The 72,089-nt window shown below is 41.7% G+C and overlaps 3 protein-coding genes across 3 annotated transcripts; 2 read left to right on the forward strand and 1 right to left on the reverse strand.

Moving 5' to 3' along the window:
- The first annotated feature begins 21,391 nt into the window (after nucleotides 1-21,391).
- On the forward strand, nucleotides 21,392-22,181 carry LOC147612443 (histone H3.2-like). The gene has a single exon (XM_086782791.1). It carries the CDS (start codon nucleotides 21,432-21,434, stop codon nucleotides 21,840-21,842), a length of 411 nt encoding a protein of 136 aa, XP_086638917.1. The 5' UTR covers nucleotides 21,392-21,431; the 3' UTR covers nucleotides 21,843-22,181.
- Nucleotides 22,182-29,083: 6,902 nt separating this feature from the next.
- LOC147612444 (Putative membrane lipoprotein) lies at nucleotides 29,084-50,862 on the forward strand. The gene is made up of 2 exons (XM_086782792.1): nucleotides 29,084-29,532; nucleotides 50,262-50,862. Exons 1-2 carry the CDS (start codon nucleotides 29,292-29,294, stop codon nucleotides 50,573-50,575), a joined length of 555 nt encoding a protein of 184 aa, XP_086638918.1. The 5' UTR covers nucleotides 29,084-29,291; the 3' UTR covers nucleotides 50,576-50,862.
- A 14,700-nt stretch (nucleotides 50,863-65,562) lies between these two features.
- LOC147612445 (chitinase 2-like) lies at nucleotides 65,563-67,001 on the reverse strand. Its single transcript, XM_086782793.1, has 2 exons — nucleotides 66,878-67,001; nucleotides 65,563-66,737 (listed from the first exon to the last, which is right to left on the reverse strand). Exons 1-2 carry the CDS (start codon nucleotides 66,984-66,986, stop codon nucleotides 65,695-65,697), a joined length of 1,152 nt encoding a protein of 383 aa, XP_086638919.1. The 5' UTR covers nucleotides 66,987-67,001; the 3' UTR covers nucleotides 65,563-65,694.
- Between the last annotated feature and the right edge of the window lie 5,088 nt (nucleotides 67,002-72,089).

Here is a 72,089-nt window from a genome sequence, read left to right on the forward strand (position 1 = left end):
CCACAGTGTCTGCACAGTCAATCTGTCTTCTTGCAGTTCTTAAAACAGAGTTCTACAGAGAATCGATGACTTACCCGCAGTGCTCGAAATCGCCTGCTTTCTGAATGGAGGTCCATACCAGCCCGAAACGCGTTTTTGACCCAGAAAATTTTGTCCAATAGGACTAGGACAGTATAGTTGCCCTATAGCTTTACTCCCGCAAAGAAAGCTCCTCAATCAGAGATCGTTTTTACCGGTGCCTCCCGTAGAGCTCCCAACAAGGGTGTAGTCACCAACATAAATAGGGAAGAGTAGTTGAAGCTCTTACCCTCGTACCACTTCATGTGGTTCTCAACTCAGCCCTGAGCACGAACCAAGCTCTGATACCATGAAAAGATGCAGGGGGGAAGAGAGCTTGAGCTCTTGTAAGCACACACACACACACTCACAAAACCCTAATAGAGAACACACAAGGTGAGAGGCTGAAAATCTTCTTCTACTTCACTCAACACTCAACACACCATATACAAAGATAAGAGTACTCATAATATGAAAGGTACTCACCAATACATACACGGGTTCTCTATAGTGTGAACCCAACTAAATGAGCTGGCGCTATAACTATGCCAGTCTCTAGAATGGCTGTCACACAACCTATCATCCCACTGGCCGCATATCGCCCAAGATCTCACCAACCATGCCAGTGGTGTAAGTGTGGGGCCTATCCCCCAGGCGGGTCATCAGTGTCCACCGCCTATCCCCCAGGCGGGCCTATCCCCCAGGTGGATCATCAGTGTCCACCGCCTCGCTGGATGAGCTCGATATCTCAACACCCCTGACAGTACAGTTGTACCCTCTTTTATACCCCTTTTCAATGCTCTTTATACTCCCTTTAATGCACTTTATTCATTTTTAATGCTCACTACTCTCATTAATGATGTAAATTTGGGAGAATCTAGCCAAGAGAACGAATGTCCGTGGGTAAGAAGCATATGGAAATACATTTGAGAAGTGAACGGCTATTCACTTCTTAGAAAAACTGGCCAAAACTGAATGCACCCATTTTCTCCTTTGGATTCTTTGTTATTTCAACCCTTCCTTGTGATGATTTTTTATGTTTTTCTTTTTGTGGATGGCTTAGGCTAACCCCAAGTTATCCAATGATGCCTAGAATGCTTAATTAAACCTAGTGATCTAAGATTAATTATGAGATTAAGCTACTTATGTAGTTTTTTAGCTAGTTTGAAGGAAAACAAAAACTTAATGGACTTAAGAGCAAGATTAGGGCACTTACTTGTAGCTCTCGCTTTTGATGTAACTTCCCAAGCTCCTCATACTCCTCATGCTCCATTGAACTCCATTGGTTGAAAAAAAACAAGATCAAACGAAACAAACATGCATATCATAACATACTCCTACCCATAGATTTGCATCCAATTGGGCAAATCAAGACTCTAGCAACAAGTGATAGGACGTGGAGGACCCTAAGTTAAATGTATCTCCTACTCAATGCCTTTGTGTGTGCAAGAGAGAGAGAGAGAGAGAGAGAGAGAGAGAGAGAGAGAGAGAGAGAGAGAAGGAGAGCAAGAAGAAGAAGAGGTAAGCAATGAGAACCTTACCTACATACACACACCACAATCAAGCAAGCAAGCATAGACATACACAAGCTCACCACCATAGCCACACAAGAGAGTGAGGTGAGAGAGAGAGAGAGAGAGAGAGAGAGAGAGAGAGACAGGGAGGGAGGGAGAAATTAATTGTGATAATGGGATTGTCCCTTTTCATATTTCATAAGTCACTTATATACATGAGCTCAGTTTTTACAATGGTTGGCCGTCCATTCTATGATTAGGGGCCCAAAATTGATTCTTCTAGCTCTATGTACACCTAGGCTCATTCTCATGGCCAGAATTACACAAAGTCGTAAGCCCGGTACTCATCCCATATATCTTTTTCATGAAGTTCTTGGCACAGTTACATCAAAATTAGTTACATGAAGCATACCCATGCTTAAAAATAATGTTAACCAATGTGGTTAACAAGTATTCCCACCTAAGTATGATAGTTTTGTTACATCTTTGAATTTTGGTGTCAAGCATGCTCCTATCACATTTAATGAGTTTAAATGCTTTTATTGTAACAACAAGAAAGGATACATTACCAAATAATGTAAGAAAAAGCAAGCAAAAGCCAAGAATGACACTTTAAAGACCATGAAAAAATCCAATCATGCTATAGAAATAGAGTTGTTTGTTGCCATTGAGAAACATCTAATATTATAGCACATGATGATTCTTGGATAATCACCAATGGGGCTTATAAGCACATAACCAGTCACACAAGGATTGTTATTCCTCCCTAAAGCATGTGTAGGAGATGACATCATTGTGGAAATGGTGGGCAATGATGCAGAGTAAAAGGTTTAGATACTATTCACTTATGTCTAAAGAAGCCTATACAAAAAGTCTTTCCAATGTTCTTTGGGTTCAAGATATGAAGAGAAACCTCCTTTCTATCTTAGCTATCATGGACCATGTCTTGCAAGTTCACTTTGATAAGAATGGTGCAATCATTCTTGATGGAGATGATAAGGTCATTGCAAAGGGCATTTGGAGGAACAACTTGTATGAGCTTTGGACATTTGTAGTCTTGAAGATTTAGGTAGCACCAAACCTTGCAATGGAAGATATGGGCATCTCAGTATGTTGCAGGAAGGTTGTGGTCCTCATGCACAAATTCAATATAATAATGGACAAAGCTCACTCTACCTCTCTCAAAACGCCATAGCTTATTGAAAAATAGAGTTGCATGAACATGAAAGAAGAGCACGACACACACATTGGGTACAATGTCTCCCCAGTTGCCTAATGGCTCACGCTTTCAAGCAAGTGTATTTAGATATATTATTTTATAAGCCAAAAATGACTTTTACACTCCACTTTGGGCCTTGCCCCTAAACTTTAGGAAAGTATTATGCATGAAGTAATGTGAACCATCCTTGGGTCTTGACTTTAGCAAAGTTTCATGCATAAATTAATATGGGCCATCTACTAAGGGTAAACAAACCATTTGAATAAATATGTCCCTATAACAAATGTACATAATAAATATGTGTGCTGCCATTTTATGCACAAGATAATGATGGCCACTAAGCCACTACAAAAAATGTCGCATGAATATAATGTCACCAAAAATATAATATCTCCATGAACATAGTGATGCCAAAATGTGTATCCAATATGCACGCCAAAAATGTGTAACAGTCATCATGCCGCCCGCACTAGCCCTACCACTGATTTGCTATCAAAAACACATGCACAAGATTATATCAAGTGACTATCTACCTAACATGGTGTGACCAATACATGGCGGCGGCGGTAAGTCACTGACCATATGGTAAATAATCAAAAATATCTATAAGAATATACCACAAAAATATTTCAATAATTTTCATATCCATAACACAATATGTAGACTAGTTGAGCATTTATCACCAATTTCTAATAGTTTGTTGGTGAAGCTTGCATGATGGGTAAGTAGTCAATTTTAGGGACAAGACTTCTCTTCAGCTTGTTCATGTTGATCTCTACGGAAAGGATTACATGATTACAGTAGGAAGATTTGGATGTATTTTCTTAAGGAAAAGTCTCGATATTTTGGAAAGTTTAAGGAATGGCTTGTTGAGATATCGAGCTCAACTAGTGGGGATATTGGTTGCACTTATGCGACTGTCATGGTTGTTGCTGAGATTATGGATGATATGTCGCCACATTGGTTTATAGGTTGTGTGACACCCAACTTGGTGTACGAGAGTTATGGCATAGTTATAGCATCAGCTCATGTAGTCGGGTTCACACTATGGACCGACCTTTTTATGTTATATGGCAATCCTCTCCCTGATAGTATGTACTCTCATCTCTTTATGTTATGGCTATAGAGAAAAGAGAATGGAAGAAATTTCAGCCATACATCTCACTTATGTGCTTATCCACTCTTGTGTGTGTGTTTACTTGCAAGGAGCTCAAGCTCATCCCTTCCTCTTCATTCTTCTCATGGTATCAAAGCATCGATTCGTGTGAAGAGCTCAAGATGCATGCAAAGGAAGTAGTACACAAGTAAGGATAACTACATCTCTTTTCGCCTTTAATTTTGAAGCAACACCTTTGGGTAGTTGTTTGTGAGAGCTACATGCAAACACGAAAGTCACCGTCTCAAATTGAGGAATCCTCCTCGGTGAAGGAAGAAGACCCTATTATGTATAGTTAACTTTGTTTTCACCTTTGGGTAGTTGTTTGTGAGAGCTACATGCAAACACGAAAGTCACCGTCTCAAATTGAGGAATCCTCCTCGGTGAAGGAAGAAGACCCTATTATGTATAGTTAACTTTGTTTTCACCTGTCAATCATTTAGAGGTTGTGTGATAACCAACTAGACGTACTAGAATTATGGCATAGTTATAGTGTTAGCTCATGTAGTCGAGTTTATACTATAGATCGACTTTTGTATGTTATAGCAGTAGGAGAGTACTTTCCCTTATAGTATATAGGAGAGTAATTTCCCTTATAGTATAGCATCAACTCATATACTCAGGTTCACACTACACCAACCTTTGTATGTTATATTAGTAGGAGAGTACTTTGCCTTATAGTATATACTATTATCTCTTTATGTTATGGTTATAGAGAAGAGAAGAGAAAAAATTCAGCCATCCATCTCTCTTGTGTGCTTGTCTACTCTTGTGTGTGTGTGTATGTTTGCTTTATATGTTATGGTAGTAGGAGAGTGCTTTCCCTTATAGTATATACTCTTATGCCTTTATGTTATGGTTGTAGAGAATTGAAAAAAATTCAGCCATGCATCTGTCTTGTGTGCTTGTCTACTCGTGTGTGTGTGTGCGCGCACGTGCACGTGTGCACGCGAGCTTGTAAGGAGCTCAATCTCATCCTCTCTATCACATTCTTCTCATGGCTTGCATTGGTTGAAGTTGAGACATAAACAAAATTAAAGGAGTTTGGAATAGATTGAGGAGGAGGATTCATGTCTGATAAATTCTTGGGTTTTTGCAAGGAAAAAGGCATAAAGCGATGCAACTTACTACCCCTCACACTCTATAATAATAAAATGGTGTTACGAAGCGTAAGAATTATACTATTCTTGAGATGGAAAGGAGTATTCTTAATGGTAGGAATCTACCCAAATCATTTTGGGCTAAGGCAGTTAACATGGATGTGTACATTCTTCACATGAGTGCAACAAGGGCTGTCAAAGGGATGACTTTATCCTCGGGGGGTGCACCTCAAAAAATGTAAGTCTACCACGTGCGATCATCAGGTAGGGTTTTTTTAATCCAAAATATTGGGTAAATTTACAGAAATATAATTACAAGAGGGGTATTTTAATTGTACTTTGGAAAAAAACCCGTAAGTCTATAAAGAAAAAGGGGTAGTTTTATTAGCTCAAAATTCACAGATAAGGGGTTTTTTAAATACCCCTTGAACGCACGTCGTAGGAGGGGCTTCCATATAGTGCACCCCCCGAGACTTTATCATAGGCCTACTTGGGTAAGAAAGTTTCATCTGTACACTTGAAAGTTTTTAGGTGTGAATATTATGTATATGTTTCAGATGCTCAAAGGACAAAATTGGATGCCAAAAGCTAGAAATTCATCTTCTTAGGCTATAGTAGGGAGACAAAGGGAATATCAACTCTATGACCCTCAAGCAAAAAAGATCATAGTGATCTGTGATGTGGTATTCTAGGAATAACCACATTGGATAGAGGAGGATATTCCTTCTTCTTCATCATGCAACAAGGAAATCACCAAAATAACATAACCTCCACATGCAGCACATGGCTCCTTACATTATGATAGAGGGCAACCCGTACCATTTCCTATATGGACATGGATTATGAAGATGAAGAATAAGAGCATGATGTGCCACAAAAAGGTAAGCCATTACCTGAGTGATATAGGTAGATTTTGGATAGAGAAGAACCTCCAGCCACATCAAGGATGCAGCTCAATATGTTTGTAGATCTAGAAGGTTAGAGTAGAAAAATAGGGTCTTAGGAGAATCTTGTAAATTTTGTTCATATGAATGGAGGTACTTAAGTTTCAAGATCCTACCACCTTTGTTAAAGCATAAGGGGATATAAAGTGGATAGCACAACCATGCAAGTAGAATATGAATCCATCCTAAAAAACCACGCTTGGCACCTTATAGATCGTCCTCCAAGATGCAAGGTAATTTGCACTAAGTGGGTTTATAAAGTAAAATACATCTCTAATGGTATTTTGAAAAAAGTACAAGGCACGGCTGGTTGTTTGCACGAGTTTAAGTTTTTAACTTTCACAAAACTTTTGCTCAAGTTAACCACAATCCACAATGTTTTCTTGCATTGGCAGTGCAAGGGGGGATGCCATGTTCCCCAAATGGATATAAAATCTTCTTTCCTCAATAGGAGGGGGTATATGTAGAACAACCATTTAAGTTCGTGGATCCTTATTCCAAAAGTAAAGTTTGTAGGATATGGAAGGCACTCTATGGACTAAAAAACAAGCCCATGAGCATGGTACCAAAGGATTGATAAGTATTGGTCTCTTGCACAACCCTTAAGATGTAAATTTGTATGTCTTTTGTGAGTAGGGAAAGTATATAGTCATTTTTCTCTATGTAGATGACCTCATCTTGAGAAGGGATCACCAAAAAAAAGTTCTCATCAAAGATGCTTAGTGCAAAGTTTAAGATGAGAGATCTTGGGCTCATGCATTATTGTTTGGGGATTGACGTATGGCAGAAGTCTAGATACCATTTTCATCTCTCAGCAAAAATATGCAAGTGAGATACTCAAGGCATTTGGCAGCATGACAAAATACAAGGCATTTGGCATGACCAAATACTAGGCATTTGGTATTCCAATGGAGGTTGACAAAGACACCTCAAACATTATGGATGATACCTTATACAAGAAACTAGTATCTTCTTATGTAATACTAAACCATATATCAATTTTACTATTGGTGTTTTGAGTAGGTTGGAAAGCATGTATGTAGGTGTTGCAATATATTCAAGGTACTCAGGAGTACGACATTACCGATGATGCCGTATTCGATATGGCAAGAATGGGGGGTTTTTTCTTCTAATGTAACAGCTTTCGAGTTGAAGAATGCCCCAATCACTTTTAGAGAATGGTCCAGGAGATATTTGAGGAGTATCTGACTTCCTTCATGAGGGCTTTCTTGATGATTTCAGTGAGTTTGTTAGGAAGAAATGTCAACATCTACATCATTTGTTTATGTGTTTGACAAAGTGTCACAATGGTCAATTGAGTCTCAATCCTCAAAAATGTGCTTTTGCTATTCAAAGTAGAATGATTTTAGGTCATATTGTATTTGAGGATGGTATAGCACAGTGGATTGAGCTAAGGTGGAGGTGATCCAGAAAGCTCCAGGTTCCCACATCCGGTTATGAAGATTCTTAAGACAAGTGAGGTGGCACATCCGGATGCTAAGGTATCTGATGCATGTGTCCTTTCCCTTGAATCAGTAATTTAAGCAGACCAACATTCAATGGTTGACAAAGCAATATGACATGGCATTCTAGCAGCTAAAATGGATGTTGGCTATGGCGCCAATTTTCCAGCCTCCGAATTGGAATCTTTCATTTCATGTCTTTGTGGATGCTTTAGATGTGGCAAATTGCTAGTGTTCTCATGTAGGAGAAGGACCCGAAGTGGTTTAGTCCAGTTTATTATGCTAGCAAACAGTTGTCCCAAGCATAGTATAATTACTCCACCACTAGAGAGACTCTATGTATGATTTATTCGGTGAGAAAGTTCCAGCATTACCTAATGGGGAATAGGTTTCACATTTCATGTTGATCATTCAACTTTACTCTACTTGGTAAATAAGCCAAATTTAGCAAGCAAATTGGCAATGTGGATGTTGATTCTATAAGAATTTGAGTTTACAATGCTTCATACTCCTACATCCATCCATGCAATAGCAGATTATTTGTTGAGGCTAGAGTATGGGGAACCTCTAGTTGGGATTCTTGATGATTTCCCTGATGATGAATATATTTAACAATAAAGCATTAGCGGTCGTTGTTCCAACAACCTTGTATGATAAGATACTATAGTTTGTAGCGCCAGGAGTAATGGGATATGAACTATCCATGGACCAGAAAAAACGACTACTAGCAATTCGCAGCCAAAATTTTAGAGTGATTACTAAATTGCTATATAAGAAGGGAGTTGATCAAATTCTTAGAAGATGCTTTCCTCCTCATGTGAACAGGAAGCAGTTATGTAGGAAGCTTGCCAAGGTATTAGCAGAGGACATTTTGCAAGACATGTTACTAGTCAAAAAATTTTGCAAACTAGTTTGTGGTGGCCTTCACTTCTAGGAAATGTTGACCAGTTTACAAAATAGTGTGATCTGTATCATCGGCTTTGTCAAAGCTGATGGGAGAAAGATCAGATGCCTCATGCCTTGGTCCTACTGCCTACTTGAACCTTTTTAAAAATGGAGACTAGACTTTGTAGGTCTGATCAAACCAACTGCTCGAAGGACAAGTAACATATATATTTTGGTAGCGATGGATTATTATACTAAGTGGGTGGAAGCTAGAGCTTTAACGGATAATTTGGCGTAGTTAGTGGTGGATAAGTTTCTTTATGAGATAATCATGACCAAGTTTGAATGCCCCATTGAATTAGTCAATGACCAAGGTAAGCATTTCCCGAATAAGGTGATTACAACTAGCCCTATGAAGAAATGACTTCAATAAGTTGGCTTAGTGTGCTATGTAGGGATACATTGGAGTCATATTCAAGTGTATCCCCAAGCAAAAGACTTAATTTATCTGGAGAAGGGTGATACTGTAACAATCAAAGTGCAGAAGATTGATCTTACATTAGAGTTAATACCCATGTTGAGTCTGAGGAGCTGTTTGATGTGACCTGCTTGTGTGACCTACTTATGTGAATTATAAAGGGAGTACACCTAGAGTAATCATTCACCCTATGTAAGGACTGTTCTAGTTATAGTAAGAGGAGCTGACAAAATAGCGAAGCATTAGAACATGGTAATATGAGCCTCGAGTAAGTTTCTCTACCCTTAGTGTAATTTTACAGTGTATACAGCAGGCAAGGTCTCACATCTCATATGTGGGTGACTCTAAGTGATACCAATAAAGAATAACCAAGAAGATTGTTAAGATATCAAGCGCTCAACTAGTGCAGATATGGATGACACACCAAGATGATAGCTCACATGTGTGCCATTAACATGGTTGGTGATGTTATGGGTGATATGTTGCCATTGGTTTACAAGCTATGTGACAGCCGTTTTGGTTCACTAGAGTTATGGCATAGTTATAGTGCTAGCTCATGTAGTCTAGTTCACACCATGGACCAACCTTGTATGCCATAGTAGAAGAGTAGTTTCCCATATAGTATTTACTCTTATCTTTATGTTATGGTTATAGATAAGAGAAGAGAATAGAAGAAAATTCAACCATCGATCTCTCTTGTGTGCTTATCTACTCTTACAAGTGTGTGTTTTCAAACAGGGAGCTCAATCTCACCCTCTCCCTTGCATCCTTCTCATGGTATCAGAGCACCAGCTTGTGTGACGAGCAAGAGGTAAACAAAGGAAGTGGTACATTGGTAAGGGTAACTTCATCTCTTTCTCTTTAATTCGGAAGTAAATCTCTGTAGGTAGTTGCTAGCCAAGAAGAGCAATAGAGGTACATATAATAATAGTAAGGTGCTTTGTCACATCTTGAGCTGCCCTTTACAGTGATGCAAAGGGGTATTATATTGTGTGGGGTAGGTCTTTAGGGCTTAAGTGTTTATAGATTTTGGTTTCATATCAAGGCTTTTTTAGGCCCCGTTTTGGCTCTGTAAGTAGGCACTCTATGGAAGTGTCTATTTTGACTATGCATGCATAATTTCAAGTTTGGTGGAATTATTTTGATAAAAATTGTTGTCAATCCCATTCAATATCCAAAGAAGTTCGATCAAGTTTGCAAAGCCATGGGAAGGATTAATGATCCCACCAAGATATGTTCATTTGGAATTTTCCTTGAAGGAAAACCAAGCCAATGGTTTAGGGCACTAAATCCACTTGAAAAGGCCACTTATGAGGTCTGAAGACACTTTTTCACGGTGGAATTTTCACCTAGTGGAGCTAGATGGTGCCCTATAACACAAATCTACAACCTCAAGCAATAGGAAAAGGAGAGACCATGTGGGATAAAGCCAAGTATGTCCATATGAGATGCAGCCCCTGTGTCAAATTCCCATGTGCATGTGTATGTGAGTGTGTTAACTATGCACGTATGCACATATGTGTGTCAAATTTCTGTGTGCACATGTATGCGAGTGCATTGACTATACACGTGAGCATTGTATGTGCATGCATGTGCATGTTTGTATATGTGTGTATGCATATAAGTATATGTGTGTGTATGCATATAAGTATATGTGTGTGCATTTTTAACTTTATGTGTGTATACATGCATATATTCATGTACATGTGTGTATATGTGTATCTATGTGTGCATGTGCACTTACGTGTGCGAGCATGTGTATACGTGTGTGTGCATGTGCATGTGTATACGTGTGTGTGCATGTGCATCTGTATGTACGCTATGATCGTGCATACACGTGTTTGTGTGTGTGCATACACTCGAGTGTGTGTGCATGTGTATACACATGTGTGTGTCTTTGTGTGCATATGTGTGTATTAAGCTAGTTATGCTGCATAACTATCCCCTAGTGTTGTACACTGCTAACACGTGGCAGGGGAGAAACCTATGCTTAATAGAATATATATATACACACACACACACACACACACACACACATACATACATACATACATACACACACACACACATACATACATACATACATACATACACACACACACACACACATATATTTATGTTTGTATATTATATATATATCATATATTATAATAGAAGTAAATTTTAAAATTTTAGTTTTATATATATATATATATATATATATATATATTGTTGGGTATTGTGTAATCTATACATGCATGTAAATGAGTCCTAATTTAGTTGTAGTGTGGGGCTCAAGTTAGGGTTTCCTAATTTTAGGAAAAGCAAGGCTTTCATGCCTATATATGTAATTATTTTTGTTAATAGAATGAGACTCTCACGTTCTTCATCTCAACATGTCTATTAGAGAGAAGGTCTCCATCTCCAAGGTCTAACATATATATATATATAATTATTATTATTATTTATATATAGATATATATATATATATTATTATTATATTTATATTTATATATAGATATATATATTATATTATATTATATTATATTTATATATAAATATATATGTATGTATGTGTATGTACACACACGCACACACACACACACACACACATATCATATATTTAATGTAAATTTTTAAATTCACTTTTATAATATATACATAAATATAAAAATATATATTAGTATTAATATTCATATTAATATTTAGTATTAATATTTAATATAATTATTATTAATATTAATTATTAAGATTAAATATTTAAATAGCATTAAATATTTAATATTAAATATATATCTATATATTAATTAAATTATTATTTAAACTATATAATATTATTATTTATTTTTATAAATTAATTTATATTAATATTTATAATATGCATGTGTGTGTGTGTGTGTGTGTAAATATATATATATATATGCGAGTTGGTGAGGGCTCTCATCCTGTCAGGTAGATCCCGTGTTTGATCCCCCCTCGACCTCCGCTAGGTAGCATGGAAGCACTCACGCACACAAACACAATAATCGAGAGAGAGAGAGAGAGAGAGAGAGAGAGAGAGAGAGAGAGAGAGAGAGAGAGAGAGAGAGAGAGAGAGAGAGAGAGAGGGAGAGAGAGAGAAGTGGAGAGAGCAAGAGGGAGGAGAGGGAGGGAAGGGGAAAGAGAGAAAGAGAGGGAGGGAAGGGGGAGAGAGCAAGAGGGAGGAGAAGGAGGAGAAGGGGAAGGAGAGAAAGAGAGAAATAGAGAAATAATTTTAAAAAAGCATAAGTCATCATCACAATAAGCCCAAGATGTATAAGGGTGTTTGCATCCTCTCTTCAATTTGCTTCTTTTTTTGCATAGTATGTCCCTTTGTACACCCCTACCACATGGCTAGAGGAGGAGAGGAGATGGTTTTAGAGGAGATCAAGAAGGGACAAGGGTCGGTAACATTATTTCATAGAATGACTATGTAAGTGTGTAAGCTCTTGCACTCCTTCCATTCTCGAAAAGATCTTCTTATGCATTCCTTACTTTGATAGGGTGCTCCCACTAGGTAAAGTATACTCATGTCATCATGTCATTGTGGTGTCTCTCCTACCATGGACTACAAGAGTCATGTCCCATAGTGCCTAAAATAAGTTCTATAGTGCCGGCATAAGTAGGACCCTATGGACAACATACGATGCTCACAGCTAAAACATGGTGCAAGGGGATAAAACTGTAGGTAGAATAGGTCCACTAAGGTGGCTCCACAACATTTCTCCCCTACATAAAAAAACATGATTGGGTTTGGAAAGGAGAAATACTTAGCTGGCCTTGATAGTACCAATCCAAACAATCCGGGTCAAGGATAGGGTTACTTGTATCAATCCAAGAAAAGTCCATGCTCACGTCTTGTAGTAACAACATAGTCGTACTTCATTCTCTTAATTTGATATGTGATCTTTCTCATCATCTTTTTTCTATTTTTTATGGTTAGTCAGATTTTGAGTATGTGTATGGGTGCTATATTGTTATACATGGTGCAATCTATATGGTCATGGGTTAGCTTTTTCCAATAGGCTCCCTCCTGATGTGGACATGAAATTTATCGGGGTGAGAAATGTTGGTGCAATCTATATGGTCATGGGTTAGCTTTTTCCAATAGGCTCCCTCCTGATGTGGACATGAAATTTATCGAGGTGAGAAATGTGGGGGGTAAAAGTAATGATAAAATAGAGAAATATTTTTTTTAAAGCATGTCATCATCACAATAAGCCCAAGATGTGTAAGGACGTTTGCTTAATTCCCCATGTTATCCTCTCTTCAATTTGCTTCTTTTTTGCATAGTATGTCCCTTTGTACACCCCTACCACATGGCTAGAGGAGAAGAGGAGATGGTTTTAGAGGAGATTCGAGGAGGTGGATGGTATATTGGTTGGTTCACTCCCCAAGATATGTAAGGACATTTTCTCAATTCCCAATAATGCCCTCTCTTCAATTTGCTTCTTTTTTTTTGCACAATCTACCCCTTTGTACACCCCTACCATGTGGCTAGAGGAGGAGAGGAGATGCTAGAGATAGTGACCGTTTGACAGGGGAGAAAGCCTGTGCGTAATAGAATAGATATGCTTACTTTGTCCACCACACAAGGGTCTCTTCGTGTTTTATGCTCTTCGTTTGACAGGGGAGAAAGCCTGTGCGTAATAGAATAGATATGCTTACTTTGTCCACCACACAAGGGTCTCTTCGTGTTTTATGCTATTATGCAAAGACTTCTACCATAAGCCTCCTCTGCCTTCTTCCTTGTTAAAAGGAGTGATGCACTTATGGATTTGCACACTGATGGATTCCAAACAATGGTGCAGTTGAAGAGGGCTAATAAGAAGTTGAATCTTAGGCTTAATTATAGCTCTAATTAAGAGACCAAGTAGCACTAATTACCTTGAGTTTGAGATATTTGAGCAACTAATCCTAAAGCTAAATACCTATGGCTAAACATACTCTCATACCAATTGTAAGAATTGGAGTTAAGATTAACTAAGGCTACTCCACACTAATTAAGATTAGGAGTTGAATCTAAGGCTTAATTATAGCTCTAATTAAGAGACCAAGTAGCACTAATTACCTTGAGTTTGAGATATTTGAGCAACTAATCCTAAAGCTAAATACCTATGGCTAAACATACTCTCATACCAATTGTAAGAATTGGAGTTAAGATTAACTAAGGCTACTCCACACTAATTAAGATTAGGAGTTACTACTAATCGTCATCCTCCTCCTAATTAAGATTAGGAGTTACTAATCGTCGTCCTCCTCCTCCTTCTTACCTTTACAATGCCTTCTCGGAGTAACTCCTACTCCTGCTCCTCCTCTCTCTCTCTCTCTCTCTCTCTCTCTCTCTCTCTCTCTCTCTCTCTCTCTCTCTCTCTCTCTCTCTCTCTCTCTCCCTCTCTCTCTCTCTCTCTTCTCCTCCTTCTTACCTCTATAATTCCTTCTCAAAGCACCACCCCAGAATCTTTAACCTTGAAGAAGATGTAGTTCTCTTCAAAACCCCTCTAGAGTTAATTAATTAACCATGTCATTAGTGAGCTCCATGTTAAACAAGTGGACCTTCAAGAAAACATGCTTAGAAACACCCATGAATATGGCAATGGCACACCAAGAAGCCTTGGAGTGTGATGCAAATGCCATCAAAGATTTGTGGGACTCTCTTGAGGACTTGGTTGTCCACCATTACAATGCTTGGCTTCTCTCCACCAAAGAGAGAACTAAGGATGCTATTTTGGAGATATTAGTCTCGCATGAATACCCTTACCCTCATCAACCACAAACCTTGGCCAAGAGAGGATCAAGATGGAACTCCTCAGGTAGGTGAGTTGTAGATCATGGTTGGCAAGATGTGAAGGCTGATCCTCTCTCCATCGAATAGAGGATGCTATTTTAGAGTGGGCATTAGAAGAATATTGCAACTCACCTATCGAGAAGTTTGATCTTTTAGATCTCATCAATCGAAAAATGCAATCTTGCATGACTACCCTTGCTCGCTCTAGCCTATGGTACTATGTTGTGCCCCCTTTTACATTAAAATAATAAAACCAATTTGGAAGTTAAGTCTAGGATAGTTTCGTGTTTTGAAAAAATGAAACTTTCTTACTTGCTTGGCTAAATTTATAGCATTTCTAGAATTTAATTGAGAGAGAGAGAGAGAGAGAGAGAGAGAGAGAGAGAGAGAGAGAGAGAGAGAGAGAGAGAGAGAGGGGGGGGGAGGGGGAATGGGGATGGGAGGGGGGAAGGGAGAATTTTACAATAATTCAAGTGACACGGTAAAGAGTGGGTATTTTACGAAAATTCAAGAGAGACATAAAGTGAGAGGGTAAAGAGTGGGCATTTTACAAAAATTCAAGAGAGATGTAAAGAGAGGGTAAAGAGAGGGAATTTTACAGCAATTTAAGAGAGGGAATTTTACAGCAATTTAAGAGAGAGGGCATTTTATGACATTCAAGAGAGAGGGTAAAGAGAGGGCATTTTATGACAAAAAAATGTAGAATAAATCAAGTACGAGCATTAACTTACTATGCGTCAGGGATAGGCTGATATAAACGTTTCCTCTCAATGCCAAAAAGAGAATTTATGGGACCTATTGAGGTTTCCACATGTTATTGGCAAAAAAAAGTTTGATCATTCACGTGTTTCCCACGATTTGAAGTTTAGATGTATGCAAGTCTTGTGTGGATTATGCACTTAAATTAGACATTTTTCTCATAGACATAGAAAGATAGAGGGAGGTTATGTGTGTGTGAGGGGGAGGCTAGGGTTCTAGACATATAGAGACAAAGGGGGGAGTTATGGGATATGCACACACACACACACACATGGAGAGAGAGAGAGAGAGAGAGAGAGAGAGAGAGAGAGAGAGAGAGAGAGAGTTAACCACATTGGCTACTAACATTACTCCGAACACGCATCAACATTTTAAGCCATTGGCTACTAACATTACTCTTTATGCATGGTAACATTTTGAGCCATACTTTTTGCATTGTGCAAGGCACTTCATGTAAATGATTATGGGAAATCTCCAAGTTCACGACTTGTTTAATGCAAGAAGATAGTAAAAAATGAGCTTATTATGACTTGTGTAATGCAAGTAATATCTACTTAGACTAGGAAATTAGCCTAAACACTTTTGGGCCCTGGGCAACCGGGCATTGTAAATATGAGTCTTGTATATAAGACATTTTTACTAATGAGAAAAGACATAATCCCATTCTCACAATTGAGTTTGGGTATGTCTTGCTCTTGTGATTGATGCTTGCTTGTATGCTTTCTTCTTTTTATTGCATGCTTGGTTGAGGATTGTGCAGGTGAGTGGTAGTGTGATGATGCTAGTTCTCTTAGCTCTCTCTCCTTCTCTCCCTTTCTCCCCCATTCTCTCACTAACCAAGGCATTAAGGTAGAGGTTGAGATTTCCATAGCTCTCTCTCTCTTTGCTCCCCGCCCATTTGCAAAGCTTCCTTATAATAACAATTGAGAAGGCAAGATTGTAGACCCTAGCTCTCCAAAGTGAGGGTTGCCCTACTAAGAGTGGCTAGAGGCTCAAGTATTCCCAAATTAGCAAACATCTTTCGCACCATTGTTACCCAGAAAAAACCCTAGCTTAGGATTCCCTTACTATTATACTTTGCATTTAGAGTATTAACATAGCCCGGTTAGAATGTAAATCCATTGGCAATTTAATATTGTTTAATAGACTACCTTAGTGCAATGGAGCATGGAGCAATCCTTCAAGCTCAAGTTGCATGTGTTCAAGTAAGTGTTCTCTTCCATTGCCTTCGATTCAAGCTTTTTTTTTTCTTGCATTTGCTAAATTTTTGAGTTTTGGTTTATTTTAGGCATTAATCTCACCATTAGTCCCTATAGAACACCATTAGCTTGTATTGAGCACCATTAATCCTTACAAAAACACCATTGGTTGTCTTGAGCATGTTATTTGGTAGACTAGCAGTGCATTTATCATCCTATCAAATCAAAAACCAAAAAAAAATGTATCATCAACGTAAGAATTAGAGGGACAAAACGTAGATTTTTTAGCCAAAACTGTGAAAACAACTCTTTGGATTTTTGATGTATGTGCTCCACATAAAGTTCAATGGGAGGGGAGATCCCATTGCAGCGTTCGATCAAATGTGTGATACATGTGGCCGACTTGATAACTTGGTAAGGGTGAGTGCCTTTGGCCTCACCATGGAAGGGAAGGCAGGATAATGGTTTTGATCACTAAAACGAGAACACAAGGCTAATTTTGACACCTTGAAGCCTACATTCACAATTGGGTATTCCCGTCAATAGGGAACCCAATGGAATCAAGTAATGTGATGCTAGGGAAAGAATCAATCAAAGATTGTATTAACAGAGTGGGATACCTCCACTATTGACATGTTAACACTGATAAATTCTTTGATGAATAGTTGACTGGAAGGTTCCTTGAGGGAATCGTTGACTCAACCCTCCACAATGCCTTGTACTTTGAAATACATAAAAACTTTGACCCGTGTTGTAGGAGTGCGCGATGATAAATTCATGGAAACTACTTCAAGGAATCTCCTTGAAGGGACCCTATCTGAAGTATCATTTGGCACAATGTCTTTAAAGGTCTGAGACAAAGGGAAATAACCACATACCACATTGACAATAGAAGGCCTAGCAGCCGCACTCATGCATTATGGAGCAATGGAAAGTCAAGCTAAGAAAAGACAACATAGGACAACCACATCTATACCCTAGACGTGAGTTCGTCGTCTAGTGTTCAATATGTCATTGCTAACTACTCAAGCACGGAATGTCCCCACCTAAGACAAGGAGGAATCTGGTGTGCATATTATTGCATGAGGGTAGGAAACCATGATACTCCAGAGGCACACCACCTCCACATGTCCACTTGGTTTTTCTTGCACCACCGAAAAGGCCCACTTGAAATAGGGATTAAGCAAAGATGACAAAAGCTACGAAGCCACTGCCCATAATATCCTAAGAGATGATAGAAGGGTGCCACACTCAAAATGGCTTCTACACATTCCATATACCATTACCAATCTTGATGGTTATGTAAGTGAGAATGGAAATACCCCAAGCGACATAGCAAGACTCACCACCTTCCTCTCCTCCCAAATCTAAATTTATGTTGGCTCCTTGCTCTATAAGGAAGCTTCAGCCTATAGAAGAACCAAAAGGATTAGATGGATGGAAGACTAAGAACGGGCATGGAAGAACCACCAACTCTCAAGACTCCTCAAATAAGTCTGATGATGACAAACGTGCTAGGGAAGAGGAAGTTTACCAAAAGTATCAATGAATAAATTAGGCCACTACTTTGTCGAGAGTGAGACATGAATGCCATCCTTTCAGTAAAATATAAGGACAATCAAGTCACAACCATGCTAGATGGAGGGGTTGGCATTAGCATTATTACCAAGCAGCATGCTAGATGGAAGGGTTGACATCAACGTTATTACCATGCAGTGCTGGGAGAAGTGGGAGCAACCTTTACCTAACACTACTAGCCTAATAGTTAAGCTTGTTAATAGGGCCACAAAAAACCCCATGGGGCTTTTGTGCAATCTAAGAATCAAGACCTTTGGCCTAAGTTTTTTCCACTCTTTTGTGGTAATGAACTTTTCTTAGTAACCCAACTCTTATGGCATGCATCCTAGGCACACCCTTCTTAAGAGATACCAAAATGGTTCATTTCATGACTAGGACATAGATCATATCTACATATAAAAAAGGAATGAAAAACCCTCAAAGTAAACCCGAGAACATGGAAAACTCATCCCATAAGTGGTGGACCTTTTATCGCGAAGACTCATTAACCACAAATAACATCGCAAAACTAAACATGTGCCTCACATGTCATAAAATGTTATAGACGAGGAGTGTGAGAGCTCAAATTTTGCCTTGATTCTAGAGCAAGAAGACTCATATAATTGGAAGCGCATCCTTATATACCATGGACATCTTCCAAACTAGAACAAGCATGAGATATGCCATAGCAGATGGCAAGAAAATTGCTTCAATCTATATGTTGATGAGAGCATTGCAGTAATGTAATGTACGCCCGATTTGAAGGTGATATCCACAACCAGGATGTGGTAGCTTGGGGCCCAAATTGCTTAAAAAGAGAGGATTTATATCGGTCAAACAGTAGTTTATTGATGTCTTCTTTTGTGTACAGTTGGTCGGTCAATCCTTTGTGTACGGTTGGTCGGTTAGTCCTTTCATCATGTCAAGATTAGGCTCTATAATGTTAGGTTACATAGCTGTCTCCCAGCTTTCCTTTGAGTCTTCTAAAATTAGATTTAAAGATGGCATGCCCCTCCTCTAAGGGGCTTGGACTGGATCATGGGATTTTAAAGCCATGTCTTTTTGAAGCTTAAGCCGAAACCCAATTGATTCTAGAGCTTGTAGATCATTTGACTATAAGATTTACCTCTTATAGTGCTACAAACCCTTATGGACCTCAATACACATGGACATCTCAGGTCATGCCTATTGTCCATGACTTCTCGACATGGTAGGTTACATGCTTTGCTATCTGAAAATGGAAACACATATATTTCTAGCAATAGGTTTCAATGTAAGGACAAAGGCCTTTATGCCACAGAAACCATAAAGCACTTTATCAAATCATAATACTTGGAAGAGCTTTGCTTGATGGAAAGGTATACTTGTGAATGCATTATGAGGGATGCATTGATGATTGCCTAACCAACTCTTGGGTGCCCAATCAATTCATAGTTAATAATTATTGATCTTTTGCACTAACTTTGCGATGCACATGCACCTCTCATGATATGAAGACTCTTAGGAAGGCAACAAAGAAGCAATCATTTTATGGATATGATTAATCAACACAACACATTTAATGTAGTTATATGTACAAGAAGCCACTGGTTGGTTAAACAAACATTGCTCATACAATTAATTGTTACTCTAAAGACCACTTCTCTTACAATCATTGGTTTAAAAACAAAGGAAAAGACCTATCCAAAAATATGTAAATATATAAACACACACATGAGCATGCACTCATGTATACACACATGAGCATGCACTCATGTATACGCACACACACACCATTTAGAAATTGTGTGTGTGTGTGTGTGTGTGTGCGTACTTGATATTAATTATATTTTTTAACTTCATTACTTTGATTGTAATAATTTAAGTTCATTTTTTGCATAGCCTACTCATGACTACCATTACTACATGATAGAGAATGTTGATACAGGTTGATATCTAACATACATGTAGTGCTCCAACAAAAAGATTCAATAACATTTCTTTTCACACAAAACGATATCTTATGCAAATTATGACCTTGGCTAGACATTTTTTTCCTGTTTCACAACACAAACACTTCCTACATTGTAGTGTATGATTTTTTTATCGCTATACACCCAAGAGACCTTTAACTAGAAGCGCATTGGTGGGTGATATTAGAAACTTAAATCCTACATTAATCAAGGTGTGGCAAAGCACTTATGATTGTTTTGGGAACTCAATGTCTCTTTGAAGACCTCACTTAAGGTGCCTCTTTGGAAATAAGGTTTTATGTGAAGCAACCAAGGGTCTCCTAGGTAGAGTTGCCAATAAGTAAAGAATTGGGGGTGGGGGATGATAGCCTAGTGGTGAAGGTGGCATCCTCCCTCCCACAGGACACAGGTTTGAGTCTCTCTCTCTCTCTCCCCCCCCGCCCTCCCCCCGCCCTCCCCCCCCAAACACACACACACACACACACACAGGTTTGAGGTGGTAAATTAACTGTGTCCTTGCATTAACAAGCAAAAAGAATAAAGCATTTGAACAATTGACATGGGCCTTATGTGATGTAAATATCCGCTTTACTTAATAAAGTTTTCCTCTCTTTGCACCTTTTTTTTTAAAATTATATATGTTATGTTGTCAAGAAGGCTCAAAAATATTTTATGCCTGAGAGAACTCAAAAATCAATGGGGCTACACCTAAAACCAATACTGGTGTGTCTTTAAAGTTAACACAAGCTCTTCAAATCTTTATTAAAAAAAAAGAAATGCATGTCCTTGTTGACAGAGTGTGTATCATCATTGCACGATAAGGAATAGTGGGGACGTCGCCGGTGGGCACTCGGGTTAGTGGGGTGTGTGGGCAACGTACATCGCGCATGCAGGGTGTTTGAAGGCAAACATGGCAGAGTGGATATTGGGGATCTAGACGTCCAAAGTTGGGGCGAGTGGGGCGCTGGAGACTTACGAAATGAAGAGGGCTCGTGAGAGGATGTAGAGGAGACTCAAGACTCAAGAGCTCTTCAAATCTTATAATAGGTGAGGGAAATTGAGAGTAATTGTTTGTTAATAATATAATAGTGAGAATCTAAGATATTAATAATTGGGAGTAATTGTTTGTTAATAATATATAGTAGTGAGAATCTACGATCCGAAAGATGGCATCGCGGACCAATGAAAAACAAGGTGGTGGATTGGCCGTCGAAGAGATTTTGGATAGAAGCCGTTGGATACCGATTGGGCGGCAAAGATGCAAGTTCAAAATTTCTACATAAGGCTACAACAACTGCGTCAGAGTGCACTGCCTTCATCTCCTGCTCCTTTGGATTTCTGCCCTAGCTCGCATTCAGCTCCCATGGCCCGCACCAAGCAGACCGCTCGCAAGTCGACAGGCGGGAAGGCGCCCCGCAAGCAGCTCGCCACCAAGGCCGCTCGGAAGTCGGCCCCTGCCACCGGCGGTGTGAAGAAGCCCCACCGCTTCAGGCCCGGCACCGTTGCCCTGCGTGAGATCAGGAAGTACCAGAAGAGCACTGAGCTGCTCATCCGCAAGCTTCCCTTCCAGAGGCTGGTGCGCGAAATCGCTCAAGACTTCAAGACGGACCTCCGCTTCCAAAGCTCTGCGGTGCTGGCGTTGCAAGAGGCGAGCGAGGCGTACTTGGTTGGCCTGTTTGAGGACACCAATCTCTGCGCCATCCACGCCAAGCGCGTGACTATCATGCCTAAGGACATCCAGCTCGCTCGCCGCATCAGGGGAGAGCGTGCTTGAATGAAGATCATCTGTCTGTTTCTCTCTCTCAAACGGTGTATTTTTACACCACCTTACTCTGGTTTATCCGCTTTGGGCTGGGGTCTCGTCTGTGAGACTTAGCACTTTGGGTTCTTCTATTTCTACTCACTCACAGGTGTGAAAACCTTGTGTGAGGTGTTGGGTTCCTCTATTTCTACCCACTCATAGGTGTGAAAACCTTGTGATTGCATCTTGTTAACCCACTTATATGTGGCATAATTTGAACCTATGCTTAACGTGGTTATGGTGGGAGGTTTGCTGTCCCAAGAAGGTTGCTCCTTTGCCAAGCCCTCTATTCTTTGTTGTGGTTGAAAGATTTAGAACTTCTTGTAGAATGTCAAATCACTAGGCACAAATATCTTGTTGATTGTTGATGATGCTTAATGATTCTTTTCTTATAGGCCATTTTCTACATGTTAGTGATGAAAATTTGAGGAGGTTATTATTTGTAAGATAATTCTTTGTAGATGCTTTAAGATCATGATCTAATTTAGCCTCATAGAGGTAAAATCTTTTTGATAATCTAGGTGGATTTTGAGTGGTGAACAAAGTTGTCTAATAGGCACCTATCATATTCCCTAGAGGATTGGCAAATAATTTGCTAGTCCTTTTTGATAATCTAGGTGGATTTTGAGCGGTGAACAAAGTTGTCTATAGGCACCTATTATATTCCCTAGAGGACTAGCAAATAATTTGCTAAGATTGTGAGTAAGATTTCAATAGCATTAGTGGCCTTTGGTTTTCATTGCCACTTTGTTAGGGTACTTTCCTTGGTGTGGAAGTTGGGGCTAGTGGTAACACTCCTTTGTTGGGGTTGTCTTTTCTGATGGGATGGTTATGATTGTGTTGCTTTAGGTAGCAAGAGTTTTGTTTGACTTATGTAGTATCCGTGGACTTCTAATAACTCCTTTTTGACAAACTATGTTTTTGGTTTAAGGTTGGTTTTTGTTGCCTTGCAATGTGGTCCATGAGCATAATCATTGGCTTAAGCTACTCCTTTATTTTGGGTATCCATTTTTTTTGCCCTTTATAGTATCCTTGTGCTTAGAGGATTTCCCCATATGTCACCTTCATTATGAGAACTTTGGTATTTACGGTTCTAATTTTGCCAGGTTAGAAATGTTAGTAAGGGTGTTAATTGGGGTAGTCCTTGGAGAGTGAGTTGGGGAGGGTACGTGATGGCTAAGGTTGATTAGCTTGGGTGAGGCTTTTGAAGAAACTTGGATATTAACTTTTCTATGATGAAGTAAAGAATTGGTCTCTTTTTGAGCACTGTGGCATGGTCGTGGTATGGGTTGTCTTTTTAAGACCAACCGTTGATGGCTAAAGCTACTCCAATGAAACTATTAAGAATGGTTGTGATAAAATAGAAAGGGGGTGTCTAAGTATTTGGGAACATCTCATGCACCAAGGCCAACAGAGGAAGGCACATCATATTTCAAAGTTAATACAAAAATTGGAGACCTAATTTAACATATAAAAATATTTTAGCAATAGATGATTTTGATGAAGGTTCATTATTTTTCCCCACCATTAAGATGAGAAGGCCAAGCAATGGTATAGAGAACCTTGAAGCTCTAGGATAAGTTCACTCAACTAAAAAACTTGTTTGTGCCAAGTTTTACATAAAGTGGTGATAAATGGAGCCTAATGGCAACTCCATAACATTAAGTAATAGGATGAGTCAATAAGTGATTATGTCTCCAAATTAAAACGTCTAAACTCTCAATGTAAACCTTGGGAGAGGTTGATCAATATCACTTATTCATGTGTTTCCATAAGGGAGTTTGAGACCCAAAGATGGATGATTTGTTCTTATTGAGACAAACTTCTATGGATATGTGTGTGCATATTGACTACAGAAGATAACATGTGAGAGTTATCTGAGCCAAATATACAAAGTCTCCATCAATGATTACACCTTTTGAGATCGCAAGTCATGAATCTAGAATATGGGAAAAACAAGTAAGCATGACCTTCAATGAACTTAGTACATCCATACTAGAAAAGCTAAATCTCTAAAAGAGGTAAGGGAGCCATCAACAAGTAACGTGCATCTCTACCCATGAAGAGAGATAATCTAGTGTTCAATATGTAGTCATAATCACATAAGCATTGAGTGCCCACATTTATAACCCAAAAAAATGCTCTATTGTGCTCATTGTATATGTTTAAGAAATCATGTTACCACTATGTGTAGGTTTCCTCGATCACAGCCAATACCTCATAATTGCCTACACCAAGTGAACCTTTAGATTTACCAGGACCATCTATTTATACTAACATAGCTATTGGCCCAACACAACAAAATGTGCAAATTTATCCTAGGGGTATGTATCCACCAACATTCCTATACCATTGCAACCACCACCATCTAAGCTAACACCAGTTAATTAGGTTTTAATCAAAGAATTGCTTTAGAAGAGAGTAAATATCCTCGTGATTTAGAGTTAAACAATGACTATTATAAGGAGTCGCATGATATTGTGCCTAAATACTATGTTATACAAGGAGCCATGCCAGTGCTACTGCTATTTTAAACCATTACCTAGTGAAAGGACAATATATTAACTTAACCATGAGGAGGGTCCCAATGCAATGCTTCTATGGCGAGATGAGTGGCAATGGAGAGACTTCAACTTCTACCTATCTTACCACATTTCTTTGCATGATTAGTGTATAACCTAGACGTATAGTGACCCCATTAAACATTCTAGATGTATAGTGACCCCATTAAACATTCTAGATGTATAACCTAGACATATACTTACCCCATTAAACATTCTAACTTGTGCCCAAACCCAACAAGAGAGAAAAGATGAGGTAGATGTTTAGTTACCAATATTAGCCTCTAAAAACTAAGCCGAAGAAGGTGGGTTGAGGGTTGGCAAGGGTGAAAGTATGGTCCAAATCTAGGATAGTTTAAAGGAGCCATAGATTTAAGATCAACACAGTTCACAGCAGTGAAGAGTATATGTTACTCTGTAAGAAATGATAGTGGGTCCTAAAAAGAAGGATTAATATGCTAATGATAAACCTGAAAGTATGGTCCAAATCTTGATAGTTTAAAGGAACCATAGATTTAAGATCAACACAGTTCATAGTGAAGAGCATATGTTACTCTGTAAGAAATGATAGTGGGTCCTAAAAAGAAGGATTAATAGGCTAATGATAAACTTGAAACTCGTTGAGGAGTCGACTAGTACACGAATAGGAAATTTAAAAGCCAGAAATTGTTAAAGTAGTGAAATTTGAGGGAAAAAAAGGGCTAACAAGGCACTAGATATGTTGTATCCACATTATGAAATTGGGAAAAGGGAAGAGGATTAGTGAACCCAAACTAATCCTTGAACGGAAGAGGATTGGGACTCTAGCTAATCCTTGAGGAAGAGTGTAGCTCTAACCAATGACTTAGGGGATGATCTCATGGCATGCATGTTTGCAAATGAAGATGAAATTCCTTCCACCCAACATCCTTTCTAGAAGATTACATACAAAATCCTTTCTAGAAGATTACATACAAAATCCCACCATGGAACAACACTAAGACCATGAGATATGGCATTCCTATCATCAGAGATTAACATGCCAATAGGGTTGTTGTTTGCTACAAAGCATGCCTACACTCTAGGAAGATGTTTAGGAATGGGTAGAAGGTACATAACTAAGAATTAACCACGAAAGAGAGAGGCGTACCTCAGTATCATATTGTGAAGATCTACTCTAACCAAGAAAGAGGCATGCCTCAGCATGAGAGTGAATAGGTAGAAGGTATTAAACCAATAATTAACAAAGAAAGAGATGTACTTACGCTATTAAGATAGAATGGTAATTCCCATATATGAATCAACCAAGGGAGAATCTACCAAGGGAGACTACTAAGGGGATAATCTACCAAAGGGAGACTATTAAGGTGAGAATGGTAGTGTTCCCATATATACTGATCCACATCCTAGTGAATCAACTAGGTTGTTATTAGAAAAGCGATGAGAATAATGCCACCATTCCAATCCACCACAATGGATATCAAACAACTATGATTAGGGATGGAGGAGCATGAGTGAGCATTATCACTAAAAAATGCTGAGAAAATGAAGAAAACGATAGAAGAGGGTGAGGACTCTTCTTCACAAAGCAAGAACACATTAGAACATGCCTTCTACTCTAATTCAAGTCGAGGTAGAGGTAGAGGTCATGGTTGAGGCCGAGGTGGTTCAATGATTCGCAACAGTAGCAATCATACATAGGTGGAAGAAGCAAGTCTAGAGGCAAGGGGAGCCAAAGAGGCGGAGGTGGTTGGCAAAGAAATCAGAGTGCAAATAGCATAGAGTGCTATTATTATGTGGCAAACCAAGAGTCAAATACATGGAGGGACATTGTTTTTGTTATAGCTACACACCAAATCCTAGAGAGGGGATTGTAATATCGCGAGTAGTATTGAAGCCCACTTGTTTTGAGTAGGCACTTGGAAATAAGAAATGGGAAGATGCCATGAATGAGGAGATGGCAGCATTGGATGCAAATGCAACATGGGAGTTAGTGCCTTTGCCTAAGGAAAAGAAGGCAATTAGATGTAAGCGAGGTCAAGCATAACGCTGATGGTTCAGTGAGTAAGTATAAGGTCAAGCATAACGCTGATGGTTCAGTGAGCAAGTATAAGGCAAGATTGTTTGCCAAGGGCTATGCATAGACTTATGGCATTGACTATGAGGAGAAATTCAGCAAGGTTGCAAAAATGGCAACTATGAGAAATATCATTGCTATGGCTACAGAGCAAAGGATTGGTCTTTACATTAGATGGATGTAAAGAATGCCTTCTTGCATGGTAAATTGTATACATGATGCAACCACTAGGTTATGAGAGTGATGCACACCCAGATTTTGTGTACAGGTTACACAAAGCCTTGTATGGCCTAAAACAGGCACCTAGAGCATGGTCAAACAAGATCGGGGAGTATCTTGTTACCATTGAATTTTAAGTATTCAATGTAGATTTTTCACTTTATGTGAAAAAGATAGATAGAGGGATCATGATCTTGGATATATATTGAGCTAAACACTATCTTGGGCATTCATTAATGCCCACTTAACGTGGGCATTCATTAATGCCCACTTAACGTGGGCAATAATAATGCCTAAGGGTGAGGCTTGAGAGGCTTAAGTGTGAATATGCACCCAATGTTAGATAACATGCATGTGTCACCCTCTCCTCGTTGGCCCGCTCTTCTCATGCCATGCAACCCCCACATACATTCAATGCTTTGCACCCACCTCCTTTTGTGCCATGCTACCCCCACATACATTCAATGCTTTGCACCCACCTCCTTTTGTGCCATGCTACCCTCTCCTTTTGTGCTTTGCACCCACCTCCTTTTGTGCCATGCTACCCCCTCCTCTCTTGCCATGTTGCCCCCTCCTGTCTTGCCATGCTGTGGTGGGGCCGGGCCTTGTTTGTACACACACACACACACACAAACAGATCTCATGCTCCTATTCTTGTTCGTGTAAAGTTCCTCCCATCCCACAATTATAGAGAGACCAAACTCCAAACAATTTGATCATGTTCCTCTTTGTGTAAGTCCTATATGTGTAGTTAGAGAGAGACCAAAATCCAAATAATCTATCATGCCTTCTCTGAGAGAGAGAGAGAGAGAGAGAGAGAGAGAGAGAGAGAGAGAGAGAGAGAGAGAGTCTACATTAGGGGGGCGAGAGAGAGAGAGAGAGAGAGAGAGAGAGAGAGAGAGAGAGAGAGAGAGAGAGAGAGAGAGAGAGAGTCTACATTAGGGGGGCGAGAGGTAGGGATGAAGGAACGGAGGGCGGGATAGAGCAGAGAAAAAAAGTATATGGGCATGCTAAAGAACACATAGAAGGGAATATCACATAACATCCATGAATTTCCATGTAAGGAAGATTCATTGGAATGTTCAGAAGGTAAAGGATGAGGCTAAGATAATCATGCAAATGTAAGGCTTTCAAACATTTATTTTTGTTGGCCATTAATTAATGAATGCCCAATATATATTGGCAGCATTATTTAATTAATGCCCTTACCTTAGCTTGCCAAGGTGTAACCTTAGGTAAGGTAACATTGCCTACCCTAGGGCCCCAACCATACAAAATCCTAGATGCCATATGTGAGTAGCCGCTGTGCAAGCAGCCCTACGCATAGCGTCTTTTCCGCCTGCTCCTCATGCTCTACCCTTAGAAAGAGATCCATTTGCTGCCTAAGTTACTACCTTTAGTTTTTTCCCAACAAGCCTCCTGCATCCATGCTCTCCTCATGCTCAAAGACAACACATTCTGCATTAGAGAAGCAAGAGGGAGATCTACCTAGAAAGTGAGGATATTGATGGTGTAGGGAAAGGATACGTGGTGTCCTTTCCCAGGAGGAGGGAGCTGGAAAGTGGCGACCGGGTAGGTCGGGAGGCACGTTTCATCTCCCCTCTGACCGAAAAGGACACCATGTGTCCTTTCCTGACTGGTGCAATAGTTTTCAAAAGGAGAGATGAAGGAGGGTGAAGCTTAAAAGTTGATGCATTGGTTTTTTGACATCGGAGCTAAGTTTTTCTTTCTATGTACTTATGTGTCTCCTTCCCATTGTGCTGATGCGTCACTTTTTAATAGGCGTTCTAAGTTTAATGCTGAGCTATATGGTTTTAACTGGCTCACTTTATTGATTCTAGTTGATTGACATGTAGAGATCGTAATAGCTCATGGGAAAATTCCTGGAAAATAATTGTGGTTGAATTGATGGTTCAGATCCTCGCTCCCAAGACCCTAGCCCATGACGGAGAGAAAAAAGGAGCAAGCCCGTGGTGAGAGGGAGAGGGGGAGAGAAAGAAAGCATGCAACACTGAAACTTCCCTTGCATCCTTACCTAGGTGCAATAGAGCTGTGCTGTGTGCTACGCACACAACAAGACAAAAGAAGTAGTGATGTTCAACGCATCGCATAGAGAGAGATGAAGAACACGATGTGTGTGCATGAAGAAAGGAAAGAAAGGAGGAGGAAGACTCAAGGCATGAAAAAATCTGCATAATCGAGAGACTTATTTTGGTATTAAAAAATAGAGGGTGTAAAAAACATTAGATTTCGGAAGGTTCAAATTAAAAGAAAGAAGCATCAAATGCATTAATTTATTAATTAAATCTCGAAAAACGTTTTATTATAGCAAGAGAACTAATTAATTAAAAATAGTTTCCCGAACACTCACGAAGTTTCTTTTTGGCAAGGACAGTGTAAGGTTGTATTGAGTCCGGATAGTATAACCTAGTTTGGCAGCGTATATCGAGTAAAATGGACTATCTTTACTGAAACACGTGAGCGTCACTGGGCGTGTACTCGGGAGGAGCATGCAACGCTGTTGGTAGCATCTTGCGAGCTACTGTATGTGTGTGTGTGTGTGTGTGTGTAGTGGTAGCAGCATAGATGACCATCATCGGCCTGTTCCGGAGGTACCAGCGGTGGAACCCGGTGCACCCCACGTACGGGGCGTTCTGGGGAATGGGAGTCGGCGCTGGATGTGGCGTAGGTTGGGGCCCGGGCTTTGGGCCCGAGGCAGTGGGCTTTGTGGGAGGTGGCTGCGGCGTCGGCTTCAGCGTCGGCCTCACCTTCATCGGCTTTGGCATCGGCCTCCCTGCCAGCGGTCTCACCTGTCTCCCTTACAACGGTACACTCTTTGTGTTCTATTAGTCTGATGTATGGATAAGCTTTTGTTCTGGCTGGTGTCTGGATGCGCCTAGTTTTTGTCTGATAGATTTTAAGGCTTTGTTGGGTCTTGTTTTGTACTAAGTGTAGATGGGTATATATTTTATAGGTTTTTTTTCATCCTATGTTTTTTCTTGGGGCATTTCTCCTCCCCTTTTGCATTGATTGCTTGATTGGAAGTCCTCAGAATTTTAGTTTTAGTTTTTTTTTTCTTGGGGCATTTCTCCTCCCCTTTTGCATTGATTACTTGATTGGAAGTCCTCAGAATTTTAGTTTTAGGTTCTGTGATGAATGGGTGTTAAAAGAGATCTCCAGCTGCACAGTAATGGTCCAGTGGCGTGGAGGGGTGGGTTTTGTGTGGCTTGTTTTCATCCAATGTAGACCCACAAAAAGCTGATCAGGCACAAAAGCGAGAGAAGTATTGAAGCAGAACTGGCCCTTTGGCGGGCCACTGAAGCATCGGTGGATAGACTGGCTTTTTTGGGTGCCCGGGTTAGTACATCCAATGATGCACCAAGCAAGGTCTCTTATCGCACATGAGGCTAAAGATCATCAAACTACTTTTTTAAAGTCTGTGAATAATCAAGGAATCATAGGATTGAACCAAGAAGTTTGACTTTATGATAACAAAGTATAACTCATATTTCGGACCGTGAAGTAAATCGCAAGGCATTGCATAATGAAGTTGATAATTCCAAATTATTAGGAATTAATGTCAAATTTGGAGGTGGCATCATCCTAACAGGCAAGACCAAAAACATTGGATTGCAAGTTCACAAACTTGCCTCAAAACGCAGAGGAGATCCAGTGATTCACATGATCGAATTTTGGGTTTCTTTGAAGTAGAATCTCCACACCAATACTTAAAGCTCATACCCTTATAGAGGTAATTGGCTAGCTCAATCAGTTTGACTCCTACTACAAAGTGATGAGAACAACGGAGAAGGCAAAGGTGCTGAATGCCTCAATCTATATGGTCATTGAGGTTGTGACTCGGTGGAAAAAAAATATGAGGCAGAACACACCAATGCAACATTGAATCAAACAAATCAGCCACTTTTCAAACAAAGGGGTTTTACATGTCTAATAAATGCCACATTTGGCACTTACTGCTACATGCGTGGAAGCGCTCTGTGGCATCTTTCAGCCCTGAACACTGCATAGGAACACTTGATGCAAGAACAATTGACATAGAGAGAGAGAGAGAGAGAGAGAGAGAGAGAGAGAGAGAGAGAGATTAAGCGTCTACTAAAGACCCAATGGGCCTATGAGACCAAAGTGGTACAATAATGTCCATGGCATATCTCATCATGGAATGGAAAATAAAACATAATGAAAACATAAACATAGCTATCTCACTGGGGTGATACAAAACTGTCCATGGAAACTAATCATGGAAAACTAAGAACATAAAAACATGGGAGCAACATCATCTCCGAGTAGATGGTATACCACTCTCCAAAATGTCAAGCATGGGGTTGACGAGTATGGCCGAGAGGTCTCCCTCAGCTATGTCACGTGGAAAGGTAGCTCGATGGTGGTGGAGCATGTCCTGGATCTGGAGCTGATGAGGTGATTGTGGCCGATCGGGGGGGGGAGAGAGAGAGAGAGAGAGAGAGAGAGAGAGAGAGAGAGAGAGAGAGATATGGCTGTTCATATAGTACAAAAAGGTACAGGTTTCTGGCAGCCATAGGCGTACCCCAAAAAGGTGGAAAACCCTATCGTACCTATCTATTGTGACCCAACACTTGTAAAGTGTTAGATGCTGAATCAAAGGCTGGATGTGTCGTTATATAGGTCCCAAATCAGTTGACTGGTTTGTCGGCCAGTGCAAGGCATAAATGCTGCCGACCTTGTCGGTGGAATGCTGTCCACCTGGCCGATTGACATGCTGTCCAACCGGGCTTCTTTTGGACCTTTTGCCTAAGCCTAATAATGCCCTAAATCTATTGTTTATCTGTAGTCCTTCAGGGATTAGCCTTGGGTTAGTCGTGCCCATGTGCATGCACATGACATCCCCTCTTGCTAAACTTGATGATGGGATTCGAACTTCTACTGAAAGCCTTGCCTTAGGTCTCTGATTTCAATCCAAAGTCTGGTGTATATCTGCGCATTTGTTCCACTTGTCCCCTGGCCTTTCATACCCTGTCCGTGAACACTTTCTTTGGTCTTCTTTTCCTGAGTATTGAGTTTGGCAATCTCACTCCACCCCTTGGATGATTATCATCCCTTGGAACCGTTTTCCTGAAAGCCTTTCCTGGTATGCCCCAAGTGGCATCCGACTCACATGGTTGCCATTCCCCTTGGGTCTCGTGGAACACCACCAATCCAACCTGCTGGGAATTTCTTCCATGTCTTGTGTTACTCTCCTTGGACTGTGCACCTTCATCTGGGACACCATCAATGCTTAGCCTTGCTGAGCTTGATGCTCTGATACCAATGTTACATGCGCAAAAGCTCTCTGTCATCTTTTAGCCCTAAACACTGCATAGGAACACTTGACGCAAGAACAATCGACATAGATAGAGAATAGAGAGAGAGAGAGAGAGAGGGAGAGATGGCTATGTATTTCGATATATTCATATAGTACAAAAAAGGTACATGTTTCTAGCAGCCATAGGCATACCTCAAAAAGGTGGAAAACCCTATCCTACCTATCTACTGTGACCCAACACTCGTAAAATGTCAGATGCTGAATCAAAGATTGGATGCACCGTTATATAGGTCCCAATTGTGCCCATTAATGAGCTGATTGGTTATTGTCAGCAAGTTCAAGGACACCAAAAACCCATGGCATCGGTGGGACTGTCCACTTGGCCAACTGACATGCTATCCAATCGGGCTTCTTTTGAACCTTTTGCCTGAGCCTAAAGATGCACTAAATCTATTGTTTATCTGCTGCCCTTTAGGGACTAGCCTTGGGTTAGTCATGCCCATGTGCATGCACATGACACTTACATGCTTCGATAAACTTGCCGCCTATTCAGTGTAAAAAACAAGCACTGTAGCAGAGAGCACAACATCTAAGCACAAAGTTTCAACTTTGATAATTGAACCATTATATTTTAAACCAAGGTCGCAATCCAAGTGTTGTCCTAGTTCTTGACTCATGAATTATTTCACAAACTATATTTTGTGAGTGTGGGCCCCTCTTGGAAAAACCTATTGAGAAAACGTGAGGTGGAGCACCATATCTCTAGCCTATTTTGATTGAGTATTTTGAAGGTGATGATATAAATGCCAACATTCCAATCAAATTGAATGGCAGGACGTGTACAAAACTGTGATCCTAGACACCCGGGCGGGGGGGGTGCGGGAGTGAGCATAGCTACAAAAGACATGTGGGGAAGATGGGGGAGCAAAAACCTTCAAAGATTCTCCTCAAATTAGATGATGGAAACTAGGGAACACCCATAGGAATTTTGAAAGAGGTAGAAGCAATGCCATCTGGCCTGGCCTATGAACATACACTTGCTAATGTTGACTTTGGAAGACCCACGACTTATGATGTGATTCTCAGACGGCCATTCATGCGTTAAAATGATGTTAATCCATGATTGGGGAAGATATGACATCTACCTCCAAGTCATGTGCAAGACATGCACTGGCTGAGCTCAGAGCTAATGCTGAGGAGAGCAACCAGATAAAGATAGATCAGAACTAGAGATTAGGAGCATGAATTGCTAGTTTTGGCAGGGATTTGACTAATGATGGACATAGAGGGGCTGTCAGCCAGCAGATACAGCTTGATGTCCAGACGGCTGCCGCAAAAGTTAGATGTTTGTCCAGGTAGCTGGACGACCAGCAGTCAGCCAGTTTATGGTGTCATGTCCAGCCTATAAAAGGCAGTTTTGCCCAACGATTTGATTCATTCAGTCCAGCAATGGGCTGGGTCATAGAACTAGGCTTAGTTTGGGTTTAATACCTTTTCATTGAAGGCAGCCAAGGGCTGCAAGAACACTTGTACCTTTTTGTACATTTGATATACTGAATACTCAGCTATCTCTCTCTCTCTCTCTTCTCTCTTCTGCATGTGTTTTGCATCAGCATGTTCCCAGATGGTGTTTAGGGCTGAAAGAAGACTCCTAGAGCTTCCACATGTAACACTCCAATAGGATGATAGTACCATTGTCCAATTATTTTTAAAGATTGAAGTGAAGTCAGGGTACTATTAGATTAGGATTAAATTCCTAAGATTGCCTTTAATATGGACATTATAAATTTAAAGTAATACCATTTGGATTAATAAATGTGATTGCTACCTTCAGTTGGTTAATGCAAGAAATCTTCAAAGAGCATCTAGTTCAAACACATGTAAAATATATAGACAAATTAACAATATGATATCTAAAAAGGCGTGTTTTTAAACCTCATTAGTAAAAACACTGAAAAAAACTCGTGAAATGTTTTAAATGGGTATACTTGGGTATAAAGCCTTGGGACACCAATCTATGCTGGCCAATTGCTATCGGCCAATGGAAAAATACATAAAATATTATCCTTGCTGTAGACTCGTGTTAGGCACCGGCCATTGGTCAGTGCCCAGGACCCAAGGTATGGCCGCCCAACTTATCGGCACTCTTTTGATCAAGTAATCACACATAAGTGTGTGGACACCACCTTAAACTACCACATGGCACTAGGAGGTTGGACGACTCCGCCTCTTGCCCAACACACAAGTATACTACTGTTTCTGTAACTATTTGGCTCTCCTAGCTCTATTTCACATGATGGAAAACATGGCCAGACGCATGGACATGTTGATGAAAGAATGGGAACATGGATCATGAAGTTGGCTCAAGAAAAAGCACTAATTTTGGACAAAAAGCAAGAAAAAGCAAAAAGTCAAATTGAGTTGACCGTGAGCCAAGGGCACCATTGGAAAGAGGACACTGAGCCAGATCAAAAAGTAAAAGTTGCTTTTTCAAAAAGTAGCTCCAAGGCCAAAAAGCAAGGCCCTGAAGCTAGGATAGCAATAATTCAAGAACTTTGGCAAAAGATTAGTAATATATTATCATTATTAAAAAATTTAAAGCAAAAAGAGAAAAGCAAAGCACAAAGTATTGCTTTTTGCAAAAAAAAAGTAAGCCCCCCAAGTATAAAAAGAGCCTTGAGGCCCTCTTCTTTGGCAACAAGCTTGTGGAGAGCAAGGAGATCCTCATCTTTATCATCTTCATCTACTTGTCGCTGCCGCTACCGACAGACAGTTGCCCTGTGCCACCTCTGTGCCGCCTTGTGCTACCCAGCTCCGCCCTGCACCGCCGTCGCCGCCCCTGTGTTGTGCTGTGCTGTGCTGCTTTGCTCTGCCTAGTGCTGCTCTCAGCCGCCGCCGGCACTGCTCAAGTTTTTGGTAAGAGATTTGACTCCAGATTCATAAATCCGCCATCAAGGTTAAGGGTTCCATCGCCAACTTGGTGTTTGCTTTCTTGAGGATATACTACAAATTGGGTATTGAGTTTTCTTGGATGTGGACTTGGTTTTGGACTTGAACTTGGACTTGGATTTGGATTTGGACTTCGATATTGGATCTGGTATTAGTCCGGTGAGAGATTCTTGTGGGTCATCCTCGTGGTGTGCTTGGCATCAGAGATCTCGTGCTTGGACACCGACTTCGACTAGGGATTCTACATCGCCATATTTGTTCGCTTTTGTATTTATTGTTGTATTGATCTTGGCGTGGATTGTTTCTGAATAAATTCCTGAAAGGGGATAGGGCTTGTTTTCCGCTCAGTGTGGTGTATCGTGCAAGATCCCTATTCCCCCCCCTCTCTCTCTCTCCTCTCTCTCTAGTCCGGTGAGAGATTCTTGTGGGTCATTCCCGTGGTGTGCTCGGCATCAGAGATCTCGTGCCTCGACACCGACTTCGACTTGGGATTCTACATTGGCATATTTGTTTGCTTTTGTATTTATTGTTGTATTGATCTTGGCTAGTGCCCGTGGATTGTTTCTAAATAAATAGGGGGTAGGGCTTGTTTCCCGCTCAGTGTGGTGTATTGTGCAAGATCCCTATTCCCCCCTCTCTCTATATCTCTATCTCTTGGACATCTGGTAGAATTTATCACGGCACGCCCCGCTGGGTTCATAGTAGTATCAGAGTAGGATTTCTCTTGAAGAAACTTTCTTGGGGTAACAGAGCCATGTCAAGAGAAGAGGGAAACCAAGAGCCTAATGAAGGGAGCAACTATGAGGCCGATCCAGGACTTCAGGATGGGAACCAAGGTCGTGGATCTATTTCTCGTGAGACCGCGGCCATGACATCAGTAGAGTATCGAGATTTTCAGCAGTTTAGACAGTTTCTCCAAGACGAAGAATTCCTTGCTTGGAGAGCCAAGAAGGAACAAGACCATAGAAGGGCTTGGATGTTTGAAGATTTCATCAAGGACCGAGTCATCGAAGCCGAAGGAATTGAAGCTGCCAAAGCCTATCTTCAAGCCAAAGGAGTCACCATTTCGGAAGGATCAAGAGTCACCAGGCCTGTTTTCCATGGGGGAGGCTATTCCCTCGCCTGCTATCTCAGATGCCTCTTCAGGACAAGCCAGAGAAAGGAAGGCAAAGGAGCCTTCATCAACCGACAAGATGGACTTCAATCTGGGAGATAAGAGCGTCAAGTTTGATGTTTTTCATGGAAAGCGGGATACCCAAAAAGCTCTATCTTTTGTTAACCAGTTTGATGCTGCTTTTGGAGGAGATGACTACTCCGAAAAGTCAAAGCTTTGAATGGTTCGAAGGATTCCACCTTGAATTGGTGGCTAAACGTGGTACAAGAATGGACCAAGCCAAAGACATGGACCAACTTCAAGGTTATGTTCAACAAAAAGTTTCTACCCACAAACTTTGAAGTAGATGTGCAAAAGGAATGGGATGAGGTAAAGCAGAAAGTTGGTGAGAATGTGGCATCTTACCTTAACAACGTTTCAGCAGTTTCTGTGAAGTTTACTTCAAATACTCATATTCCACCACTAATGGAAATGCGTAAGTTCGTGTGAATGGATTACAAACCTAAGCTTATGCAAGCAGTCTATATGGTTGGACCAAAATTTTTGGAAGAAGCTCAAGACAGCTTTGCAAGTGGAGGCCTTGTACATGCCTTGGATGGACGGCAAGCCAAAGAACGACAGTTGGGATCCACCTCAAAGAAAGAAGTTTAAAGACCGATCCCCATCAAGAGGCGGGTCTCAAGAGAAGAAGGATGGGAGTGGGGACAAACCTCCACTCTTTCGAAGAAGATTGTCCCTCAAGCAACGTGAGGAATACGCCCAAGAAGGGAAGTGTTTCCAATGTGGAAATAAGGGACAAATGGCTGAAAATTGTCTTGACAAGTCAAAGCAAGAAGCCAAACAGATCGGAAGATCATCAGATTGACATCCAGCTAGCAAGTCGGGGAGAAGGAGAACTCTAGGGCGGCCTGTTTTGGGCCAGTCCAAGGGAAGAGGAGCAACCCACAGATTAGTTTGGCTCAAAGAGAGAAAAGTGTGTGTGGTGGGTGCCAGATTTTTTTGAAGGAAAAAGCAGAGGGGGCAGCTTGGCCAGCCTTGAGGCATCTGTATGTGCAGCTATGCGGTGCCTCGAGAGGCAGTATGGCCAGTCCAAGGGCACATGGGCAGCCGGCATGTGAAGGGCACATGGGCAGCCGGCATACTTGTCTTGGCTAGTGATTGGCTGGCTTTGCTTTTTTTTTTTCTCCTAGAAAAAGATCCTTCTATTAGTTAATGAAAAACAGCCACGATGGGCCAAATACAACAACGAAGGGCTAGATATAACCTCGCCTCATGTATAGGGCGGGGATCAAATAATCAAGGGGTGGAGAAAGATGCACTTCCCTTCCGGTTGGCCGCTCTGTGAGGAGAAGGCTAGCTCGTACAGGGGGAGGGCGGAATAACCACAGAAGTGGTATGTAATGCCAGGTGAGATCACCTCCTCTATTGGTAAGAAAAGGGCCAGGCCTCCAAAGCCTCAAGAAAGCTTCTCGGCGCTCGTCGCTCGCCGCGTCCGCATGCGGTCAGAGTCTCCCTGCAACTTCCCCCACTGACCGTGGAGGGTATGGATGATGTCGAGCCAAATGCTCCTGATGGACTCCGCAAGCGGAGTGTGGGTACCCTCTATGGCTTCATGCATCTAGCTCGCCATATGTGCTAGGCGGCAATGCTACCGCAAATCTCCCATCTCTGACATGAGCCCGGTCTCCAGTGGTCCGTAGATGGGGCTGTGACTGGTACTGCCAAAATGCGGAGGTGAGAGACCTGAAGGGCAAGCCCCCCACCATCCTCCTCATAAACCCTAACCATCTCAGCCTTTGTGGCCCAAGCGAAGTGCCCCAAGAAATGATCTGGGTTGAGTCCTATCCATTGTGAAGATGTAGAGATTTCGCTGCCAAACTTGCTGAGCCTTCGGGCAATTGCAAAGGCAACGACGCTGAGACTCCTAAGGGTGGTCGCAAAAGGTCGAAAAATTGTCCCAGAGCCTCTTCCAAAAACCTGAGAGGAGACGCTGAGAGGGGTCCTGTGATGACTGCCAATGTACTGTTGCTGCTGGGGTGCCATCAAAATCTTTGGCATCTGAATCCTGCGGCCTAGTTGCGTTGTATATGCAAAAAAGGGGGCATCCAATGTCTCCTCCTGATCAGCAGGGTTATGCCAAGTCCACTCTCCGAGGTCCCATTGGAGGCGCGTGAGAGGTCGGCTCTCCCATATCTAGAGCCATGAGAATCTCTCCCTGGTCATTTTGGCAAGTGGGGGGTCTATGTGCCACTTCAACGCCTGAAATCCAATCACCCTCACCCATTGTAAGGTGCAACCACTAAAATCCTCCAAGGGGGGCTTGGATCTCTCTAATGTGCCATGTGAACCAATAGAAAAAGTGAGCAAATCAGTGCCCTCGTTCTCTTCGTGGACTGCCAAAAGAATATCATGCCTGGTAAACACGCCTAGCCACAGTGGGGGAGTCAAGTCTAGGGTAGGGGTCAACCATTTTGGAGGGATAGCAGAGTCGATGTCTATAGCATGCAAGAGGGTGATTGTTGTAACACGCAACAAAGCCTTCTTTATTCTCGTGAGTTTGTGCAATTCCACTTAGAGAGAGAGAGAGAGAGAGAGAGAGAGAGAGAGAGAGAGAGAGAGAGAGAGAGAGAGTAGAAGATAAAAGCAGATAAGAGTCGATACAATAGTGGGTCCCAATTTACCCACTGAAGCCTCCCCTCCTCCCCCCCCCCCCCCCCCCCCCCCTTGCAAGCAAGAGTATTTTCTTACATTAATCTTTGGAGAACTTACAATGAGAATGAAGGATGACTGATGACTGCCAACGCAAGGACGATGTAGACCCAACGCAGGTTGATCCAGATTCTATCCAAGCTCCTTTGAATGGCACTTCAATGACCACTATGCAACCCCAAAACTGAGGGATGCACATATGCTGAAGTTAACCCTTCATGGAGCTTTGGCAATGCTTGGAACTGGTCTTAGCTGCTTATTTTATGCTGAATACGTGAATGAATGAATGGGAATTGAAGCGCTTGCATTTATATGGCTCCAAGCTGTTGGTTGGCCAGCATAAGGCTGTCGGCTAGTTGCTTCTAACATTTATTAGCATTAAATGCTATAAAAAATGCTTCGCTTATTAGAAATGCTACGTTTGATGCCAACCGACTGAAGGGCTGACCGACCACCTGTTGAGCCACGACCACCTGTTGAGCCACACCTTGTGCTGGCCGACTGAGAACTCCTGTTGGCTGATTGTAGTAATGAAGCTTCAGAAGTTATCGACTGAGTCCTAGTGATGGCCAGGTGTGCTACTATTGTCGGCTGAGTCCTTGTGGCCATGGGTTGGCCTTTGGTTGTCCCATAGGCCTCTATACTGTGCAACTAAATGTTCTAATGCAACTCTACAGCTATGGCTGGACTTCTACATGCACTATGTGATAGAATCTCCAAGTGGGTTAAGAGGATTGACACTTGACTGGCCTCTAATGCTCAATGCTGACCTATGTAGCTCGTGCCTGACTGTCCCTGGACTGAGGGCTCACAATGGGGTCATGGCATACGACAAAATATTCCTAAAAGGATGATTCCTACTGATGAATAGTGCATCGATGTAGAGTAGAGACTGGACCACTCAAGTGGTCGCTCTACTTCGAATATCTACTTCGAGCCTCTTGTTTGGTACTGTATTCATTTGTACATGGACATCATTTGGTTCTTGGAACCCATGGAGCATTGTATTTGTCAAATACTCCCAATAAATATATCATATATTGAGGGGGGGGGGGTTGGCCCATGTTTCGACCCCAGTGCTGGTGTCCATCTATCTCATTCCATTTCATTTCAATTTCAAGTTGTTATTAAGTTGTCCATTTTCAAATTGTGGTATTAAGTTGTGCTATTACGCGAGTGGGTGTCCAACGGAGTCTATTCCCACTTGACGGGATCGGTTTCAATAGTACTAAGGATACGAGTACCAGTTTTAGTCCTTTTATGCTTATGTATGGTTTTCAACCTAGATCACCTATTACAGTGGGATTTTCAGGACTTCAGCATGACGGAGCACGTAATTTTCTGCAAGATATGCAAGAAATGTTACAAGTTGCGAAGGAATCTATTAGAAGTGCTCAAGACAGAGATAGATTTTATTCTAATAGACATTGTTCACCCAGAGAGTTCTCTAAAGGAACGATGGTATATTTGCGAGTTCCAAAAGATTCCCAGACTTTACGGATAGGTTGATCTCCGAAATTATCCCCTAGATACTGCGGACCATTTCGTATTACACGACGGATTGGTTCAGTCGCATATGAATTGGATTTGCCTTCTCATGTGAAAGTTCATCTTGTATTTCATGTTAGTAGACTTAATGCAACTAAATGCCATAATGCGACTCTACAGCTATGCTGGACTTCTACATGCGCTGTTTGATAGAATCTCCAAGTGGGTTAAGAGGGTTGATACTTGACTAATTGCTAAGGCTCAGAGACTGACCTACGTAGCTCGTGCCTAATTGTCCTTGGACTGAGGGCTTACAATGGGCCAAATGAGAAAATAAATTTGTTTAAAGAGCAAACAACCCTTACGATGCTTGCAATTTGAAGCAAACATTGTTGATAAGGGGGATTCCTACTGATGAATGTGCACTGATGTAGAGCTAGTTTGTCACATAGAACCTAGTGGAGGATGCATGTGACAATGTCGATGCTGAGCCTGTCTCTACCCTGGATCCTTGTCATGTCTCTCTCCTGAAGCTCTGGGGGAAGTGCTTGTGTGCAAGCCAATCTCCAAGGGACCTGGCATATCCCTGTCAGAATGCACGGCGGAAATGAAGACAACTGCTGTAGAGAGCAATACACAGATGAAAGAGACACAAAAGCTAGTGTAACTCTGCTATATACACCAATAAATCTCGGAATGTACAATGGAGAGTGGGGGGGGGCAAGGGGCCATTTTATATGGCTGCAGGCTGCTGGTCGGCCAACCCAAAACAGGCCGACAGCAGCATAGATGCTCACGACCAGCAATAAGCACAATTGGCCACTACTGCAGGTCAGGTTAGGTCAGTTAGCAGAGTCCAGTCGGCCAGCATCTGATACAGAGCTGACAGGCAGAAAACAACCTCTCCCACACCTAGCAAAAAATGGGGAAAATACATGGAAGTGAGGAAGAATAGGGAAACACCAAAATTGGGCGGGCACACCCACAACAGAGGCCCTGACATAGTGTACAGACAGGAGATGATTGCTAACACCCCCTCTCAGCTCCTGGATGTGGAACCAATCCCAGTGTGTTGGAGTGGTGCCGGAGCATCGCTTGAGGTAGAGACTTCGTGAAGAGGTCCGCCGCATTGTCCTCCGTCGAACAATAAAGAAGCAAGATGTCACCAGCCAAGATCTTCTCATGAACAAAGTGATATTGTATCTCTATGTGCTTGGTTCGGGCATTGAAGACCGGGTTCGGAGCAATAGCGATACAACTCTGTTTATCGCACTGGATGACTGTGGGCTCCTTTTGTGGAAACCCAATCTTGCCAAGCAACCTCAGCAGCTACACAACCTTGCAAGGAGCACCACAAGCAGCTTGGTACTCTGCCTCTGTCGACAACAAGGCAATAGTTGGTTGCCTCTTGCTGCTCCATGAAACAGCTCTTGAGCCGAGGGAAAAATTGTAGCTTGATGTAGATCTCCTCGTGTCTGGATCTCCTTCCCAATCCGAGTCACTCCAACCTTGGAGTCAAACTCATTCCTTCGTTTCACCTCCAGTGGTGTAGAAGAGTCCAAGATCCTTTGTACCATGTTGATCCCGCGAGATCCGGAATCTGTCAGAATATGCAGCGGAAATGATATCCAAACTTGGGTAGACGAGCAAGTAGACTGCAGAAAATAATCAGCACAAGAAACACTGAGAGATGTGTGTAAACTCTTCTCTATACACAAGATCCCGGAGATAACTGAATGAGAAAGTGGAGGAGGATGGGGGGCAATATATACAAGCCCATGAGGGCAGTCGGCCAGCACTAAAAAGTGCCCACGACTAGGTAAATGTCCACGACTGCTGAAAAACAGCAGTCGGCCAGCATCTGGTGTCCCACGTCTGCACAGAACAAGTCGGCCAGCACTCAGACAGCCCACGACTGCTACAGATGCAGTCGGCCAGCTTCAGAGTGCTCCTGGCATCAACTGGCAGCCCTCCAGCCACTAGAAAAAAATGGGAAAAATAGGGAAAAAATACGGGGAGTGTGGAAAAATGATATACGGGCGGGCACACCCACAACAGAGGCCCTGGTGTATACAAATAGACAGGAGATGACTTCTAACACCCCCTCTCAGCTCCTGGCTGTGTAACCAACCACTGGGAGCTGGGGTGCCGCCTGAGCAAATCCTGAGAGCGACTTCGTGAAGAGGTCCACCGTACTGTCCTCCGTCGAACATAACTCCAGCAAGATGTCATCAGCAACGATCTGTTCACGAACAAAGTGCCTCTGGATGACCATGGGTTCCTCCAATGGAAGCCCAAACCTGCCATGCAACCTCCTCCTGCTGCTCCGTAGAACTGCTACTGGGCCTGAAGTAGATCCCCTCGTGTCCGGATCTCCTCCCCAAACCGAGTCACTCCAACCGCGGAGTCGGACTCCATCCAACAATCCCCCTCCTGTGTAAAAGAGTCTCTGATCCTTCGCATGCCGCAGAAACCACAGGAAACGCGATCCTGCCTCCCAAAGAGACATCTGCAACCAAGAGCTCAACTGCCTCATCAGGAAGCTCCTGTCCAATCCGGTGTCCATCAACCAGATCAATGAACCATACAGCTTCTGAGTCACAGAGACATCACACTGCTCACTAGGATCAACACCTGTTACGGTGCACAAGCAAGTCCTGGAAACCTGATGAAACCTGTCAACCACCCCCTCTGAATCCGGAACCACAAAGCCTGGAGAAACCACCTCCTTCTGCAAGCAAACACCTGTCACCTGCCTGGCTTTCCGAAAGGTCCCCGTGGAAAGAACATCCGCAACTACTGGAAGTTCTATGTCCCGAACACGACGAGACATCAGAGCATAAGTGACCTGTTCAGCTTCCTCTGACTCACGAACACACAAGAACTACCAACATCAGTATTGGAAAGTTCCTGCCAACTGCTGCCATCTACTGGTAAGCTATCCACCATCTGGTCCCGGAAAGCCCGCACCTGCAGCGTATCCACACGTGAGTAGCTATTACCACACTGCCAACTCATCACAATCTTGAGGACCTGGGAGAGAGAGTGCTGAAAGCCTGTAGACTCCATTCTCCACTCCGCCTTTCCAAACCACTTGGCCTGTTGCTTTGTCCCGGAGAGCAACAAAATGCTCATCAAACTCCACCCGTACGCCAGTCTTGCAAACCTGATGCACTGACAACAGATGAAAACCAAGTGCCGGAACATACAACACCTGGGAGGAATGCTTCCCCCCTTTGCCATCGGGAACTATCTCCATCCTGCCCTCACTGTGAACTGGGATAGTGAACGTATCCCCAGTAAGAATATGACCAGAACACCTGCAGAGATCCTGTAAACTGGAACGGGAAGGAGTCATGTGCCTGGAAGCACCACTATCGAGAATCCACTCCCGAGTATCCGTTGCGGAGAGTCCTCCAATCTCCTCCCTGCCTGAAGAAAATGAAGCATCGGTGTCCATCACCTCCAGGTGCACAAAAGCCGGAGTCTTCATGATTGCTGAGGAGTCTTCACCCTTCTCGGTCTTCCGCTTGGGACACTACCTCCAGTAGTGGCCTTTCTCGCCACAATCATTACAGGTCCTCTCTGCCTTTAGTTTCTCGCGGTCAGCGTCGGACATCTTCTCAGAAGACTTCTCCGATGAAGCCTTCCCCTTGCCCGAGTTACGGCCTTTCGACCGTTGGCCAGTAAAGGCCTCCGAACCTCCACCCTTAGGAGGGTTCGTAAATCGTTCCTCCTGGTCCAGGACCATGGGCACAAGCTCCTCCCACGTGATGGTGCTGAGCCTGCCACTCGTGATCAACGAGGAATAGAAAGCGGAATACTGACCAGGCAAGTGGGAAAGTAACGTGATGGCCATATCTTCGGACGATATCTCTTTCCCAGCTTGAAGGACTTCCTGCTGAAGGGCCTGCAGCTTGTTAATGTGTTCCCGCATCGTCGAAGACTTTGCAGGGTTCATAACCCGCATCTGCACTTCCAAGGATATCCGCTTCATGGGTGACACCCTGTTGTACAAAGAAGCCAAGTGCTCCCATATGCCTCTCGCTAGCGTCATGTGCTTCACATGGTTGATCACCTGTGGTGTGCAATTGAGGAATATAAATGACCGGACCCTGGCGTTGACACGGTCCCACATTTGTGCCTGTGCCTCTCGGTCCTTCCTCGCGGATAATACCTCCCCTTCCTCAGCTTCCGGCCTTGGCACCCCTTTGATAATAAAATCAGCAAGATCATATGACTCCAGAACTGACTCCATCATGACCTTCCAGATGCCATAATTGGACCCGTCCAACTGCCGATCCACTGGGAACGTGGGAAGAGTCGGAATCTTCACGTGCTTCTCTGCCATCTCGAGTAAATCCGCCATCTCGGAGAGTAACCTGAAAGGGTGGGTGGGTGGGAAAAAATCTGAAAATCAGAATATATGCAAGTGGCTGTCCAGCCCCTCTGCCCGCCTTCCTCTTGCACCTTCACTTCCCGTTCAGCCCGAAACAGTCCACCGATCAGCAACCTGTTGCTCCCCCTCTTGCTCAGAAAAACGCCCAAGATCTCCTAGAGCCCTAGGCTCTGATACCATGTCAGAATATGCAGCGGAAATGATATCCAAACTTGGGTAGACGAGCAAGTAGACTGCAGAAAATAATCAGCACAAGAAACACTGAGAGATGTGTGTAAACTCTTCTCTATACACAAGATCCCGGAGATAACTGAATGAGAAAGTGGAGGAGGATGGGGGGCAATATATACAAGCCCATGAGGGCAGTCGGCCAGCACTAAAAAGTGCCCATGACTAGGTAAATGTCCACGACTGCTGAAAAACAGCAGTTGGCCAGCATCTGGTGTCCCACGTCTGCACAGAACAAGTCGGCCAGCACTCAGACAGCCCACGACTGCTACAGATGCAGTCGGCCAGCTTCAGAGTGCTCCTGGCATCAACTGGCAGCCCTCCAGCCACTAGAAAAAAGTGGGAAAAATAGGGAAAAAATACGGGGAGTGTGGAAAAATGATATACGGGCGGGCACACCCACAACAGAGGCCCTGGTGTATACAAATAGACAGGAGATGACTTCTAACAGAATCTTGCGTCCCAATGAGACTTCAACAGCGTCTACATAAATGAGCTCAACAACCCCACAGGAAAGCTCAAGTCCAATATGGTGTTCAATAAACAGATCAATGAACCAACCAGCTTCTGATACAGAGAGGCATCAATTGGTTCACAAGGATCATTCACTATAAGCTTCGTGTTTGGGTCCATCGATGACGTGATAGGCTTGCAGTTCTCCATCCCGAAGGCCTCAAGCAACTCATGGACATACGGCTGCTAAGAGACAAAGAACCCCCTCTAGGTCTGCCAGATCTCCAATCCCAAGAAGAAGTGGAGTATGTGCTCCATATGACCGCCGGTGAGAATGAGGTCATCCACATAAAGGATGATCAACGTGACCATGCCGCGAGATATAGGTTGGGATCTGCACCGATCTCTGGAATCTATTCTGTAGAAAGAAGGAATCAATCTTATGATTCCAAGCCCTGGGAGCCTGCTTAAGACCATACAAGGCCTTCCGCAACTTAGAAACCATTCCCTTTGATCCCGGAACCTCAAAGCCTGGAGGTTGCTCAACATACACCTCCTCTTGCATATCACTATTAAGGAATGGAGATCTAACATCCATTTGAAATACGGGCTACCGTTGAGAAGAAGCAAGGGCGAGAACGGTCCGAATCGTGGTCATCCTCGCTGTTGGTGCAAAGGTATCCTCATAGTTGATACCAGGCCGCTGAGCATAACCTTTAGCCACAAGTCTGGCTTTGTGTTTGTCCACCGACCCATCTAACGTATACTTGGTCTTAAAGACCCAATTGACACCAATGACAAACCGTTTCGACGGCCTCGAAACCAACTCCCAAGTGTTATTCTTCTCAATGGCATCCAGTTCCACCTGCATGGCTTTCCTCCAAGTATCCTGAGCAAGGGCTTCCTTGACGGAAGTGAGCTCTTTGTCCCGCATGATACGAGACATCAAAGCATAGTTTACCTGTAAAAGCTCCGTTGAATGACTTTTATCACGAACTATCGATCTTCGAGGTCTGTCCTCTGTGGTCCATTCAGAGGGAAGCTCCGTGACACCTAACTCCGAAAGGGTGTCTACCAACCACTTGGGTGCTTGAACAGAACGCGGAGCCTCTTGCTATTGCGGGGGCTCATCTCCAAGTGCGGGCTCAACAACCTCAACTGATTGAGGCTGTCCAGCTGGAACAATCGACTGGGAATCATCATCAGAATCATGTGGGTCACCAAGAAGTGACGGCTCATCAACAGTGGAAACCGGAACATGTTCATCAAAAACCACATCCGTGTTGACGACAACCTCGTTCCTCTTTGGATCATACAACCTATATCCCTTGGAAAGAGAGTTATATCCCACAAAGACAAGCTTTTGGGATTTTGAGTCGAGCTTCCCCCTCTGCTTCTTTGGAATGTGAACATATGCATCGCTCCCAAACACACGGAAATGGGAGACATCAGGTTTCCTGCCAAAATACGCCTCAAAGGGAGTCATGTTCGGTACTGAGGTCGTCGGAGAACGGTTGAGGATATGGACAACCGTGGCCATAGCCTCTCCCCAAAGTGGACGAGGAAGATCACGATGCTCCAGCATCGTCCTCGCCATCTCCACCATAGTCTTGTTCTTACGCTCAACTACTCCATTCTCTGAAGGCGAACCTGTGTTGGCTAGCTCCCGCTTGATGCCATGTTCCGCACAAAACCGCACGAAAGCATTGAAAGAAAATTCTCCTCCTTTGTCAGCCCTAAGAGTCTTTATCTGTAAGCCAGACTCTTTCTCCACCATCACATGTGACTCCTTGAACTGAGCAAAAGCTTGGTCCTTCTGTGAAAGGAAATAAACCCATGTGAATCTGGCTACAATCATCAAGCAGCAGCATAAAATACAAAGAACCTCCCAAGGATGCTATTTGCATAGGTCCACACAAGTTAGTGTGTACCAACTCCAAAGGTTTTGAAGCCCGCCTCAAAGCTTGCTTTAGAAAAGATTCCCTGTGCTACTTACCACGAATGCAAGAACCATAGCATCCTTGCCTGTTGCCAACATCTAGCAAGCCAACCACCATTTGGTCGTGGAAAGCTCGCCCGCAGCGCATCCACATTCAAGTGGCCAAACCGAAAATGCCACAAATCACCAATCTGAGAACCTTTCAAAGAGGAGAGTGCGGAGCGTTTGTATATACCATTCTCCACGCCGCCTTTCCAAACAACCTAGCCAGTATCGTGGTCTCGTAGAGCAACAGAATGCTCCTCAAACTCCACTCGGAAGCTAGTCTTGCACACCTCATGCACTGACAACAGATGAAAACCAAGTGCGGGGATGTAAAGAACACGAGAGGAATGCTTCCCCCCTCTGCCATCGGGAATGATCTCCATTCGGCCCTCACTATGTATCGGTATGGTGGAATTGTCACCGATGAAAATGCGACCTAATTGCCGTTTCATATCCTGAAAGAAGTCACGGGAAGGAGTCATGTGCTTGGAAGCACCACTGTCAAGAATCCATTCCCGAGTATCCTTTGCGGTGAAGACAACTTACTGCTCGCTCGAAGAAGATGAAGCATCGGTGTCCAACATCTCCAAGTGCACAAAGGCTGGAGTCTTTGCAGTTGAAGCTAAAGAATCAACACTCTTCCCGGTCTGCTTGGGACACTTTCTCCAATAGTGGCCTTTCTTGCCACAATCATTACAGGTCCTCTCAGCCTTCAGTTTCTCTCGATCTGAATCAGTCTTCTTCTCAGAAGACTTCTCCGATGAAGACTTGTTGTTGTTACGGCCTTTCCACCATTGGCTAGTCAAGGCCTCAGAACCTCCGCCCTGTGGAGGGTTCGTGAATCGCTCTTCCTGGTCTAAGACCATGGGCACAAGCTCCTCCCATGTGATGGTGCTGAGCCTGCCACCACTGGTGATCAAAGAAGAGTAAAAGGCTGAGTACTAAGAGGGCAAATGTGAACAATGTTATGGCCATATCCTCTGACGATATCTCTTTCCTTGCCTGGAGAACTTCTTGCTGAAGAGCCTGCAGCTTGTTGATATGCTCCCGCTTCGTCGACGACTTTGCAGGATTCATCACCCGCATCTGAACTTCCAAGGAGATTCTCTTCATGGGTGATACCGTGTTGTAGAGAGAAGCCAAATGCTGCCAAATCCCTCTGGCAAGCATCATATGCTTTATGTGATTGATCGCTTGTGGTGTGCAATTGAGGAAGATGAAGGAATGGACTTGGGCATTAACACGATTCCATAACTGTGCATGTGCCTCACGTTCTTTCCGAATAGAGGGTAACTCCCCTTCCTCCAACACCAACCGTGGAACCCCAACAACAATGAAATTAGCCAAGTCTAGGACTCCAAAACAGATTCCATCATTATCTTCCATATGCCATAGACAGAGGACATTATGGGAACCACTTACTAGAGTTGGGAGCCAGGCATCGTCTCGTTATTTATAACGGGATGCTACAGTGGCCGGGATCAGGAGGGCTGACATGCTTCCCACATGGGGGTCATACACGGACCGGAGGTACGGTGGTAGACTACATTATGGGGTCTTTGGAGGCATCACAACTTGTCACCTCATTCTCCATCCCACCTCGTCCTATTGGGGTAGATCATACATACATGGCATTTTCACTAGCCGGATCACCAGTATCACCACCCACATACCCACACCACACACTACCATCTACTTCACACATGACATGGCAGACATATACACTGGCAGAGTAGAGGATACTCATGGATCCCCTAGCACCTATGGATACCATTACAGCCCAGCTGGCATCACTCCTACACACGGCTGCATTACAGAGCTTCCCACATCGTGTCCACTCAGGAGAGCCTGCGAGATTTGGGACTATGCCCCAAAACAGATGGTATGATGAGGAGTGCAGAGCCCTATACTCATGGCTCCGCATACAGAGAGCCTTGGGAGCCATCACAGAGCAGGAGTCGAGGAGAGAGATGAGGAGACTTACTCGCCGCAAGAGGCGGGCCTTCGCAGAGATACAGGAGCTAAAGATCTTCCATTTCTTCATGAGTAGAGATAGCTCTATCTCATGGCGGCACTTTAGAGAGCCCCGGACACCGACACCCATTGCAGACCCACAGACATGGCACACATATGCAGAGGGCCTATACCATGCCCCACAGCAGCCACCTATACCTCAGCCCCACAGGAGCCTCGACCTACCACAACAAGCTGCTCTATCCTGCTGCTGATCTCGGGTCCTGAATAAGGCTGTCTGGAATCCTAGACCTCGCGTGCCTGTCTTGCCTCCAAGGGTCCTCTAGTGTTAGAATAACTAGAGCATGATCCGAGAAAGTTGTGCCCGCCAAGATGCCGATCATGCCCCCACGGCCACAAGCCCACTCATCCACATAAAATCTGTCAAGGCGAGAGGTTGGGGCCGGTGCTCCTCTTATCAGACCGCGAGAAAATCAGGCTCTCGAGGCTACGCCCAAACTCTAGAAGATGCCAAGGATCCTTACCTCAGTGCCAGGATCAACTCCTTCCATGCAGAGTACTCTGTGCCTGAAACTGTGGCCATGCCCCCTCCGAGTCTGTCCTTTGCTGCCTCTATCATATTAAAGTCTCCGCCCATGCACCAAAACCGATGGACCCATGTAGTGGTTCCATGGCCTTGATGTCTTAGCTGCAGCAGTAGCTCATTTTTTTTGCTGTACAGGAATGATGGGTGGAATGTGGGTTGTGTTAGTCGATTTCAGTGTTTATTGAGCCACAAACATGTAGGAAAGAGATGCCAGTATGAGTTTTAAGTTTATGTTAAGATCCCTTTGCAGCGTTTAGACATCATAAATAGTATCATTGGTGTTGTAAGCTGTTTTAGTGTAATTTATGCTATCAGACATGGCTTTGGGTTTGGAAAAATGCTGACTTTGTTGTTTCTGATGGTGTCGATACAGCTCTTACATGCGTCACTTGTGAAGCATTCAACTTTGCGAGGGTGGCAGCCCCTGTGGTTGCCGATGCCGGGAATCAAGGGTTCAGATCTATCTCCCACCAGGCAACTGAGATACAGAGGAATATGCTGAAGGGTGTAAGAAGCATTCAGTCTTTACATTCTTCGACATTTTCTACCTCAATCGAACCTGGCGCCAAGAAGAGCTGGCACTCTATTGAGATGACCATTCTAAAATGGAAGCAAAAGCTGAGGTCTCAAGCTTCACGATCATGGACGCTTGTTGGTTCGAAGGGACCGTCCGAAGATTCTAGATGATCGCATGAGGCGAAGTGTTCCTTAGTCTATGACGCTAGTCTCTTTCATAAGAAGATTGTTTGAAACAGATGACACAGAATATGGTTTTAGAAGGGATCACACTGATAAAGAAAGGCCTCACACCAGAAAACAGCCTTGTGCTTGAGCTCATGCTCAAGCTATGTGAAGACTCGTGTTATTTCATTATTGTTCTTTCATTATCGCTCGTGTAAAGTGCTTCAAATGCTTTGTATACATTGCATCACTGATCTTTCATTACTTAAGAAACATGTGCCACGATTTCTATCGGATCTTTCTCTTGCCACCTGTAATCTAAAAAGAGCTCCTCAACTCAGTTCTCACGTGTGCATGTGACTATCCTATCTTTCTCTTGCCACTCTTTAATCTAAAAAAAGCTCCTCAACTCAGTTCTCACATGTGCATGCGGCATGCATCTTTCATCCATTCACTCTTTTCTGTCTCACAACATGAGCACAAGTGTGCTAGATGCACACACCTTGGCCGACCAACACTCTTAAGACAATCACTCGGTAGAAAGACTAGCATTCAGAAATGCAGATGATTATGACGATTTTGCTACCCATTATATATATGCATTGTTATTTTTGGTCGACCTACGTATGCATGTATGTATGTATATATATATATATATATATATTACATTGTCACTGTTGGTTGGCTGCCTGTTGATGTGATGCCGGCCATATCAAAGGACTGGATTGGTCACTAGCTGATTGCCACGTCTATCCAAGACCTGTCTGCCTACCCGTCTGTTGACCACTATTGTGCACTCCTGCTGATGTTGTCCATGTGAACCATAGGGAAAGTGGCACATTCTCTCCCACTTACATTGCAATTGTCCTCAGCTGCACGATGTCCACATAAAGTGCCCTTTCATAAAAGGAAAAGATCCAAGTGAAGCTCATTCATGGAATCTTGGGCAATTGACCTCAGTCTCGCAGGATGTTCACATAAAGTGCTCTTTCATAAAAGGAAGTGAAGCTCACCCATGGCACCCAAGATCCCGAACACATTGAGACTACTCTGCATGTAATGCGAAGGCTCAGATTTTGTTCACGTTGCATCAATACAAAGGCTTGCAAAGTAGCCAGTGGTTTGCTAACTCTTTCTTGATCTAGCATTTTCCCTTCGTCCAACCGTCAAATGCACCTTGAAGGAAACGAGTCCTTCTATACTAGCCTTGAAACTAAAGCAACAGGCATTGAGGCCATGGTCCTTGCCAGGATTGTCCACTAGTGTAATCGGTTAGAAGCTTCCTCTAGCATGATCCAGTGAAGCACCTTGGGTGTGTGCCTAAACTAAGAAACGAACAAAGTTGAGACATGCGTACACACATCTCCTTTGCACTCATTCTCTTGTTTTGAAGAAGTCTCCTCCCTGGATTGCTCCTCCAATTGTAGAATATCCTTCTGTCCAAGATCTCGCAAAATTGTCTCTTGTAGATAACACTCCCGATCTAAACTCCAGCCAACGAAACTCTTAGCTTCCCAAGAACTGCTGCATCATCATTGTAACTGCCAGTACCTCTAGGCACTAGTATGGTGAGACTAACATATCCTTGTGCCTGCTGGGCGCCAATGCTTGGTCTTCCCTATGGACACCTCCTTGTGGAACATACTCCAGATAACACACCCTGCAATACAACGAAGAAAATACTGTCCTCTAAAGCTGTCTCCAATGAAACCTCATCCTTTGGCATGACCTCTGCTGACATGTTCTCATGTGGTGCCATTTGTGTAGAAATCGTATGACTAAGCCTTTGAAGAATCCTCTTGGGGAGCTTGTTGCTTCTTAGCCTCTACTATGTGATATAAATCCTGCAATAGAGCCTTCAACTCGTTGAATATCTCGGTAAGTGGAAAGGTCGATATCAATCCCCCCCACTAGAAAGGGTCTTACTTGTAGTAGTCAAAGCCATCTCTCGTCTGTTGACTCTCCAGACCTCTGTCCTCTGTATTGCTGATGACTGTTATCTCGAGAACTACGGTGCTGGCTCTCTTGACACTTTGTCTTATCGTAGATATAACAATATCGAGAAGAATCCTCACGACGATGGGCATGGCAACCTTTGGAATGTCCCTCATGCCAATGATAGTGGCGACTGTGGCGTTTGACTTTTTGTATCTATGCAAACCAGTGGTATAACCAGTGATCAAATAGATGGTGAGGATTGCAACCCTTCACACTGAGGAAGGGTGGATTAGTCCTACACCAAAAACACCATAAAAAACCCAAATAGTGACTTTTTCCAAATGCAACCTTGTGAACTCCTGGAATCGAGGGGCTCTGCCCTATTATCCAAGCAGTCAACACACATGGGTGCTAGAAAAGGAAAAATTTTGCAGGTTTATTGGGCTCTGATACCAACTATAGAACACTGGTGCTTGTGTTAGGTTTTCAGAGATAGAAAAGAGTGCAACGGAATCCATATAAGAGTCCTAAATGATATTCATTATGCTGCACAAGAAAGTTTTACAAACTGAGAGAGTGGGTGAGAGTGAAGATGTGAACTAGTAGCCCAACATTGCTAAAGAACTCCTTGGCCAGCCCACACTCTAAGGGAAAGAAACGCTTTGTAGAAAGGCTAGCATTGAGAAATGTAGATGAATATGACGATTTTGCTACCCATGTAAGCCCTGTCTGCTTGCTGCTGTTGTCCACGCATACCATAGGGGAGGTGTCACAGTTCAATTCTCCCTTGACAAAAATTTGGGTGCTTATTTTGCTCATTTTAATTCTCTGTGGTCCACTAATGGTCTTGTCTTGTACCTCTATATCTAGCACATCCTAGTGTTTGCACCTGGGTACCTAGTGGATGTTTCACATAGATTTAATTCTCGCACATAACAATCAGGGGCTAGGTATGTGAGATCTGCTGTAACACGCCAGTGCCCTTTGCAATGAACAGCTTTCTCCATGTATGTGGCAGATGTTTATCCTTTGTGCCTTACACTCTCTTATGGCTGTATCCTTTATAGTTTTGTTGTCCCTCATCGTAACCTTTCGATGTTGGAACGATCCGTAGTAGCCGAGATGGACTTGCTGCCTTTGGCAACAAGTTTACGGGTTCAAAGCCTAAATGATCAGCATAGCATGGTACATCATGTGCACAACTTGGGTCCATTTCATCCAGCATGTCCTATCCCAATGAAGTTTTCTTCTTCATACTAGTTGCAAATGTTGAAGTTTACTGTAGAAGCTTGTTCATTTATTCATTGAACAACATGTTGAGCATTTTTTTGTTTTGGCTTTTTCAGTAAACTTTGCACATTCAGGCACCACTCTTCATCAAGACTTGCTCTTGTTTCTAGCAAACTCATAAATTCAGAGAGTTGAATTCCCTCACAAGTTTGCAAGAAGGATGGATGGTGAGAAGGTGATTGATAGGCCATGGTGATGAATGCAGCTTTGAAAGTATTTGAGAGCACATATGGGTGCTAGTTTTATCCAATTTAAGCATCTTTGATAGGTTGCATGCCTGTTTGATGTCAGGATTACACGAAGTGGCGCAAAAGTTCGCGAGACTGCCTTGAAATCCTGAGCCGAAAGAGCCCACCTCATATTAAGTGTGGCTATTCTTGTTAACCAGGAGGTTGAGTTTCTGCAGCAAATCAATAAAGTTGCAAGTACTTCCATTGTCAAACTCATGAACCCAAGTATATTAATATTTTAAGAGTTATAGAGGGAGGTTTTATTATAACTACTCTATCAACTCCACTAAGGCTTCAAACAAGAAGAGGTAGTGGGGGGTGGAAATATATGACCTTAACCATGAATTTATGGCTAGCCTATTCTTTTGGAACCCTACCACACTCTTGAAAAATGAAGGTTTTAGTGGGGGTAACAAGATTCTGCTGTGAAACAGCAGATCTAAGTCCTTCAAACAGAAAACTACTTCTACACATATTCCTCCAATGCTATGGTCCAACTGATTTGCAGTTTTGAAAACCATAACTATGTAATTTGGCCCCCCTTTCTGGCTCAGGCTTCAGCAATGGTTGGGGCCAATGCTAGAAAAAAACCGTCCTTCAGTGTATTTTGCACCAGCTTGCTGCTATGAAGAGGGACTTAGAACCTTGCTATTCCCTTGTGAATGAGATGATTTATGACCTAGAGGACAGCTACCTCATCACCTCATCAACAGCCTTTGCCCATTTTGATGATGCAAGGAACTCCTCAATGATCAATCCCTTCAGTGTTCACATTGGAAATGATGGCCTTTTTTGTATGCTTATAAAACCTATTTGTTAAAGGTGGATAATAGCATCTCCACATACATCCCATCAAAGCTAGGTGTCTTCCCCTTTCCCCTAGAGAATAAAGCTTCTTTCAATTCCCCAGGGTTAGATGGGTTTCAAGAGAGGAAGCAAGAGGTAAGCTAGATGGGAAAGTGGGCCTGGTCCGTGCTTGATAAAAATCAGCCCTTAGTGTATTTTGCATCGGTTGAAGTCGGTGTTTGGGAAATACATTTTATTGAGCTGGATTGAAAACCTTCTCATTTTAATTTGAAGAGGAAATTGGCCATTTTGAGAAGGCATTTCTCTATAAATTTTGCAAAATATAACCAAAACTTGAAAATTTTGAAGAGGATTCTTCTCCTGCTCCCAGAAATTTGAGCAAGCTCTGCTGAACGAGTTCTAGGCTAAGTTGAACCTATCTTTTCCCGAACCTTGGTTGAAGTTCCAAACAACCGGCGGAACTTTGACCTTGTCTTGAAGAAAACCACTAAATTGTATGATTTTTAGTTGTAAACCCGGCCAAACAAAAATATTTGATTAATGAAGCCTGGCCACACTCCAACCTTGTCTTTGCACTCTTCATTGGGCAAGTAGGGAAAGGCCTTTTGGCAACCATTCTATGTTATATATATATATATATATATTACACACACACACACACACATCTCGGTTGCAAATCCTAATTGTGTTGTGAATGTTAATCATGTTTCAAACCCTATTACACACATAAGATGGCAATTGAAAAAGCGTAAGGCAATGACCCAACTTGTGATATCATCAATTACCCATGAATTTTCGACCTTGCAAAAGTTTTTTTTACAGGAGGAGGAGGTCAATTGGATATCCAGAATTGAGAAAACGGTATATAGTCACATCAGGACTGTAGCAAAGCTATCCTACAAGTTCAAGTCTTGGGAAAGAAGACACAAAGGAGGAGCAGAGGTCTCAGAAGTTGCAACAAAGAGTTTGTTGCAGAAGATTCCCAAGCTCAAGTAGTTACATTCAATCAGGCCTTGTAGTATAATTTTCATAGGGGACGTGGCCCAATTAATTGAGGAGCATTAGCCTATGCACCACAAGAGCCTTCTGTTTATCATTTCAAAAAAAAAACCAAGAGGGAATTGTGGAAATCAATATGAAGCAAGCCCAAGTAGACAACAAATTCTGTAAGAAAAAAGGACAAATCCACCACACAAAAGAAGTAAAATCAAAGCATGCAATTGCCTAAGCATGGAAGGAGGCTCCAAAGACCTGGGTCATGCACAAGGAAAAGAAGAATATGGCATGCACCAAATAAACTATTAGCAGCAGTAGTTGTCTCTCTAAAAATAGGAGACAAGAACCTTGCAAAAGAAGATGGAGAATTCAAAGTCAACCACCACCATGAAGTCTAGGTTGATGAACTTAAAGTCAACTTTTAAAGTCAAAAGAAGATGGAGAATTCAAAGTCAACAACCACCGTCAAGTCTAGGTTTATGAACTTTAAAGTCAACTTTTAAAGTCCTATCATTAGAAGATCAAGAGGTTCAAAATTTCTCTAAAAGTGACATGTTGATTTACTATTGCTTTGGTGGTTCCACAAACAGAAGGCCCAACACATTTCACATTGTTGTCAAAACATATGTGGTCATCATGTAATGTCTTTGTAGGTTTATCATCAACATGGACCTTGTTTGAGAATGATCTGTGTGGTAGCAATATGGCTTGTCTACTGTTCTCAAGCTTCACATTTGACAATGAACTACAAGATTTAGATCATCAAGTCGGACTAGGAGAACAAATCCAATGAACATTAGGGGATTTGGGAGGTCAAATTTGGTCCCTGTAAGAATGTCCAACTTAGCATGTGCTTGTGGGTCCTTTTGGCCTCATAAGAACACAAAAAGAGTAGTGTGGGATAAAACATGCTATCATTTTTTGAGCAAATTAAAAAAGAATCCAAAATCTTAACAAATCTAATCACAAATTAGAAATGTTACAAACTTTGAGAGGATTTGATAAATTTTACATTAATGAGTATCAAAACAAGCTTGTGGAGGGACATCAAATTAAACTCATTTTGAACTACATCATTTTGGTTCATATGGAAGAAAACACACCCACCAGCAGCTCTAAATGAGATCATTTTGAACTACATCATATGGGAGAAAACACACCCAATAGCTCTAAATGAAATCTCTACATTCTTCATATTGATCTTGATCTATAGTATAAACCATTAAGAAAGGGAAACCATGTCTACAAACAAATGCTTAGAGAAAATAAAAATTAAGAATGAAAGAATAATGTTTATTGAAAAGAAGCTTCAGGAAGCTATGGGTATGAGGCAGAGAAAAAAAAAATCATGATATTGAAACGCTCAAAATATGTGGTAAAGGGATAAAGAGACAAATTTGAGCTACATAGTAGTTCAGAAGTGGCAAAAAAAAAATCTACCAAACTAGAGCGTTAATTGGTCTTTGTTGTGGTTTGAGACCTCCAAATGGAGATACTCAAGGCGTGGATAAGAGCCAACTGGGCCTCCGAAGGCCTCATAGTTAATCACACCCAATACCTATTCAAAGATGAAGGGATGGCTCTCAATGCCTTAGGAGTTGGACAATGGGTCTTGAGAAACTCCTATTTCTGTGGACCCTTGAGTTTTCCCCCCCGTTCACGCACTCTTTAGAGCTTCCTAATCTTCCTATGCATTTACATCCCCTAATCAAACTCCTGCTTGAACCAATATGTAGATTATTGGGAATCAGAGCAAATATGGATTTAAACCCATGATGGCACCCACAAGCTCTATTGGAAATAGACTTAAGCAAGGAACTCCCTAATTCTCTTTTCATCAATGTGGGCATGGGTATCGAGTTAGATCAACCCCTAGTTTTCAAGAACATCCCAAATACATGCTTTCGTTGTGGGTCTAAGGACCACTTCATTAGAAACTGCCCCATTAAATTCCCTCCTTGTTGGCCGTAGCCCATAGTCCCATAGGCGGAACTCAAAGAAGATAATCAAGGGTTTCAAACTGTTGGAAGGAGAGGAAGAGGCTAGGGGTGCCCGCCGCCGCAGTTCCCTAGAAATCAATCGAGAAGGAGAAACTATAATAGATTCTCCCCTCTATTGGTTGATATCATGGATCCTACATAGACTATCAAGGACTCCTCAAGTGAGGAGGAAGATGAAGAAGTTCCAAGCACACAGTTCTTGGAAAGTGATTTGGAAAAAGTGGTAGAGGCAATGGATTTCCAAGAAGCCTCCCAAGTAAACCTGGACCCTGGTCTTTCTCAAGCTAAAGAAGAGTCGCTCTCTAGCAATTGTTAAACAAAACATCAGAAACACTGGATAAAATAAATCTAAGACGATTGCCCTAAAGAGAAGGCAGTCCTAGGTAAGAGGCATGGCTTCCTTGCTTCCCACAGAAAAAAGATCGCAAGAACCCCACTCCCCCTCCCAAAAAAAATAATAATCAAAAGACATGAAAGACTTCAACATCATTTCTTGTAACACTAAGGGGTTAACAAATGGGAACTGAGATAGAATTATCAAAGATTGGATGTTTTAATCAAACATCCAAGCTGACCTAATTTGTCTACAAGAAGTAAAAGCTTTGGGACAAATCTTTTTAAAAAAACCTAGAATTGATATCTAAGAAGCATGTTTGGATTAGCTCTAATCATTTACATTGAGACATGGTAATCAGTAAAGGAAAGAGCAGCTAGATAGGTGCTACTCTTCATCTGGCATCAGCCACCTCTAACTATACACAAAATTAAAGTTCCACACGGATCCCAAACTCTTCTAGCTCCTACACTTTGCAGAAATCTTGTCCTAATTTTGAAAAACCACTTCAAGATATTTAAATCTCCAACCAAGGCATGGTTACATGTCGAGATTCACAAAAATTGCTTTCAGATATCAAAAAGGTAGTCACCAAGATATGATTTGAGAGGAGAAAAAAGAAACACAAAGATCTACAATCCCTTGAGCAGAAAGAAAATCAAGGAAAGGTGCACCTTCAAGAGGACCTGATCAAGGTAAGAAAAGACTTAAAGAAGGAAGAAGAAATACAATGTTAGCACATCAAACTCTTTTTCAAAGAGTGGTGGGCTAGGAAGGTGGATATACCCTCAAAAGAGATTTTCTCCATCCTTAAACAAAAGGTCTCCATTGACCACATCCATGTGTTAAAATATAGAAATGGAAATCTTGCAGAAACAACGTCCGAGAACATGGACATTGTAAAGGATCACTTCTCCATTTTCAGTGCTCCAAATGTATCTACAAAGGAAAGGGAAGCTGCTAGGCAAGTCATATCAGATTGTAGAAAAAGCACCATATCTCATAGCCTTGCAGGTATTCTAGAAGCAAGTTTATCTCTAGGATAATTAGAGGATGCTATTATGGTTATGCAGAACGGTAAGAGCCCGAGGCTTGATGGTCTTCCAGTAGCAGAGTTCTTTAAAACTTATAAAGACTTCCTTCTAAACCCCTTACTTAGGTTCTATAATGGATCAGTGAAACATGGTGCCCTTCCCTTCTTTATAAATGAAGGGGTCATCAAACTTATTCTCACAAGAGAGGACCCAAAGAAGAAATCTCTAACTAGATACCGATAACCACAGCTTATAAAATTTGTGTAAATGCTCTGGCTTGAAGGTTTTCCTGCTATTTGAAGGAATGGATAAGACCTAAACAAAAAGGGTTCATTAAAGGGTGATTCATTCTTGATGCTATCATAGTTCTCTGGGAAGGAGTGGACCACGCCCAACAAACTCAACAGGATTTTATTTTTTTCAAGATTACCGTCGATAAAGCTTATGACAGATTACCTTTGATAAAGCTTATGACAGATTGGAGTGGGATTTTGTGGTACAATCTCTAAAGGATATGGGACTGGGTCCTAACTTCATAAAATGGTCAAAGAGATGTTTGGTAATGCTCTAGCTAGAGTAACAATGAATGGACCTTATAGAATCATTTGTCTTGAACAGATCTATTAGACAGGGATGCCCCCTAGCTCCCTTGTTATTTGCTATAGCTGTTGATGCACTTGGTTGGTTGGTTTAGAATGCTATGAATAAGGTTCATATGCAGGGCATTTCCCTTCGAGATAATAAAGGGTAAACTTGTCTACAACAATTTGCAGATGATACCAATGGACTCATCCGCAATGATCGATCATCTATTCAAACATTTTGGGAATGTCTCAAACTATTCTGCTTGGCATCGGGGTCCGTCATTAATCACTCTCAAACAGGGATCATAACAATGTTGAAAGATCCACCACAGTGGCTCTTAAATCAAGGATGTAAGGTCATGAAAGAAGGGAAAATTTTTAGACTTCTCGGTATCCCAATGGGATGCGGGTTTCCATGCATCAAAGGTGGTTGTGGGTACTAGATAGAGTACAAGAAAAGTTCAAATGATGGTATGGTATGCAGCATAACTTTGCAGGGAGAATGGTGGTCCTCAAACTCATCCTTTTTCCTACTGTTATCTACTTCCTTTCTTGCTGGCGCCCTTCAAAACATAGATCTTAAACAGTTAGAAAGAATATGCAGGAATTTCCTTTGGTCTGGAATGCAGAAGAATCCAAAATTCCTAAAGTTGCATGGAACGTGTATGCAATGCCCAAAAGCAATGGTGGGTTGGGCATACCAAACATCTTTGATGTAGCAGATCAAATGGCTACTAAATGGGGTGTGAGAAAATTTCTAGCTCCTCAAGAAGAGTGGGCAATCCTTCTTAACAGGAATGTGGATAGTTTTAGGCTTGTAGATTTCCAGCAATGGAAAAAGCTCCCTAAAATGATGCTTTTCTTCAGTCCGATGAAAATAAAAGCTCCAGGCTGCCCTCTAGTCAAATCTATATGGCAGGCTTGGAACATGTGTAAGCCTAAACTCAAACTGCATCACAAAGTTAGGAAACATGTGCATATACTATAGTTGGACTCCATCTGGTTTTCCATGGCAATGGGAAATATTATCTTGGAAAACCTATACAAAAACATGCCCATAAATTGCAAAAAAAGGGTATCCGAACATGGGATGATGTATGGTACCAGACAAATCAAAATTGGAGGTTTGATCAGGACCTCAGAGTTAGCTATAGATTGTCTGAGGTAGACCTCCAACTAATCCTTGATAGGGTTAAGCGTGGTCTAACAATAAATTGGCTTTGCTTCAAATGCAATAAACTTTGACATACAAAGCTTTCTCTTAGAAGACCAAACACAATCTTCAACCAATCCCAGCTCTTCCCCCTGAAGGCCCTCCCCTTCATTGGAAACTCAATAATAGATGGAATCTTTTGTGGGATAGAAAACAATGGGGGTTCAAGTTTTCAAAAATTTGGTCATCATAGTGATCTAGCCAAAGAAATCTTGCCTGCTCTGGCTGATTATGCACAAAGCACTGTAAACTAATGAGAGAGCACAACAAATAGGGTATGGAGATGGTCTTTCCCCTGGATGTAAAAGGAAACTAAAAACTATAGCTCATCTATACATTGGGTGCTCCCATAATCGAGAGGCATTCCAATTCTTGAACCAATGTGTCTCTCGTGTCCAAAACTGGGTTCTCACGTGGCAGAATATTTTCTTAGGGCAAGAGATTAAATCTTTTTCAAAGCTATGGAATGTTATCCGTGCTGAGTACTTGTGGACTATTTGGATTCATAGAAATAATTTCCTATTTAAGCATGCAAATACCAATTTGCTACATGGTCTGAGATGTGAGCTACATTTATAGATGAAAGTACTGCACAAACCAAGCTTCAACGCATGTGAAGCTCAATATACAAAAAATGAATTAGAAGAAATGCTGCAAATGGGAAAGGCCAAAGAGGAGTTCCAAGAAAGGCTTAGCCAAATTCAGAAGGAGCGTCTAAAACAAGATGGTCAGGTTGCTAGTGAAGAAGTGGATATAATGCATAAGGATTCTGAGTTGACAAAATACATATAGAACCTCACTACTTGAAGTATGAGCTTGCCTAAGGAGAAAGTTATGCTTCTTCGATAAAAAGCATATTTTGTAAATGCACTCGTTTTACTTTTCGATATAATTCTGCGCTTTTTAAAAAAAAAGTTCTTATTTTACTATACGAAAATGAGATCTTCACTCTTAAAACATAAAATAAAATTGTAGGTCGATGTTTCATTATGCTAAAGAGAATGCAGACCCTCTTTTATCAAGTAAACATTACTCTTCTTTTGTAACTCCTACAATGGCAAAGAGTATGTTTAAACATTTAGTACAAAGATGTCAAAAAGGAAGTTGTAGAGGATGTAGCTAGGTCAATACAATAGTTATGCAAAATACTTTGGATAATGTCAGAATGAGTTAAAATGGATATTAAAAGGTATTTAAAATGTTACAAAAGAAGTTGAAGAAAAGAAGGTAAAAACAAATCTATTCTGGAAACCAACATTTGTGAAGAAAGCACCAAATGTGTTGAAATGTAATGGCTTTTTAAGGAAAACCATTTCATGTACAGGGAAGATATTTGGGAAAAACATTATCTTATCTTTAATGAAGCAATGGGAAAAGCATGATTTTATTTTCAATGAAGCAAATAATATATTTTTTGACTTCAAGATTTTCCAAAAGTTCATGGTTCATTTCTTTGGAGTGATAGTTGAATCATTGAAAAGAAATAGTGACCATCACATTGATGAAAAGAGCACTTGATCACACTCTTATTGATAAGAAAGACCCTTGGTATGCCAACATCTATCCAAACGTGTAATAAAAAAATTGAAAAAAATGTGGCTTGAATCTTTTGAGGTACATTCTTTTTTAAAATTTTGTATAAACATTTTTTTAAAAGTTTCTTCTACTTATTACTTAAATTTCTTTTTAGAATACATGTTCTATGTTTGGATATTCTTTAATGTGTATTTCATTAAACAAAAATTCCAACATTTTCAAAGAGCAATCAAATATTCTGGAGGTATAGTTTGATGTGTGTGTGTGTGTGTGTGTGTGTGATGCCAAAAATTGCAGGTAAGTGTAATGCCAGCATCAATTTCTCAAGTATTCTAGATAGTCTATCTAGGTCACATAGATGTTATAGGAAATGATGAGATTGACTACCCAAACTAGGTGCAACTTTTATATAAAAGGATAACTCAACTTAATAATAATGGGCATTCCCTCGAGAGAATATTGAGAGACCTTGCTTCCTTGCGTACCTATGTCCTTACTTGCTTGTATAGAAAGGGGTAAGTAAGAGTCACTGAGATAGGGTTTACTTTATAGGTTATCTTTCTTCTCTCCACAATTGTTACTTCTTGCAGCTTTGAGGGGTTTTCTCTTGAGCATATACGAGGGATTGTGGGTATAGGGCTAACACATTTCTAAGCCAAGACCAAACAACACTTGATTATGTAAAGGGTAAGGTAACTCTCTCTCTCTCTCTCTCTCTCTCTCTCTCTCTCTCTCTCTCTCTCTCTCTCTCTCTCTCTCTACATATAGATGTGTGTGAATTTATTTATCTGTGTGTGTGTGTGCACGCGTGCATATGTGTGTGTGTCTTTACACGTATGTAAATGTGTGTATCTCTCTCTCTCTCTACACACACACACACACACACACACGTACATGTGTGTGTGTGTGTTTATATATATCTCTCTCCACATGTTTTTGTGTGTGTATATAACAAATATCCACAAAAGACATGCACACATGTACAATAGTATATTATCTATCTCTATCTATGTATTTACCTTTCTTTAATCTATATAACAAATATCCACAAAAGACATGCATACATGTACATCTGTGTATGTTCTCTCTCTCTCTCTCTCTCTCTCTCTCTCTCTCTCTCTCTCTCTCTCTCTCTCTCTCTCTCTCTCTCTCTCTATCTATATATATATATATATATATATATATATATATATATATATATATATATATATATATATATATATTCCCCCATCTAAATGACTGATAAAAGGTGATATAGAAATTGGTTTGTAGTTGAAATTTGCATACCATAAAACTTCTCGTCCACTCTGTGTGTGTGTGTGTATTTATACCACTTGGAAGAAAAATCAAAGCAATTTTCAAATGTCTCTACACAGAGACATTTGAGATTGGCTTTCCTAATTCCTTTTTACTTGGTTTTCCCCTACATAGGAAAGCCATTCTCTCTACACAGAGAGAATGGCTTTCCTAATTCCTTTTCACTTAGCTTTCCTAATCACATTGTAGATTTAATTCAAGATTGAGTTTAGACACCTACCTTCAAAGGTCAAGGTGCCTCATGCTGAAAGGAGATATTTGCTCATTTCTGATAAATAGTCTCGTCATCTAGCTTATATTAGCCAACTGCATGCCACTCCTCTTGGTGGGTAGGATGTCTAATAATTTTTAAGAAATTCACAAAATGCACTTTTTAGACTTATGAATAACAAGGACAAAGAGAGAGAGAGAGAGAGAGAGAGAGAGAGAGAGAGAGAGAGAGAGAGAGAGAGAGAGAGAGAGAGGCTATTGTAAGTCTCAAACAATTACTTTAGTTTTCTTTACAAGGTACCCTTTCTATGCTTTGATACTCTTTTGAACTAGTTAAATCTCAGACATGGTTTCCACTTTGCCATCATGCATCCTCAATGGTACACTACCAACATGAGTAATAGGATGTTGCGTATCATCACCAATAGCAATGTATCCCTGGTTTTGTGTAGGCACTATGTTATCAAACCACTCTCCATAACATGTCATGTGGTTTGATGTACCTAAATCCATATACCCTGGTTTCATCACTCTGTTTGTGTGACATCATAGTTCCCATCACATGCTTCATAGCAAACAAATGATCTGTGTATCCCTCGCTATTGGATGATGCATAGTTACCATGTTACACTCTACCATCATGAATATCATTTGCTTGTCGTAACAATCTCTAGACATTTGTCCAAATTTACCACAATAGTGACACTCAATGCCATGCATATTCTACTATTGTGATTGCCAACAATGACCTTGAGATCTAGATCTCCCTCTAGCATAATGGTAAAAACCTCTACCACCATATGCACCAAATGATGGTTGTAAATCTTATTGTTGTTACAGTGGCCTATCATGCCAACCATGTCCACCTATACGCCCCCTCAAACTAGATCTCCCCCTGCCTCTAGTACCTCTTTGAGTGTAAAATACTTGGTCCCTTACACGTCCACTAGTACTAGATGATGTACCTAGTTCAAGCTTTATTTCCTCCACAATGAGCAAAGAATCGTGATTCTAAGTTTTGGAGCCATTTTTGGACGAGTGCACTCTTTGACAACTTAAGTACTAAGTTGGATTTCATGGCCGTATTTTATCTAGACTCTAATAGATAAATTGAAGTTACTAATAGTACAATTTTGGACTTACTTAGAGCCTATGTTTCATCCCAACCTAGACTTTGGGATAAGTACATTCACCTTCTTCAGTTTGTTGCTTATAATAATATAACTCACTTACTTAGAGCATATGTTTCGTCCCAACCTAGACTTTGGGATAAGTGCATTCACATTCTTTAGTTTGTTACTTATAATAATATACCTCATTTAGCTACGGGGGCTATACAAGAATATATGTAGCTAGGTTAGCATAGGCAAGAGAGAGTGGCCCAGGTGCTCACGAAGGTAGATGATATATCATTGAGAAGTCCCCATCATGCATGGAGAACGAAGACATACGAAACACCCCATACAAGGAAATAGAGGGATGGATTATTGAAAACTCATATATAGGTTAGCAAAAGATTCTTTGAGCTTGCATTTGGGGACAAAAACACCATACAAGGAAATGTAGGGATGCATTATTGAAAACACCTATATAGCCCAATGGGGTGAGCTTCCATTTGAGGTGGCTTATAGGATCTCTATAAGCTGGCGCATTGGGCAACCTTCTCAACCAAGAACCCCTCCCCTTTTGAGTGATCAGCAGCCCATAGAAACATGCCAGGCAAGGACTCAGGCTCCTTCTGCAGCTTTGAAAAGGCCTTAAAATAGACCTCAGCAATAGGGCCATTCGCCCCTTTGCCTACTTGAATGCTTGCCAGGAGCTTGCTCCTTGGGAAGATCTTAGCCACTTTCTTGTAATTATGCACATACTCTGCTGCAGTGGAGAAATTATTGGCATAGAACTGGTAGTTGACATAGTCGATGAGACTGTGATAGCCCTTGTAGAGGCGGCTGTAGTAGGGCAAGACGTTCTGGTAGGGGGCGATGGTGGCAATGCTGATCTTGTGCTGCTGCTTCAGCTTCTTGATGAGGGTTCCTGTGAGCTTGGCGAAGGTTTTATTGGACTGAGGGAAGTTCTCATAATCGATGTCAATACCATCTGCATGGTAGGTTTCCACCAACGAGCCGATGCTTTCTAGGGCGTTTCTGAGCCACGCTTTACGATCCTCCGGATCTGTCCAGTTCACCAGCAATGACTCCTGCGTCGCGCTTCCATATACGCTATTCCCTGCAAGGCTTATCAGCACTTTGAGATTCGGATGCGCAGCTTTCATGGCCTCCACAGACTCTGGTGTTATCTCAGAGACCCAAAACGGGTTGAACTTGCCGTTCTGTGCCATCCCCGTCTCTGCGTCTGCATCTATCGCAAACGCTAAAATGAGGAATTGCTGCATATTGTCATTAACAGGAACCTCTGATAGCTCAATCTCTAGCCCAATTGCCCCTATGTAATCTACTAGGAGTCCCTTCTTCTTCATCTGCGTGGCCGTTGCGCGGCAGGGTGCTAGGCAGATCACATCGCCCACTTGCAGTGAGCTGCAGTTTAGCGCAGGGTCTATCACGGGATTGATGGCGAGGAAGCCGTCCATGGAGAGGTTTGCGGCTGCAGACAGGGATGAGCAGGTATCGCCGTCATTCAATACAGTGTGCAATTTACTGCAGGTGCTCTGGTTCTGAGGTTCTGCAAACACCCAAAAGGTTAGAAAATAATGAAGATATCTCTGTGTGGGGAACCAAACGAGAGAGAGAGGGAGAGAGAGAGAGAGACACACACACACACGAAGAGAGAGAGAGAGAGAGAGAGAGAGAGAGAGAGAGAACCTGCAGTAGCATTGCACTTAATCGCCATTAGAATATGAAGAAGCAGCATCAACAAGCCCACCGAATCTGCCATTCTGTGCACAAGCCCCCCTGCTGGCATTCCCTGCATTGCTATTGAGCTAAGGTAGGCTTGCAAAGCTTTGAAGCAGGTAATATATTGGGAGGTCGTGTATGTGTGTGTGTGTATATATATATATATATATATGTGTGTGTGTAGGCCATCTTTACATTTAAAATATTGCTTGATTTGTTGCCTTTTTTTAAAATGATTTGTTGAAAAATTCTCATCAACTTAAACCTCCCACCACTAACGGATCTAGATACCCCTAAGCCATTGTTTAGCATCTCACCAAGCACACACCACAAGATTCCACGTGGAGAGCAAGAAGAGCCTCACAAGCACCACATTGCTTATATAGCGGTGGCCCTACTTGGATCTCCTTAGAAATGGTCTTGGTATCTCCTTTCCCAACATTGTTTTGCTTCACTAGAATCAAGGTCAGTCTTCTCAAGACTTTTAAAGCTTTCCGTGATCCAAAGAAGAGTCTTGCCAAGTTCGAGGGTTTTGGTGATGTCATCCAAAGAAGAGCCTTGCCAAGTTCGAGGGTTTAGATGACATCATCCAAAGAAGAGTCTTGCCAAGTTCGAGAATTTTAGTGATGTGATCCAAGCTACAAATCAAAATGTCCTTACCTAACGTGGTTGGACACCTTTTGAGTCTAGACTCTCCTTTCCATGCTTCATCTTTCAATGGCTTTTCAATATTACCTTCTATCTTATTTGCACAAGTTTAGGCAGAAAGCTAGTACTGTAGAGTTGACCTTTTTAAGGGAGAAGAATCCATTGCTTTGTGAATAAGCTCTTTGTTTTTTTTTTAAATATAAGAAATAACATGAGACTCACATATTTTTGTAATGGGCTAGTCAAGGGCCTACATTTTTTGAGGTGGACTCCGAGAGAGAGAGAGAGAGAGAGAGAGAGATCTTTTCACGTCATAAACAAGCTAATTCCCTTTTCGCTTGTTGCCGTTGTAGGGAGAAAGTCTTTGCAATGCATGATGTCTGCTACTACTAGTACATAGCAAACGTGTTGCCTCAGGGGGTGCACTACTAAGAAACCCTATGTATCACATGCATTCAAGGGATATTTAAAAAACCCCTTACCTGTGGTTTTTTCATAAATATAATGATCCCTTTTTCTTTATGGAATTACAGGTTTTTTTTCAAAATCGATTAAAATCCCCTTCTGTAAATGTATTTCTGTAAATTTACCATAAAATTTTAAATTAAAAAAACCCCTTCATTTGAACTCACGTGCTATAATTACAAATTTTAGGTGAACCCCCTGAGCATGCTGCCAGCAAAGGACAAACTATTACACATTACCATGATGTGGTACTCTCGTTTTTCAAGGGGTTAATCCTCTCTTGGTCACACTCCATTCTTGATCAATTGGTTAGATGTAGCCCTCCCACAACACTTCCAATTGTCCCTCAACATTACTGTCCTTCACTCATTAAGCAAGAATATGAGAAAAGTTTCCCACAAGTTGATAGCCATGTAGGAAAAGTGTGGACATGTGTTTGGAGATTGTATCAACATTGTGTGAAGCACCTTTTACAATCATACCTAATGGTCTCTTATCCATCTTACTTGGTTTTCCCAAGATTAGTTTGGTGGTGTGTAGAAGCCCTAATATGACATATATGGAAACACCATAGTTCTTGAAATTCAACTTCAACTTCATCACTAGATCTCTTCATTAGGAGTGTGATGATAAGCCAATATGTCTTGGGGGGCTCAATGAAAAATATGTAAGATAGCATGTGGTCAACATAAGGGGTTTTATTCTCATCTTGAGTTACAGAAAATATGTAAGATAAAATGTGAGTTCAACAAAGGGGTTTTATTTGCATATAGAGTTATAGATATACATACATAAATGGTTTTAGATTCAAAACGTGAAATTTTGATATAAAAGAGGTACATTTATCATCTTAAAATTTGATATAAAAGAGGTACTTTTATCATCTTAAAATTTACAAAAGGAGTGTATTTAGATTATAAAAATTCATAAATAGGGATTTTTTAAATTACCTCTTGAATGCATCTGGAATGCACATCCCGGTGCTATGTGAGCACTCACATATGTGCATGCAGGCATACAAGATATCTAAATTAGGAACCTAATGTAAACCACTATACAAGTACTAACTGATGTGTGCATGGAAATTAAGAAGAGCCTATTAGAAATGGTTGTGGTATCTCCATTCCCAACATTGTTTACTTAACAAGATCAAGGTTAGTCTTTTGAAAACTTTGAAGTGATCCAAAGAAGAGTCTTGTTACGTTTTTAGGGTTTGGTGATGGTGTGATCAAATATAAATTAAAATGTCCATATGTAGCATGTTTAAAGATTATGGATGCTTATTTCCATGCTTCATCTTCAAATGGATTTTCAATACTATCATGTCCATACGTAACATGGTTAGATAGTGGAAACTTATTTCCATGCTTCATCTTTCGATAGATTATCGATACTATCTTCTACCTTATTTTCATAATTTAATGAAAATTTCGTAGTGCGAAGTTGAACTTTTTGGGAAGAAGAATCCATTAAATCTCCCTTGTTTGTTTGTTTTTTAATAATGAGAGAAAAATAGCTTTATAAGGGGGCAATAAGAGGTATACATCATTTGTTAGAGAGAGAGAGAGAGAGAGAGAGAGAGAGAGAGAGAGAGAGAGAGAGAGAGAGAGAGAGAGAGAGAGAGAGAGAGAGAGAGAGAGAGAGATGAGCATTTTCACATCATAGAGAAGCAAAGGCCCTTTATACATCGTTGGGGAGAAAATCTTTACAATCTAGGAAGTGTAGGGGGATTCATGATAGTACACATAGTTTTGTAGGGAGAAAATCTTCGCAATGCAGGATGTGTAGGGGATTCATGCTAGTACATAGCAAACATCTTTGTGAGTATCTTTGTGAGTAAGGACAAATGATTATACACTCCTATGGTCCTTCTGATTGAGTAACTCCTTCAACACTTGCAAGTATCCCTCAACATTGCTAGCCTCCACATGTTAGTGATGATATAAAAAAGGTTTGCCCATAAGTTGGTAGCCATGTTGGTAGCATTTTCCATTGTGTTCATAGTGTGTGTGAAGAAACCTTGACAATCATAGATAATCCCCAATGGTCACTAATCCATCTACCAGTTGCTTCTAAGGGTAGCTTGATGGTGTGTAGAAGCCACAAGTTGGCATATCCATGTCAGTGTTTGGCCATTATGTTTATAGTGTGTGAAGCAACTTTGACAATCATAAATAATGCAATGGTCCCTAAACCATCTACTAGTTTCTTCCAAGGGCATCTTGATGATGTGGTGAAACCAACAAGTTGGTACAGCCATGTCAGACTTGTGTTTGTGTCATTCTTTTCATAGCAACTTTGATAATCATAGATGATCCAATGTTCCCTAATCCATCTATCAATTTCCCCGAAGGGTAGCTTTGATGGTGTATAGAAGCCATATCCATGAATGTTGAAAATGTAACTTTAGCACACAAGATCTCTTTTCATAGTGTGTGAAGCAACTTTGATAAAGATGATCCAATGGTCCCTAATCCATGCTCTGAAGGGCAGCTTGATAGTGTATAGAAGCCATATTATCCATGAATGTTGAGAATGTGACTTTAAAAAAAGATCTCTTCACAATAGGAGCATGATGATGGTTGCTATATAAGCATCAACAAATGTGCATGTAGGCACGCAAGATCTCTTAAATCTATATACATAAGCAATGGTAAATGTGCATGCATGCACGCATGCGCGTGCACACACACACACACACACATAGTGCACTTATTTTGGGGGGGAAAAAGAGTTTATTATTTTTTAGAGAGGTGGTGTTTGCGAATCGCAACATTTTCTTTTCTTGGATTTTTAAGAAGATAAGACCAAGCCCTTATCTAGTATCCCCACCACATCTATGGTTGGCTTTGTTGGGGTCTCTTGTTGGATAGGCCTTCTCTTCTTGGAGTTTGTAATGGTTGATATAGTTTATGTGGATCTCTTAGGTCTCTACACATAGCCATAACCCTCAGTCATAATGACCTTGCGGTTGAAGTATACACTTAGATACACCCAACACTTTTGCCCTACTTTCTTATATGCTTTAAGGTTCTAGGGTGTCTAGTGGTGGTTGGATCTAGTTGAACTGCTTTTGCAAAGTTAATAGAGTTAATGGTTGAGATGTAACCCTCGGTCTCATAATAACCTTGTGGTTGAAATATACACTTAGGTACACCCACCACTTCTACCCTAGTGTCTTATATGCTTTAAGGTTCTAGGGTTTAGTGGTGGTTGGATCTAGTTGAGCTTCTTTTGCAAAGTTAGTAGATTAATGGTTGAGGTGGTAGTGATGCTAGTTATCAGTGTTCAAGTCAAGAGCTTACCTTAGTGAATCATGTGTCGCTAGGTCTTTCCTTAGAGTCATAATTACAACTTCTCGATGTGGATACACTAGCTCGTTACTCCATTGTTACACCATAATGATCCTTTGCCAATAGCGTGAAGAAATAGCTCCCTTTGCCTAGATGGGGGCAAAAAAAGATAGCCTTCACAATGGTTCTCTCTCATAAAAGGTGAGGAAAGAAGAAGAAGAAGAATCTACAAACCTATCTACCATCAAGCATGCAAGATTCAATGCCTAGATGACACGTGATTAGAAGTAACACGTGGTTAGTAGAAGTAACACGTGGTTAGTAGAAGTAACACGTGTCTAGTAGTTAGTAGAAGTAACACGTGGTTAGGAGAAGTAACACGTGTCTAGTAGTTAGTAGAAGTAACACGTGTCTTTTAATTGGTGACATGAGTGCTAGGACCACTATGGAATGATTTTCATGATGGTGGTCAAGATCTTTTTGGTGTGATATGATATTGTGCCCCTAACCTCACAGTGTGATGCTTAGAGAGTGGACTTTTTTATGGGTAACATGTTGCCCAAGGTGAGGTTAGGTGTGTGGACATGAAGTCAAAGTAGAGGTTGATTGAAACTCTTTGGAGATACTTGCAAGGTCAATGGTTTTCCACATGATGGGTCGTACCATGGAATGCCATGGTCCCTCCCATCCCAAGAGATATACTTGGAGGGCTGGTATTGGTGGCGAGGTTAATTATAGGTGCATGTGTTTGTGAATAGTGTGAGGTGCAAGAT

This window comes from Cibotium barometz, chromosome 45 (assembly GCF_041138505.1).
Source record: "Cibotium barometz isolate CiBa-2024 chromosome 45, ASM4113850v1, whole genome shotgun sequence".
Classification (NCBI taxonomy): Eukaryota; Viridiplantae; Streptophyta; class Polypodiopsida; order Cyatheales; family Cibotiaceae; genus Cibotium; species Cibotium barometz.

Excerpts from the sequence above, each read along its gene's own strand:
- LOC147612443 (XM_086782791.1), top strand. The coding sequence starts at position 21,432 with ATGGCCCGCACCAAGCAGACCGCTCGCAAGTCGACAGGCGGGAAGGCG.
- LOC147612444 (XM_086782792.1), top strand. The coding sequence starts at position 29,292 with ATGACCATCATCGGCCTGTTCCGGAGGTACCAGCGGTGGAACCCGGTG. Across the intron at positions 29,533-50,261 it reads CACCTGTCTCCCTTACAACG|CTCTTACATGCGTCACTTGT; the intron begins GTACACTCTTTG and ends GTGTCGATACAG.
- LOC147612445 (XM_086782793.1), bottom strand. The coding sequence starts at position 66,986 with ATGCAGGGAATGCCAGCAGGGGGGCTTGTGCACAGAATGGCAGATTCG. Across the intron at positions 66,738-66,877 it reads TAAGTGCAATGCTACTGCAG|AACCTCAGAACCAGAGCACC; the intron begins GTTCTCTCTCTC and ends GGGTGTTTGCAG.